This window comes from Bos taurus, chromosome 13 (genome assembly GCF_002263795.3).
Source record: "Bos taurus isolate L1 Dominette 01449 registration number 42190680 breed Hereford chromosome 13, ARS-UCD2.0, whole genome shotgun sequence".
Lineage (NCBI taxonomy): Eukaryota > Metazoa > Chordata > Mammalia > Artiodactyla > Bovidae > Bos > Bos taurus.
This window is the reverse complement of record NC_037340.1, coordinates 35,869,602-35,941,690: the sequence shown is the minus strand read 5'-3', so window position 1 is coordinate 35,941,690 and position 72,089 is coordinate 35,869,602. Positions and strand designations below refer to the sequence as shown.

Genomic DNA, 72,089 nt, shown 5'->3' with positions numbered 1-72,089 from the left:
ATCTTCCCAACCCAGGGATTGAACCCAAGGGGACTTGCTGTACAACAAGGGAAATACAGTAAGTATCTATGGTGTGTGGACAACATGTCAGGCCTGGGGCTGGGCTGCAAAGGCGGTAGCCACAGTCTACTGTCCAGGGGAGCTGGCCCTCAGAGATGCAGCTACACAGCGCTGGCAAGAGGTTGGATGAAGCAACCTGTTTCTAGAGAGTGTGTCCCTGAGCGAGTCAATGGCTGGCCTCAGAGGGCTTGCGGCCTGTGGGTGAAGCTTGACCGATGAGTTAGCATCTGATCATGGATGATCTTGTGCACATGCAGACTTTTTTATTCATCACCAGAGTTATAAGGGGTGACAAATCTTGAAAAGGGCCAGAGAGTAAGTATTTCAGGCTTGGCAGGCAACAGACATCTCTGTCACATGTTATTATTTTTTTCCTTTTACAGATCTTTAAACATGAAAGTTAGAAACCATTCATAACTTACAGGCCAGGTTGAGTCCACATAGTTTGCTGACCACGTAGACCACGGGAGTTATTGGAGACTCCGAAGCACGAAAGCTGGGAGTTCAGATGGGAGCCTTGGCAGGAGTGCCTGGTGGCACGCAGGGTGGCAGAGAGACTGCGAGTGGGAGGAGGGTTAAGTCGTGGTAGGGAGGATGTGTTGAAGAAGACCAACATCATCATGGTCCGGGGAGAAATGGTGAGGGCAGGACCAGGGTGGTGGCAGCCATGTAACTGTGTCTTGACAGCTGGGCTGGATGAAGGGCTGGTGCTCCCTTTCTGTCTTTTCCTCCCACCAGCCCCACAGGACATCATCTCATCCGCTTGGGGTGCGAGTTACCAGTGGGGAAAGGTGCCATTAGGTTTCAGTCCCCTGCATCTGGCCTGGGGACACTGCAAATCCCTTTCCTATGGGTGGGACAGGTTCTCCCTCCAGCTGGTGGGGGCCCCCAGGGGCAACTCCCACCCCTCCCACCCTGGCTTGGGCTTCACACTGGGATACGCTGGGATCAAAGAATCTCCTTTTCTTTTTAAAACAAACATTGACAAATATCATATGATATCATATCTTATATGTGGAATCTAAAAAAAAAAAAAATGATACAAATGAACTTATTTTACAAAATAGAAACAGACTCACAGACATAGAAAACAAATTTATGGTTACCAAAGGGGGAAGGTCGGGGGAGGGAGAAATTAGGAGTTTGGGATTAATATACACTCACTACATACTATACATAAAATAAATGACCAACAAGGACCCATTGTTTAGCGTAGGGAACTCTACTTAATATTCTATAATAACCTTTGTGGGAAAAGAATCTGAAAAAGAATGCATATAAAATCTACACATACATGTATTATATAACTTAATCACTGTGCTATACACCTGAAACTGACACAACATTGTAAGTCAATTATATTCTAATATAAAATAAAAATTAAATAAAAAACAAGCATTTCTCCCCCGATCATCTTACTGTGTCTGCCAGCTCCACTTTCTTCCAATTGCCCAGAGTGCCGGGCAGCTCAAGCATGACACTTTTCACCCCATTTCTGTTGTTTCCTACAGAACACGGCTCCCGTTTCAGGTTTAACAGAGGGCAGGAGCAGGGGGACCTGGGCAGCGCTGAATCATGTCTTATCCTACACTGCTGCCATGACAACGTCCCTTCTTGTGGGAACAGGCCTGCCTCCCGACAGACAACTGTGTCAGTGCTCTCACTAACTCCGATCCTTTCATCCCAGCCTCACCGCCACCCTTATCTGTGAGCTCTCCTTTCTCTGCAAGTGCCTCTTTCAAATTCAGGAGTAGTTTCTCCCCTCAGGACATGAATACGTTGTTTCAAGATTTCCTGGCTGTTCCCAGGGTAGAATTCCTGCCCTTTTTCTTTACTTCTTTCTCAAACACTCTCTGGCAGTTTCTTGAATTACCTCTTGAATAGTGAGTTACTCCTTGGGGTTAGGATGTGTTTTCTAATGCTTCAAATATCTGTGACAACAGACTAAATGTTCTACTTTTCCCTTTCTCCCCCTGTGATTTTACTTGATAAAAATTTGTTGTTGCCTCTGCCTGGAAAATCCTATGGACGGAGGAGCCTGGTAGGCTGCAGTCCATGGGGTCGCGAAGAGTCGGACATGACTGAGCGACTTCACTTTCGCTTTTCACTTTCATGCATTGGAGAAGGAAATGGCAACCCACTCCAGTGTTCTTGCCTGGAGAATCCCAGGGACGGCGGAGCCTGGTGGGCTGCCATCTGTGGGGTTGCACAGAGTCGGACACTGAAACGACTTAGCAGCAGCAGCAGCAGCTGGAGCTGTAAGTGGCTCCTGTTCAGCTGTACTTGGTGGGATTGCAGCCTCATTGGGTTGTATCTAGACCTGGTTTGTGTAACTGAGTTTTGAGCATGTGACTACCCTCCTTGATATATGTTTTCCCCAGGGGTAGTTTCCTCCTTAGGCCATGGCTGCTTTAGTACATGGCTCTATTTTAGGGGCTTCTCTTTATTTTTAAAAGAGTATTTATTTGATTTTTTCATTCCTTATTTGGCTGTGCTGGGTGCTAGTTGTGGCATGTGGGATCTAGCTCCCTATGCTATGCTATGCTATGCTATCTTAAGCCACTTCAGTCGTGTCCGACTCTGTGCGACCCCATAAACGGCAGCCCACCAGTCTCCCCCGTCCCTGGGATTCTCCAGGCAAGAACACTGGAGTGGGTTGCCATTTCCTTCTCCAACGCATGAAAGTGAAAGTGAAGTAGCTCAGTCATGTCCGACTCTTAGCGACCCCATGGACTGCAGCCTACCAGGCTCCTCCATCCATGGGATTTTCCAGGCAAAAGTACTGGAGTGGGGTGCCATCGCCTTCTCCGTCTAGCTCCCTAACCAGGGATCAAACCCAGGTCCCCTGCATTAGGAGCATGGAGTCTTACCACTGGACCACCGGGGAAATCCTCCCTTCCTTTATTGTTTTTTAAAGTTGTTTTTGTGTGTTCTTAGCACTTCTGTCATCTGTTGGTTGTTTCATGAATTAGGATATATAGGAGTCAGGTATTTAGAACTGGCCTTAAACTTTCCACCTGAGATGTATACGGGTGTGGTCACAGACCTCTTACCCAGCCAGGTAAGTTCCAAATCGGAATAGTTCCTCTGAGGCCTCCGATGGGTGGCAGTGGTGACAGCGGCTGTGGAGAAGCAGTGACAGTACTACGGCGGCCCTGACCGTCTCAGCTGACGTTTGTCCAGTGTTTACCGTGCAGAGGACACGTGAAGCTCCGCTTGTGTTACCTCATTTGGTCCCCACGGCAGTCTTCTGAGTTATAGACTTTTATCATGTCACTCTAATACTTTGGCCACCTGATGCAAAGAACTGACTCATTTGAAAAGACCCTGATGCTGGGAAAGATTGGAGGTGGGAGGAGAAGGGACGACAGAGGATGAGATGGTTGGATGGCATCACCAACTCAATGGACATGAGTTTGAGTAAACTCCAGGAGTTGGTGATGGACAGGGAGGCCTGGTGTGCTGCAGTCCATGGGGTCGCAAAGAGTCGGACACGACTGAGCAACTGAACTGAACTGACTGAACTGGGATGTCATTTGACAACTGAGGAACCAGAGAAAGAAAAGTGAAAGTCACTCAGTTGTGTCTGATTCTGAATTCTCTAGGTCAGAATACTGCAGTGGGTAGCCTTTCCCTTCTCCAGGGGATCTTCTCAACCCAGGGATCGAACCTGGGTCTCCTGCATTGCAGGCAGATTCTTTGCTGGCTAAACCACAAGGGAAGCCCAAGAATACTGGAGTGGGTAGCTTATCTCTTTTCCAGTGGATCTTCCTGACCTAGGAATCGAACCAGGGTCTCCTGCATTGCAGGTGGATTCTTTACCAACTGAGCTATCAAGAGAGATGAGTGAATTTTACCCAAGGCTGGATGACGGCACCAGAATTCAACAGAACTCATCAGGCCATTTGTCACCATTTGGGTCGTCACAGGTACAGAGGCATTTTCTTAAGGCATTGTCAAAGGACGTGTCAAGGGGTGTGAATATTATTAATAGTTACAGTGCTTGGGTTTGTTCTGTCTCCTTGCCACCCACCGCTCCCCAGGAGTATCCAGCCAGATCTTGGAGGTATTTCTGCTTTGGTTCCGGGTCAACAGAATAAAGTGGATACTACAATAAAGTGAGTCACTTGAATTTTTGGGTTTCCCAGTGTACATAAAAGTTAGGTTTGGACTATACTGTAGTCTGTTAAGTGTGTATTAGCAGTATGTCCAAAAAACTAATGGGTATGCCTTAATTACAAATATTTTATTGTTAAAAAATGTTGACCATCGCCTGAACCTTTAGGCAGTCATAATCTGTTTTGCAATAATAACATAAGATCACTGATCATAATCCCCATAACATATAACAATAATGAAAAAGTTTGAAATGTGGCAAGAATTATCAAAATGTGAGACAGAGACATGAGTGAGCAAATGCTGTTGGAAAAATGTTGCCAATTGACTTGTTTGAGGCAGAGTTGCCACCATCCTTCAATTTGTAGAAAATTCAGTATATTCTAGTACAATAAAGTGAAGTATAGTAAAACAAGGTCAGGATTTCCATTGTTTCTGTAATTAAGTTTCCCTTAAGGTAAGGAAAGACAATTCTAAAGAATGCTCAAACTACCACACAATTGCACTCATCTCACACGCTAGTAAAGTGATGCTCAAAATTCTCCAAGCCAGGCTTCAGCAGTATGTGAACCGTGAACTTCCAGATGTTCAGGCTGGTTTAAGAAAAGGCAGAGGAACCAGAGATCAACTTGCCAACATCTGCTGGATCATTGAAAAAGCAAAAGAGTTCCAGAAAAACATCTACTTCTGCTTTATTGACTATGCCAAAGCCTTTGACTATGTGGATCACAATAAACTGTGGAAAATTCTGAAAGAGATGCAAATACTAGACCACCTGACCTGCCTCTTGAGAAACCTGTATGCAAGTCAGGAAGCAACAGTTAGAACTGGACATGGACTAACAGACTGGTTCCAAATAGGAAAAGGAGTACGTCAAGGCTGTATATTGTCACTCTGCTTATTTAACTTCTATGCAGAGTACATCATGAGAAACGCTGGACTGGAAGAAGCACAAGCTGGAATCAAGATTGCCGGGAGAAATATCAATTATCTCAGACATGCAGATGACACCACCCTTATGGCAGAAAGTGAAGAAGAACTAAAGGGGCTCTTGATGAAAGTGAAAGAGGAGAGTGAAAAGTTGGCTTAAAGCTCAACATTCAGAAAACTCAGATCATGGCATCCGGTCCCATCAGTTCAGTTCAGTCACTCAGTCGTGTCCGACCTGGTCCCATCACTTCATGGCAAATAGATGGGAAACAGTAGAAACAGTGGCTGACTTTATTTTTCTGGGCTCCAAAATCACTGCAGATGGTGACTGCAGCCATGAAATTAAAAGACGCTTGCTCCCTGGAAGGGAAGTTATGACCAACCTAGACAGCATATTAAAAAGCAGAGACATTACTTTATCAACAAAGGTCCATCTAGTCAAGGCTGTGGTTTTTCCAGTGGTCATGTATGGATGTGAGAGTTGGACTATAAAGAAAGCTGAGCACCAAAGAATTGAAGCTTTTGAACTATGGTGTTGGAGAAGACTCTTGAGAGTCCCTTGGACTGCAAGGAGATCCAACCAGTCCATCCTAAAGGAGATCAGTCCTGGGTGTTCATTGGAAGGACTGATGCTGAAGCTGAAACTCCAATACTTTGGCCACCTGATGCGAAGACCTGACTCACTTGAAAAGACCTTGATGCTGGGAAAGATTGAGGGCAGGAGGAGAAGGGGATGACAGAGGATGAGGTTGTTGGATGGCCTCACTGATTCAATGGACATGGGTTTGGGTGGACTGCAGGAGTTGGTGATGGACAGGGAGGCCTGGCGTGCTGCAGTTCATGGGGTTGCAAAGAGTCGGACACGACTGAGCAACTGAACTGAACTGAACTGAAGGAAATGATGTAACCCCCTCCCCGTTGCAAATTGACCCCATGTTCAACCGGCCACCAAGGCCGACTTCTTCACTGGTGGGCAGAGTGCCCGAAGTCCACTGTACTTTTAGGGGCCTGTGACAATGTTTGCATTTCTTTTAAAGTCAGAAGGAAAACAAAAAGAACTTTTAGGCCAAAGAAAATGTTTTAGTATGTATATATAGTAATATATATATTGTATACATATATAACAAATACATAATAATACATTTGTCCTAGAATGAAGAATGTGCATGCTTAGTTGTGTCCAACTCTTTGTGACCCTGTGGACTGCCACCCACCAGGCTTTTCTGTTCGTGGAATTTTCAGGCAAGAAAACTGGAGTGGGTTACCATTTCCTACTCCAGGGGGTTTTCCCGACCCAAGGATCAAACTCACATCTCTTGGGTCTCCTGCATTGACAGGCGGATTCTTTACTACTGTGCCACCTCGATTTGTCCTTATGTCAATGCAGTTGTCAACTATTATCAGAGCTGCTTAAATTAAAATATGCTTTATTTTCAGATAACATTGAACTCATGGCCTTGACTGTCTACAAGTTTTCAGCTTTAGAGCTGTGTAGGGTAGGGGTTTAAGACTAAGTAAATGGGATTAGAGTCAAGTTGCCTGGGTTTGGATTTTGAGTCAATCATTTACCAGCTGTGGGACTTTGGGAGGTAGATGGAAGTCTCTGGGCTTCAACCGTCTCATCTGTGCAATGTGGATATTCACAGCAACTGCTCTTACAAGCTAAATGAATTGAAGGATTGAATGAACTAAAGCAAGGGGACCTTAGAATAGAGTCTAGCATGTGGCAAGAGCTCAGTAAATATTAGTTGTATTGTTGCTATTGTTACAGTTAACCGAGAAAAGAGCTGAGTTCTGAGGTTAGGCTCTCAGACCTTTCCCACTATTTATTTATGAATAGATTCTTTGCTTTCTACATCTGGTTGTTTATCCATCACATGAAGACGCCACTTTTTCTGGTAGTTTATTTTTCAGTGACTCCCTTTGGAGAGCTTGAGTCTAATGATGTAAGCCTTTTACCCAGCAGAATACCAATGAGATGCCCATGGGCACCCCCCTACCAGGCACCAAGCTTCAGCCACAGAGCAAGGTTCTAATTGACATAAGCCATAGGGGACTTCATGGAAGATGTGGTCGTGGAGGGTGGCAGAGTAGGAAACAGCAGGGAACAAAGATCACAGGGTCTATGAGAGCGATCCTTAGAAATGAACTCACAGATGCTTCAAAGACCCAAGAAGCAGGAAGGCATGTAAGTATTTTATGACCAGAACAGCCTGGTTGCCCCCGTGTCTTAGCTGTCCCTGGTGCAATGACTTGGCAGCATCCCTCGGCAGCCGCTTGCCCAGGGTTCTGGCTCAAGAGCAGGTTGGCTGGGCTTGGGTCATTGCCATTTTCTGCATCTACCAGATGTGGAAGGGAAAGTGAATATCTGTTCTCAGCAGCTTCTGACTCTGAAGTGTGAGACCCTATTCCTGGCTCACCTACCTGAAGTCTGCTGCCCTTGAGAAGGAGAATGGATGCTCAGGTCCCCAAAGATGCTGGGTCCCTCCTGTCTGTGGGAAGGACCTCACCTGACTGAGCTGAGATGCAGAAAAAGGTGTGGACTTTCTCCTCCTTTCTCTGTGGGGCTGGGCTGAGAATCTTCTAGCTGTTGGCTGCTGCCCCATTCATGGGCTGGGATTTGGTGATAAGGAGCTCTCAAATCCCTCCTGACACAGGCAGATCAACCCAAATCCACAAGACCTGCTGAGACTCACCCAATCCATGGTTCTGTAATGTCCATTCTTACAAAGCATAGCCATTTTATTGAACCCAAGTGTTTTCTGTTGAGGGCTTCCCAGGTGGCTCAGTGGTAAAGAATCCGCCTGCCAAGAAGGAGACTCAGGTTTGCTCCCAGGATTGGGAAGATCCTCTGGTGGAGAAGGAAACAGCAACCCACTCCAGTATTCTTGCCTGGGAAATGCCATGGACAGAGGAGCCTGGTGGGCTATGGTTCATGGGGTTGCAAAGAGTCAGACACGACTTAGCAACTGAGCATGGACGCACTTTCTGTTAGAGCTTAAGACATTGCCTTGCTCTGGATTTACAGAAGGTCACTGCCCTCACCCTGGTCTCTTGTCTGGAATCAATCTCTGTATCAACTACATTTTCTAGTTGCTTCTGAATGAGACTGGATTTAAGAGCTAGAGTCAGAGGAACTGTGGTTTGAGCAGGAGGAGAATCCTTCTCTTTCTCCATGATATGAAGCCAGACTGGGGAGCGGGGAGGCTGTGGGAGGCTGGCCTCTGTCCCTCATAGCCCCTAGAACAAGTGCTGGATGCCGGGGTGGGGGGGGGTTGGGGGCCACCGGAGTGCAGCTCAGGCTTCTCTGAACCTCCCTCACTGCTGTAAAAAGATTTGGTTTAGAGCCTACTGATTAGCGGCTGTTGTTTTGCTGGTGATTTTTCTTTTCCAGGAAAGATCTCCAAGCAAAGGAGAAAGCATGAATTCTCCTTTTGTTGGGAGATGGCAGTTTTCAGTGAGAGTTGCAGCATTTCATGTTAGTATTTGTGCCCTTGTTTCTTCAGCTCTAGAGCAGCCCCTGCCTCTAAGTTTCAGGCATTTTCCAGAACAGCCAAACACCTGGGCACTTTTCTAATCTAAGAAACAGCCTGTGGGCTTCAGGTTAGAAGGAAGGGAAAATGTATCCTTCGCAGTTCTTTGCGATGCTACAGGGGTTCCAGTGTAAAATCCAGTCTTTCATTTCAAGCAGAAGGGAGATTTTACAAATAATCAAATCTAATGCCTAATTGGACATAAAACCCAGAGGAATTAAATTACTTGTTCAAGGTCATATACAGGTCCCAGAGCAGGTCTTGAAACCTAGGACCCCTAACTCCCAACCCAGTGCTTTCCCTGTGGGACATTCATATAATGGCATTTCAATTGCTCCCTCTTATTTTTGTTCATTGGATAATTCATTTATCTCTAAATTTTTTTTTAAGGAATATTCCCTATGTGTCTATTGCTTTTCCAGACATCAGCTCTGAGATCTTTGAAACGTCACATGTTATTTTCTATATTTAGTGGTGTTTCTGGTTTTATAGGTAAGTTAAAGCACTGGAACTATAGTCTTCCCTGAATAGAACTTTTTACAATGAGGATATGTGATTTAAAAAAGAAACGTATATGTTTTTTTGTTCTATTAGAAACTGCCCAACTTATTTATTTATTGAAGTATAATTGATTTACAATGCTGTATTACTGCTGTACAGCAAAGTGATTCAGTTGTATATATATATTCATTCATTTTTAAAAAAAATTCTTTTCCATCATGGTTTATCATAGGATACTGAATATAGCTCCCTGTGCTATACACTAGGACCTTGTTGTTTATCCATCCAAGATACAATAGTTGGCATCTGCTAATCCCAGCTTCCCACTTCAACCTTCCCTCAATCCCCCTGGCAACCACCAGTCTGTTCACTACATCCATGATTCTGAGAAACTGCCCAATTTTAGACACATTTCAAGGGGAGTTTCTTTTCCTTGAAATGGAAAATGTGCTGGGTATACAATGGCCTTTGAGTTGTCAAGGTCTTTGCTGAATATCCTCTAAATAGCACACTGTTCTCTGTGCTGGAGGAGATGGTCAAGAGTAAGCTCTCACCAATGGGTGACCTGCTGGCCTAAGACTTCTCCCTCCCACCCGCCTACGTTCAAGGGCTGACCCAGATCACAGGAGTGAGTCGGCCATAACCTGGTCTAATTGGCATCTATTCTGGGTTTAGGAAAACAAATAGAAGGCAGAAGATGTAGGACGTGTGGACGAAGGCAACAGTTTGGGTGGTGTCATAGTTAGGGGACTGGGTTTATTGTGAGCTAAAAGGTGACATGCAGGGCTAGGTGATGACGGACCATCACACAGTCTAGGCCTAAAGGCCTTTTTCTTGCCGGGCTGCTGGATCTGAAGGCATTTGATTGTGGAGCATCTGGGGCTCGACTTGGCTGGGGTTGGCTCCCGGGATGTGGAGGTGTCTGAGAAACTGACTGAAAACCTAATGAATGGATTTCAGGAATTTCCAGGAATACATATTCAATATGCCACTTTTTGTTGAAAAATGAATAAATATAGCCTGTGGGAATGAATGTAGCACTTAGCGCAGCGATTCTCAATTGGCAAAGAGTTTGTAGTGTATGTGTGCTTGGAGCCTTTGGGAGATGAGGGGAACAAGGCAGGCTTTGTTGAGAGCTGAGAACACGCTGAGATGCTTTCTGTGTATCACACAAGCCTCCGCATCATCACTCTGAATTCAGCACATAGATTGTTTTATTTCCAGGTTGTTTTTAAACTTGACATCGTCCTTTGACTTGATATGAGACCTCAGTTTCACAGCCAAAGCATACATCCTGAAGGAATAGTCACCTTTTCTTTCCCTAAAACAAGGACAACAGCAGTGTACTGGCGGCATCTTGTATCTATAAAGCGACACTTCCACATCTGCCTTGTGAATTTCTCTCTTAGACAAGTGGTCGTAAAGAAGGGGAAGATAAAAACCAAAAGCAGCAGGAGTAATTTAAGTAAAGAATAACTTCCTTTTTATTAGGTTTAACTTGAAACCAGGTATCGTATTTACATAAATACTGTGGAAAATATTTAACCTATTCATAGAGGTTAAGTAACTAACTGATAAGCTTTGTAGGGAAGGTCTGTTTAAATGTTCCCGTTAAAATCAAACCATGCCAGGCAATTTTTAAATTTTTCAAATGTATAACCATTAAGAAACTGGGAAGAAGTCTGAGGGATATAAAGAATTTTGGTGAACACATACAGTTGCTCATTGTAGAAATTGTTGCTACTTTATGTATCAGAGGGTGCCAAGTGAGTCAAAAAGTCAAAATAACAGGATTTAGATGAAAGCCTTAATGATACAATTTAGTCTTTGGTAAAAGCTAAGATAAATTCCTTCAGCTGCTGGCTAGAGGAAATCAAAGGGCAGGATATGTTAGCTGGGTCTCTTTCTCTGTAAATAATATATGAAATGGTTGGAGTAGCAAGGTTGAGCGGTCTGGGGATGCAAACGGAGCTTTTGGGAGACTAGCAAAACTGTTTCTTAGGATAAAAATCAGGTGGTGATACAGTTGTAGATTTCTCTTTTGATTAGAATGATCATATAGTTTATCCTCCAACCCAGGAAACTTTAAGGTAGAAAGTGGACAGTTTCATAACTATGCCAGGACGGCAGGCATAACCCAGGACCAGCACATACAGTTACCCTTCCTTTGAACTTGTCTTCATGGCTGTTTGAATACAAACAATTACATAGGCCATTCTCTTTTGGTTTTGTTTGTTTGGGGAGGCTGGAGGTTCTTACCTACCTTTTAAAGGACTTGTGCTATTTCTGCCGCATTGAAGAAAAAATTTTCATAAAACGATCAGACAATAAAATGTATAACCAAAAAGTAAAAACCTTGTGTGTATTCCCCCCAAAGTGAAAATTCACATAAAACCTCATTGCCCACAGGCAACCATTTTTACCTTTTTAAATCTACCTAAATTATTAGATGATCTATCTAATTTTTAACATAAACAGCTTACAAGCTGTTTAGTAAGCTTAATTTTAGTCACATTAATTTTACTAATTTGTTAACATGATTAACAGTGTGAATATCTTTCCATTTAATAAATGTTATTTTTAGTAGCTGCATAGTTTTTCATTAGTTCAAAAAGTACTGGAATTTGTTTAACCAGTCCCCTGTCTATGGACATTTGTTTCCAGTGCACTATAAAGAGTACTATGTTAAAATTTGGTGCATGTGTACATTTTTTATACTCATTTGATTATTTCCTTAGAATTTATTCCTAGAAGTGAAATATGTATATTTTTTCAAGTGTCAGTCAATTTTCTGTTTAATAGGTTTAATAGATTTATGCAGTCACCCAAAGGAGTGTGAGAATTCCTGTTTCATCGTATCAGGGCTAACACGGGATATTAATGATTAAAATATTTTGCCAATCTGAAAGATTCAAAAGAGCATTTTGATTTACTATCCATTTCTGTGCTTATTGAACTTCCCTTGTGGCTCAGCTGGTAAAGAATCTGCCTGCAATGCGAGAGACCTGGGTTCGATCCCTGGGTTGGAAAGATTCCCCTGGAAGGGAAAGGCTACCCACTCCAGTATTCTGGCCTGGAGAATTACATGGACTGTATAGTCCATAGGGTCGCAAAGAGTCGGACACGACTGAGTGACTTTCGCTTTCTTTTCTGTGCTTATTAGTGAAGTTAAACATCTTTTAAAATGCTTATTGGACATAGGTATTTCTTATGTAAGTTGCTTTACCTGTCCTATAGGAATGTCTGATTTTCACAGCTCTCCGAAAGAGTGCGCGTCACAGCCTCTATCCAGTTCTCCTCATGTTCTGGTCGGCATCACCATCCACTCAGAACTGGCTTCCACTTCTGTCAACTTTTCCATCCACTCTGACACCCAGTCTGGTTTATTTCATTTCTGAAAATTTCTCTAATATGTTCCTCTTTTCCATTTCCTCAACCACAGATCCAGCTCAGACCTTGTCTTGTTTTACTTTAGTTGGCTCTTCACTGATAACAAATGGCCACAGATACCGCTGCTATGCGAGGCAGAGCCCTGAGGCTAAAGGTCGAATTTCCCCAAGTCTCGGAAAAGTCATTTTTATGAGACTAGCTGGACTATTACTTACTGATCTTTGTATCTCTGGTGTCTGACGTATGGTAGGTATGTGATAAACAAAGGAGGAGAAGGGGATGACAGAGGACAAGATGGTTGGATGGCATCACTACTCGATGGACATGAATTTGATCAAGCTCCAGGAGTTGGTGATGGACAGGGAAGCCTGGCATGTTGCAGTCCATGGGGAAGCAAAAAGTCAGACACGACTGAGCGACTGAACTGAACTGAACTGAAACAAAGGATGGAACTACTTTTCTTATCTCTGATGACTCTCCTAGGTTGTTACCAGAAATCTCTCTCTGAAACACAAATACGATCATGGTCCTCTCTTCTTAAGAAATTTTACTGATGCCCCATTGACATAGCTGGGTTTCTCCATCTCAGTCCCTTTGACCCAGATAATTCTTTATTGTAGGACACTGTCCTGTGCATTGTAGGATGTTGGTAGCATCCCTGGCCTCTACCTACATATGTCAGTGGCACCTCCTCCTTTGACTTTGGTGTAGCAACCAAAAGTGTCTCCAGACATTACTATATGTTCCCTGGGAGTCAGGGGTGGTGTGCAAAACTGCCCCTGGTGGAGAACCACCAGCCTGGGGGAAAAGTCAAACCTGAGTGCATGTGTGATCTGTGCTCTGCTTCCTCTCTTGCTGCACTTACTGCCTCGCCTGAGCATCCTTGGACATGCTGGCCCCTTAGCACCCGTGCCACTTCTCACTTGCTGCGTCTTAAGCATCTTAGCAGCAAGGAAGCCTGACTGCCACAACAGACAGACAGGGCACATCGACTCAGACATGAGAAACTTATTTCTGCTCATGTAACCCACTGTGGGGTTGACCACGCTGCTGAAGCAGCCTTCTACCTGTCAGTCCTTCAGATTCTAGACTAACTGTGGACTTGCTCATAATTTGAATTCACTCTGCCATCCTTGATAGACAACTTCCAAGATGCGCTGGGGATCATCTCCAATCTACCTGATGAAAGGTGGAAAAGAGCCTTGGGGAGGAAGTGAAGATGTTTATAAATAAGATTGAAAGTGACCCAGGTCCCTCCCACTCTCATCCTATTGGCCGGAACTCAGTTACATGGCCACACTTCATTTGCAAGGGAGACTGGGAAATGTAGTCCAGCTGTGTCTGAGGATGAAGCAGATGGTGGGTTTTCAGATCAGCCAGCATGCTGCCACGATCAGCTCTTCAATTCAGCAAAACACTGTGGTTATCCTTAAAGGTGTCCCTATAGTTCAGACGGTAAAGAATCTGCCTGCAATGCAGAAGATGCAGGTTCCATCCCTGGGTTGGGAAGATCCTCTGGAGGAGGGCATGGCAACCCACTCCAGTATTCTTGCCTGAAGAATCCCATGGACAGAGGAGCCGGGCGGGCTACAGTCCATGGGGGTCTCAAAGAGTTGGACATGATTGAGCGACTAACATTTTGAAGTCCTAGCTCAACCATCACTCCTAGAATTATGAATTCTGGTCTCCCCATTATGATCTCTTTTATACACGCTGTTTATACTAGTGTCTGAATAGTATGATTGGTATGGCATAAAAAATCATTTTTTTCTCATTAATACCTAGGATGGCTCCTCATACATGGTGGGCATGTATCTGTTGTAAACATGAATAGATACTATTTAATTACATATTATTTCATGGGAATGGCTCACTGACTCACTGAGGGTTTTTTGTCTCTTTTCTGATCTCTGTTCTAGGAATCTGGAATACTAGGACAATCGTATCACTAATACAAAGGTGAGACAAGGTTATTTACAATTTCTCAGCCTCACTTGAGGTCTCAGAAAGATGGAAGGAAGGTGTTCTCTTTCTTCTAGGGCCTCCTCTCCAGTCTGCCTCAGCTTCCCTGTGCTGTCCACAGATCACCTTTCCACTGGCTTTCCCCACCCCCCTACCTACCCCCCAATTCTTGGGGATCAGTGACAATCCTCCCACCAGAGATTGTTAATCGTGAGGAATCACTGACTGATCCGTTACTTGTATTGGGAAAGAGTTTGGGATCTCTGTTCTGAAAGGCCTACCATGTTGCTTTTTTCAATCCACATTTGCAATCTGACATTTTTCCAAGGACACAAAAGTAATAGTTAAAGGGAGAAAGGTGCCTACCATGTATAAATTCTAGACAGATTTTTTTTACCAATGGGAATTTTGTGTCTTAGAAATAAACAAGTCTTCCTTTGAACACTGGCTCTGTAGTTGCCAAGGTAAACAGGAGTCAAGGTCTAGGTGCCTTTGATGCCTGTGTTCTTATTAACTAAACGGGGTAAGAATGAAAGCATTGCTGCAATGAATTCAAGGGAATGAGCACCCATTTAAGGCTGTAACCAGGCCAGAATTTCCTTTCTAAGGCCAAGCAGAATCCAGTCCAAAAACATGAACACAACAGGAATGTTTCTGGTCATTTTTCTCAAATCCACCAGAGGGTTCCCACTGAGTTTTCGGACACACTTAGCCTATATACTTCAGGACAAGGGAGCATTTATGTAAAATGTCTACCCCCGCCCCCCCGCCCTCCCACCCCAGCACACACACAACTTACTCTGACAATTCCAAGCCTCACTTTCTCCTCTGCTCGGGTTGACATCTGAGAAGGGAGACCACAATTGCATACCATTTTATGGATCCGCCTGATTAAAACCAGTTCTCTCTATAGGTCACATCATGTATGAGACACACGGTTTTTGTCAAGAGACCAGCTACCAGCAGAAAGGGTTTTGATGCTATTGCTAGTAAGAAATTAGTAACTAGATCCTGGGTCTGTTTTAAGCCAACTTTATAATTACACTGTTTCAGTGGTAAACCAGACCTTTGAGCCAAGGGTAATTTAGACATTTGAGATCTGTATTCTTCCCTCTCTCTGTCTTTACTGTTCATCTTTGCTGTCTCTCCAGCTTCTGCCTTCAAACATATAATTTTCCTCCATTGCATCCTCAGCCCTGGCTCCTTGTTTCTGTGACCCTCTGTCACAAAAGGACAAAGGCTTCCTGTTCCCCCTTGTCCTTGGAGATCACGGGCAGCAGTCTCGGCTGTGTGAGCACACATCTCATTCTGGACCTGGATGCTGCTTGGTGAGTGTGTCACCAGCTCAGGCTCCCAGGTTTGCCCCTGGGATTGGAGGTGAACGTGGGGCCTTATCCTGTGTGTTCACTGGGTAACCTCTCTTGTCTAAGACTAGAACCACTCTGGAGATGACATTCTCCAACTCTTGAGCTCTGTTTCTGTAAATTTTTTGTACTCAGAGCTCTTTTTTCCTCTGTGTGTATGCTTTCATTTTTTAAAAAATTAAATTTAATTTAAAAAATTGAAGGATAGTTAATTGACAATGTTGTGTTAGTTTCAACTGTACAGCAAAGTGATTCAGTTATATACCCACATATATATCTTCTTTTTCAGGTTCTTTTCCATTGTAGATTATTCCAAGATCTTGAATATAGTTCCCTGTGCTATACAGGAGGTCCTTGTTGTTAACCTATTTTATGTATAGTAGTGTGTATATGTTAATCCCCAACTTCTAATTTATCAGAGCTTTTCTGATATAGAAAGATTTATCAAATATTAAAATTGAAACCCAGAGCTTTCCTGGGGAAAATTTTATAATCTCACTCAAGCTTACTGTCGTATTCTCTCTCCCCATCTCTCTCTTAACCTTCTTCTATTTTTTTTTCCCCCTCTGGTGCAATTGTTTTTCTACTGTTTAAGCTATATTTTGGGATGGTTAAAAAAATTCTCTTAAGTAGACCTTGAAAGCCTAAAATTTTCATTTCAGCTGAAAATCATCCAAACCATATGCCTTTCAGTTGAGCACGCCTCCAGCTGGCCTCACACTGCCAAAGACACCCCTGCCCCGCCGCCCCCACTTTATTTGTACCTGACCAAATTTCTTTAGAATCTGGCTGGAAATACACTGATCCAACCCAGAATCATTCAGGGATCACCACCACCAGGCTCCAGACCATTTTTTCAGAGAGCTGGAGAGGTTCCGTTGTAAGCAAATTTGAATGTTTCTTCTCCAGAATTGCTGTCTTCTTTCTTTGTTTCTTTTCTTTACTTTTTCTCAGTCCACCTTTCCCCTCCTCCCAGGGAGCCTGGTTAACCACCCTGTGTCTCCCTGTCTCCCCGTGGGTCTCTCTCTGTCTCTCTCCTGGCGCTAATACTTGGCTGCCCATGGCACCGAGGGGCAGCCGGAATTTCCTTCTAGAGACAGCTGGTTTCCATTTCAGGAGTCTCAACATTGTGGCTGTGATGTGATTGTCTTTTCACCTCTAGGTTTGGTCTGAGTCGCAGCTAAAACAAAGCCGTTTCCCTCGGCCTCCAGGGCTCCTGGCTGAGCTCCGCCGGCTGCGGGCCCTGCCCAGCACGCCCTGCCACTCAGATGTCACTGGTGTCCCTGTTGGCCACACACCCCCCACCCAGGGGAGAAATTAAGGCGATTTCACTGAGGCCCACTGGTGAGGAAAATTGGTTGATCGAGTTATGACTAAATGGCTTTTCAAATCTTCTCATTATTCTGGGGGCAGGGAGTTCAATTGGCAGGGCCCGAGTCCTCGAAGACAGATAAAGCCAGACAGGCCTCCTGTGAATGCAGAGGCTTGGAGGCTGTGCTGTGGACATGGGCCACCAGGCCTGACTCAGCAGGGCTGCCGAAGGCAACCAGTTCCTGCCTGTTTGAAGGGCAAACACTCCAGGATGCGAATGTGAATCCTGAGAGAGGATGTGGTGTAGAGAGTTGTGCTGGGGGTGGGGCGGGGGTGGGGGCAGCACAGAGTGTTAACGAATGAGGGGGCTGCTTCAAAGTGCCCCCCCCCCCACTTCTGCTCCCAGGCTGTCTCTCCTTGGGAAGCCCTGACATAAAATCATTCATATTTTTTCTGTAAATCACTGAATCAAAGGGAAGCTTCCTTATCTGTGTTGTCTGCATGCCTAATTAGGTTGCATTTAAATATATTTATGAACCCTGATCATCTCAGCTACCACAGAGTCTTTTGCCTATATACACATGTATATTATGTACACGGGCTTCCCAGCTGTCACTAGCAGTAAAGAACCCGCCTGCCAATGCAGGAGACGGAAGCAATGAGGGTTCAATCCCTGGGTTGGGAAGATCCCCTGGAGGAGGAAATGGCAACCCATTCCAGTATTCTTAGCTGGAGAATTCCATGGACAGAGGAGCCTGGTGGACTACAGTCCATGGGGTGGCAAAGAGCTGGACATGACTGAAGCAACTTAGCATTGATATACATGCACAGAACAAGTAGACAGGGAGATTATACATGTACAGCCTCTCCATTTTGTATATATAAAAATGAAATCTCCTTGCATATGTCATCTGCCAACATCTTAACCTGGCTCTGTAACATCTGTATGGTGGTGCACATGTCAGGTAATGTCTCTGCATCTAGTTTGTCCATCTGTAAAGAAAAAGAGTTGAACTAACTGGTATGTTTGGTGGGGAGATACTGATCTTGGGAGGTCTTAGCCTGCAGTGGCGTGAAGCAGGGTTTTGGTTTCTGGCCAGAGATTGAAGTGGGGTTGCAGCAGTGAGAGAGCTGAATCCTAGCCACTCAACTGGTGATGGGGCATCACCATCAGTGACAAGGCCCTGACCCATCAGCTTTGCAGAAAAGAATCCCCACAAAGATGGGAAGTAGTGGAACAAAGTGTTAGGAGGATAAAGCATTTGTGGCTAGATACACGGCTGGACTTACAGAGTCACGCTCTAGTGGTGGTTTAAATCACTTATAAGGGACATTTCTTCCTGGTTTCCTTCAGCCAATCATTTTGACCTGGCTGGTTCTGAGTCCGTGTTTGGTATATCTCAGGGTCCTTTCATGTGTACATGCATCTCTCAGCCAAGATGGTTCCCAGTGAAAAGGGCTATGGGTAGGATGACATCACTTACTTTGGGGTGGCGCCCCCTCCCTCTTTGACCTCCAAGGAGCTTTCTTGTTGGGAAGGTTTCCTTGACTTTGAGAATCAGAAGTATGTGGTCTCTGATCTCTTATCTGAGCAGGGCCCGGTCTCCTCTCTTGATTGTCCTGTTATTGATATTTTAGAGTTCAGTCTACAGGGAATGAACTCAAATTGCTTACCCCTGGAGGGTCCATCTACCTCCTCCTCAATGCTTCCCTTTGATTCATACAGATCCAGGGATGAAGCAACATGCTGGGATGTCACAGGAGCCACCCAGTTCCCGAGGTTGAGCTCTAACATTGCATGATTTTCATAGTTTTAGGTGGTTCTGTTGCGAGAAGAATCTGCATGCTTTCAGGTTCTGAGAGAGGAGATAGGACTTACCTGGCTGCATAACTTACCGGCCAAGTGAGCTGCCTGTCTTTCTGGAGACCTAGACTGGCTTGCTGGGTTCCAGGCCGTGAACAGACCTCATCCAACTTGGCTTTAACGAGACATTGGACTCTGTCTAGGGCAACATGCTTATCAATAAGCCTCAGTGGAGGGCCCTTTGTCTCACCCCCAGATCGCTGTGACACTCACCCTAGTTCACCATCAGCATCTTCAGGAACGTGGATGCCAGCTCAGATGTCTTCAATGTCACTCTCTTCTGTAAAATCCAAGAGCGGCCTCCCTGTTGCCATTCTGATGGTTTCGAAAGCCCTCAGCTTAGCATTCAGCTTCACTGGGTTTTCAGCCATCCTTTCTTTCCAGCTTTATCTCTAGGAGTCTCCTATAGATCCATCTTTCCAGTGAGAGAGTCTTCTAATTGTTCTGTTCCACGCTGTGACACCCCACCACCACACCACTGCACCACCCCACCACCCACCGCCATCCCACATTTGCTCTGTGTTAGGCTTTTGTGTGGCAAACCTGGAAGACTTCTTGTACAAAACTGATGTCTTCTCTTCCCCCATCCTAATCTGCCTTTTGAGCCCCAGATCAGGACCTGCCTCCCTCACTGAGGGCTCCCTGGTGGGTTTGTGGCGAGGGAATGTGCCTTCCTTTGACTTTTCAAGTCATCCTTAGTCTGCATGACACTGTCTGCCCTTGTTCCTTCTAGCCTGGGCAGTTCACAGCCCTCCTGGAGGAGCCAGATAGAACTTGGACAGAGTCAGAGGAGCCCAAGAGGGTGATGCGAAGCTGGAGACCCAGTTGAAGGATCTGGCTTAGAAGAGGCAGAGACGCTTCATTTAAAGGAGAAAAAGTAGAAGATAACTTCACAAGAATCTAAGTTTATGATGAAGTATCCATCTGCATGTCCATGGGTGAGGGTAGATAGACACGGTATGCCCATGGAGGAAATTTCCTCCATGGTGGGTGCCTTTCAGGCTGGTGAGAATGCTGCAGGCTGAGGCTGGACCAAAGACAGAAATCAGAAAACACGCCCCACTCTCATGGTTCATTCATTGTAGCCCAAAGACTTAAAGCTTTTAAAATGTCAGACAGATATTTGACTTGAGAGAGTGAAAATTTAAAAAGTAAATTAAAAACATACTTGTATTTAGAAATCAATTTTATAATCCCATGAAAACTTTCCTATGTTTCTCTTAATCAAGCCTGGAAATGAAAGTAATCTTAACATTTGCTTGCTTAACAGATCTGTGTGACTGTATAGCTATTTATGGAATTTGTTGTAAAAACAGAGAAGGAGAACTATCAATACTTGACAAAGTTAAGCAGTCTGGCCAAAAGAGAGATCCTTTTTATTATTGGAAATCACTTTTTTTTGACTTGCGTTTTTCTCTGGCTTAACTCCCAGGTACGTGACAGTCTTGTAATTGAAGGGTAAGCTGGGTTTCAAGTGTCATTTCACAGTGTCTCCCCCCACTTTTCCTCTACTTGTCCCCAGTCAAGACTCATTGACCTAAATTCTCCATCTCTGGCAGAGGTCCTTCTAACTCATCTTACTGAAGTTTTCTCCATCTCGATTACTGTGCCTTTTTTTTATAGGGAACTTTCCTTTGAGATCAAAGACAATGTATAGCAATTTATGGGAAATAAAGGAAGTAGGAGAGGATGCCAAGTCATTTTAAGGGAAGGAGGGTCTGAAGAGGTGAATATGTGGGAAGATCTGGTCTCTGCTGTAAGAACTGAGGCAGAACTCAGCTCCCAGGTGTGGAGGGGAGGGACATGAGACCTGCTCTGTGGTGTATGGTCTCTTCATCCAGTCTCATCAGCGGTGCTCAGAGCTGACTGTGTCTCTGAGTCACCCGGGCTCCTTTGGAAGGTTGCAGACACCTGGGCCCTTACTCAAGCAATTTAACAAGTCCCCAGTGAGCTCTATACATCTGTAGTTTAAAGCAGGTGTCTTGAGGCTTAGACAGCACTGATGACCATTGACCCAGGCCCAAGAATATTTATTACAAGTTCCTAATTCGTTCCTCTTTCCTTCAAATACATTTATAGCCACACCGCCCCCCCTCCACCCCCCCGCCCCCTCACCCACCAGGGCTCTAAGATAAGAATCTGGTTCAGACCAACTCTAGGGTATTCACTAGTGAAGAACAAAGGGAAAATTCACAAAAATGAGAAAGGTTCAGAAATAAGACTACATAAATTATTTTGGAGACAATTTTCCCTTCTCCTTAACAATTTTCAGAAGGATCTTGGGAGTAACACACACATACACACACAGTCAGGGAAGTGAGTAAACAGGAAAGAAAAGATTGACTTTTATTACTTGCTGGTTTAAACTTAAATTTGCTTTTCTTTATATGTTGACTCCCCCCTTTCTTTCTCCCTTAGAACTGTATCAAGCTATTTTCAGGAAGGAGAAGTGGTTGCTTTGGCAGGGGCTGGGGGGGATGAAAACCATGACATCACCATGCTATTTTGAAAGAGTGAGAGAAATAGGCCAGTTTTAGGTCAGCTTAGTTTGGTTCTGTGTGTGTAGGAGCTGAATTGTGTCTTTTACCAATTCGGCTTCCCTTGGGATTGCAGCTCTTCAGGGGAAAGATAATATTTATTTAGAGCTAATTTGTAAACTTCATTTTCAGTTTAAGGTCTGGAACCGAAACGGTTATTCTGTTCTTCCAGGCGGTAACACAGACTGTGAGCATTTCAAAGGGAGTTGGCTTTGCAGGCTTCTTCCCACGCGCCCCTGTCTCCCCCAGCCCCCAACTGTCTGCTCGATTTTAGGTCAATCCAGGGTCTATCAGTTTGGAAAGCAAATCCTTAACCTGGACTTTTTGCTGCTGATAAGGGCTGTGTGGATGGCAAAGAGGCAACTTACTCATTTCTTTAGAATTTGCAGTGGAATCTTTTCTTGCTTGGAGTTGTCAACAACTCCTATTTTCCCAGAGAGGTTTTGAAATGTTCCCTCTAATCGTTAATGTGTTTATAACATTTCTCAAATGGAACTCCACACTCCTAACAAACATTCAGCTTTTTGAAAGGGTTCACCGCACCTTTTCTACCCCTGGAGACAAAAGAACACGTCTGTGCGGAGCATGGAAAAGGCCGCCCGATGATGGCTGAAACTTGCTTTCTAAGCAAACTCAGATGTCATCATTTTCTTGTTAAGAGCAGCATTTTACCCCAAGGTTCCTAGCCTATTTCTGGGTCTGATAGATGGTTCCTTTTTGGCTGCCTGGAGATAAGCCCGGGTCAAGGAAACAGCTTGCACTTGTCTCTTCAAGTCTAGCTCGGCCTTGCCATATCGTTTCATGATTTCCTTTCTTGTTATCTTCAAACATTCCCTCAGAGCTGAGCTTGACAAGAACAGGAAGGTTGGCAAAGGTCTGGCAGGGAGGTTGTTTTTCTTCGTGGAGGAAAATGGACCCTTTCCTTTCTCCACCCCCATCCCATCCTCTCTTTTATGGCTGCCTCCTGGCCCTCTGCAAAGCTGATGGAAAAAAAGCTAAGAACGCCTCCTTCCCTCTTTACAGGAGGGTCTCTAAGAGGTTTCTAATCAGCTCACTGTCAGCCTGTTTCCTCTGATCAGCTTAAATAGGTCCACTTGAAGTTCACAACTGCTAAAGCGGGCGTTCAGATGGAAAGCAAGGGGCACTATAGGAGCAGTTAGGCACGTCCACCCGAGATTATCCAGGAGACTGTAATCCCAGGGAAAGTGCTGGGTCCTCAAACCCTTTCCTCTTGATTAAATAAGCATTTCCCCACTAAGGGGACAAGGCCTGCCAGTCCACAAGCTGATTCCTTTTCTCTTTCTACCTCCCCACTCCCCACACTAAAATGTAAACTTGATGCCTGTGTCCTTAGCAGGAGCCCGTCCTAACCATCTTGGTACGAGTGAACCTTTTAACCTCTCGTGGACAGCTTTCTGTCTAACTCTGTACAGGAACAAAAAGCCCAAACAAAAGCGGGACACGTTATCTCAGGCCGACGGGGATGTGGGGGCAGGAAGTCGGGGTTTCTGCCCTGTGGCCCCCAGGTCCTCTGCTGAGATTTTCCTGCTCTGTCTTCAGAAAAGAACAGCTTTGTTAACCATTAGCCACTGACAAGAGTGTGTCCATTTCAGCAAAATTAATAAGAGATAGCATTTTTCTTCCTTCTAAATGGCCCATGTCAGTAATTAACATCGCCTTTCATTACTCAACTTGAAAGCTGCCTTCCCCGGCCCCCCTGACCTCGCCCCGGCTTTGTTAAACTGTGGCCTCCAGCCTGTGAGAGACCTAAACGCAGAAAAAGCACATGGGGGGGCCCTCACCGAGGTGCCTTGAAAGAATCACTCCACAAATATTTATTGGGTGCCCACTGCGTGGAGCTACCAAACTGAATCAGACAGGGAGTCTTGTGGGAAGGAGACAGTGAGCAGGGATAAAGGGATGTTTAAAAATCACAGCAGATACTGAAATTGTCACAAACCAGAGCAGACCCAGTGAGGAGGGGGACCCTGGCTCAGACATGACCCAGGCGGGAGTGTTCTGGGGGAAGTGACATTGGAAGGGAACGTATTTAAAAAGGATGATCTTGCCTTGCACTTTTTTTTTTTAGAAAGAAGGGAAAAGAGCACTTTCGTAGTGAATATATTAGTTGAGGGCTCAGGAGAGAATTTTTCTCTCTTTAGGTGGATTGTTTCCCGGTCTTTGTAGCCAATCAGCTGTTGATATTTTAATAACGGCACCGCTCCTAATTTAGTCAACTCCCCGCAACGTGTGTTAAATATATTCCTGTCATTTTTCTCCATCAGATCTGTGCTCCAGGAGGATTCTTGGTCACAGAGCTGAATGTGTTAAGCTCGGAGATGAGTTAAAATATACTTTACATATGTTGTTCACATCTTTCACCACGCATTCCATGCTTAAAAGAGCCGCCAAGCAAAATTCAAATGCTCTGAAAGGGGGGATGGGCTGAAAAATTATGGGGCATCAAGGGATGGGATCTAATTGCAACTATGATGCAACTATGATCTAATTGCAACTATGATGGTGAAGGTTTTTAATGATTTATGGAGAAGTAGAAGTGGCATGCTCTCGTTGTTGTGAAGAACATGAATAAATATATATGTTGAGAAGTATGGGCTAGAAGACTCAACACTGAAATCTTACCAGTGGTTATTTTTTTTACTAGCATTTTATTTATTTATTTTAATTAATTAATGTATTTTTAGCTGTGCTGGGTCTTCATTGCTGCGTCGGCTTTTCTGTAGTTGTGGTGCGAGGGCTTCTCATTGTGGTGGCTCCTCTTGTTCTGGAGCACAGGCTCTAGGGCATGTGGGCTTCAGTAGCTGGAGCATGTGGGCTCTGGCATTGCAGCGTGCAGCCTCTATAGAGTGCAGGCTCAGTAGTTGTGGCACATGGGCTTAGTTGCTCTGCAGTGTGTGTGATTTTCCTGGACCAGGGATCAAACTCATATGCCCTGCACTGGCAGGCAGATTCTTTATCACTGAGCCACTAGAGAAGCCCAGTAGTGGTTACTGATGGCTGCTGAAAAATGATTTAAATTTCTCTTCCCTGTAATTTTCAGTGTTTTCCAAAATGGTGTATGTACATTACTTTTGTAGTCAAGTGAAATGCTTTTGAAGAATCAAGATGCTAAGGGGAAAAAGGACTTTATTAAGGTGAGAGGATGAACACAACTAGGAGGTCATTCTCCCTTCTTAAGCCACTTTGGTCGTGTAATCAGCTGCAAAAAAAAAAAAAAAAGGAAAAGCATACCCATGCAGCCATCAGAACCAAACATAGGAGGTTTTAAGTAACAATGCACAGCATTCAATAAACCCCATGGAAACATTCTCCTTTACCAGCTTGAGTTGAAAATTTGAGAGTTAATTCTTTTAGAAATTTTTGTAGTGAAAGAACCACTTCTGTCTCTTTTCTATGGAACTTAGATCTAGTAGACTCCAGGTTCTGAATTACTCAAGGGTCAGAAATATCTTGCAGAGGCTGGCCTGATCATTTTTTCTGGGAGGTGGGTAAATCCTATGTTATTGTTCTCTTGTTCAAGCCCAATTATATAAAAATCTAAAAACCAGTTATTCATCTAGCGACGCCCTTCACAAACGCACAACAATGAACCTCTTTATTTTTACCTATTATTTTGCAATTTTCTTTTACTCAAGTTACACACATCAGGTAAGCTTATTTTTTTCACCGTTGGTGGTAGTAAGTGTGCAGAGCGTCTCAAAGTAGGATGCTGCTGTCTGCAGGTCTGGGAGCAGAGCAAATAGCTGAGCTGCTTATTCAAATCCTGTGTTAGGTCATTTGCAATAGAAAAGCCTAGTTGGAGGGTATTGGGTGTGGATGGTGGTAGGGCTGGTGACTGGGTAGGGAAGGCAGAGAAATGGAAAAAATGCAAACCTGTAGTTTAAGTTCAAATGGGTTCCCAGCTGCTTTTGGCATTTTGTATCATTGGAGCCTCACAACTTCAAGAGCCCCTAAATTAGAGCAACAGCTCCGCCCCGGGGACCCTCCTCCACAACTGAGATGTCGATCGATGTCTGAGTCACTCAAAATTGTGGGGCCAAAACATATAAACAGAAGGAGAGAAGCCGTTTGCCCGGAGCACGCAACTTTAAAACTGTTTTGAGTCTTTGAGACAGGGTTCCTCCCTTCTTTTCTCCTTACAAACATTCAGAAAATTAAAAAAAGAAACTCCAGGAGATGCTGTCTTTGTGATGAAAGATTTCAGGACCCCGTCTGCCCTTTGTGGCTTGATAACAATCTAGCTGCTGGCAGAGAAGGGGACGAGGAACAACAACTCAGAACAGAGAGGCTGGTTGTCAGCACAGAGCCTGCTCCGTCTCCCTGAACCCCGGATGGGGGCGGGTGGAAGGGGCGGAACTGAGCTGAGTGACCTTGCCCTTGGGAATCTCAGGAGTTCAAGGGAAAAAGTCCTTTTCAAATCTGTTTTCCACCAGCTGGTGTCCTAGATGCTTTAGAAACACTTCCTCCTCTTCAATCTGTGCCTGGCTTCTCAGGAGATCAAGTCACTTAAAGCAAATACAAATTAGAAACATAAAGAGCAAACTCTGCCTCAGGTATGTGGGGAGAGAAGAATCAGAGTAAGGAAGTCGCTGTGGCTGACTGAGCAAATTAACTCTGAACTTTCTGGCAAGAAATGCAGAAAAAAGACCGGTGGGAGGAAGGCGCGAGGCATAATTCTGGTTCCTTATGAGGAAGAGACAGAGGCCCACAGGGCCAGCAGGGCCTTTCCTATCCCCAGGAATGAAGAAGCTTCTGTGTGACTTTGTATAGAATCCTCTAGAACTGTGGTTGAAAATGCTGTCAAGGAGGCTTTCTAACCATTTTGCTTTTCCTTTAAACTTTCTGGCTTATGTGTCCATTTGCTTTGGTTATTAAAATTTGTCCATTGATATTTCATTCTGGAGCTTTTCCTACAGAGGTGAACAATGCTGATAAATTAATTCAACAGGGAAGCCAGGAGACTCAGGTGGTAAACCGATGCCTTAAGCCAGGGATGCCTTGAGGCTGAGAAACTGTTGCCCAAGGACCACCAACGCCAGCAGCCAATAGGCTTTTCTGAATGAGGCAAGCGCACTGCTCTGGCCAATCACATACTCTTGTTCCCTTTGCCGCAGCATCTTTGCGTAAGTCTTCTGGCTCACGGTTGGTAGAGTGCTCCAAACCCCTGCTGGTTTGGCCACCCCATTGTAATTGATTTTTGCTTGAATAATCTCTAAAGAGTTTTGATATGCTCCAGTTTATTTATTTATTGTCTTTTCTAGTTTATTTCAAAGTTCAAAATTCACAGTGCTATGGCTTTCAAACATTTTACTGCAATTAACACACTTGCACACATATAGTAAACACACATGCACTGACATGGAGATACGCCTACTTATATTGCACGATATATAAATAAAAGGTCTTAGAAAACAGTGGAAATGGCAACCCACTCCAGTATTCTTGCTTGAAGAATCCCACGGATGGAGGAGCCTAGCGGGTTACAGTCCATGGGGTCACAAAGAGTCGGACATGACTTCACTTTCACATTCACCTTTCTATAGTAGGTGCAGTCTTGATATTTCCTATTCTACTATATCTCATTTAATTCTGTTTCATTTTTAAAAGCTGTATTTCACAACATTAGTTCGAAAACTGGTGTTTACCTATCCTGCTCAAACTCTTCCAGAAAATTGCAGAGGAAGGTAAACTTCCAAACTCATTCTATGAGGCCACCATCACCCTAATACCAAAACCTGACAAAGAGCCCACAAAAAAAGAAAACTACAGGCCAATATCACTGATGAACATAGATGCAAAAATCCTTAACAAAATTCTAGCAATCAGAATCCAACAACACATTAAAAAGATCATACACCATGATCAAGTGGGCTTTATCCCAGGGATGCAAGGATTCTTCAATATCCGCAAATCAATCAATGTAATACACCACATTAACAAATTGAAAAATAAAAACCATATGATTATCTCAATAGATGCAGAGAAAGCCTTTGACAAAATTCAACATCCATTTATGATAAAAACTCTCCAGAAAGCAGGAATAGAAGGAACATACCTCAACATAATAAAAGCTATATATGACAAACCCACAGCAAACATTATCCTCAATGGTGAAAAATTGAAAGCATTTCCTCTAAAGTCAGGAACAAGACAAGGGTGCCCACTTTCACCATTACTATTCAACATAGTTTTGGAAGTTTTGGCCACAGCAATCAGAGCAGAAAAAGAAATAAAAGGAATCCAAATTGGAAAAGAAGAAGTAAAACTCTCACTATTTGCAGATGACATGATCCTCTACATAGAAAACCCTAAAGAGTCCACCAGAAAATTACTAGAAATAATCAATGACTACAGTAAAGTTGCAGGATATAAAATCAACACACAGAAATCCCTTGCATTCCTATACACTAATAATGAGAAAACAGAAAGAGAAATTAAGGAAACAATTCCATTCACCATTGCAACGGAAAGAATAAAATACTTAGGAATATATCTACCTAAAGAAACTAAAGACCTGTATATAGAAAACTATAAAACACTGGTGAAAGAAATCAAAGAGGACACTAATAGATGGAGAAATATACCATGTTCATGGATTGGAAGAATCAATATAGTGAAAATGAGTATACTACCCAAAGCAATTTATAGATTCAACGCAATCCCTATCAAGCTACCAACAGTATTCTTCACAGAGCTAGAACAAATAATTTCACAATTTGTATGGAAATACAAAAAACCTCGAATAGCCAAAGCGATCTTGAGAAAGAAGAATGGAACTGGAGGAATCAACCTACCTGACTTCAGGCTCTACTACAAAGCCACAGTTATCAAGACAGTATGGTACTGGCACAAAGACAGAAATATTGATCAATGGAATAAAATAGAAAGCCAGGAGATAAATCCACGCACATATGGACACCTTATCTTCGACAAAGGAGGCAAGAATATACAATGGATTAAAGACAATCTCTTTAACAAGTGGTGCTGGGAAATCTGGTCAACCACTTGTAAAAGAATGAAACTGGACCACTTTCTAACACCATACACAAAAATAAACTCAAAATGGATTAAAGATCTAAACGTAAGACCAGAAACTATAAAACTCCTAGAGGAGAACATAGGCAAAACACTCTCCGACATACATCACAGCAGGATCTTCTATGACCCACCTCCCAGAATATTGGAAATAAAAGCAAAAATAAACAAATGGGACCTAATTAACCTTAAAAGCTTCTGCACATCAAAGGAAACTATTAGCAAGGTGAAAAGACAGCCTTCAGAATGGGAGAAAATAATAGCAAATGAAGCAACCGACAAACAACTAATCTCAAAAATATACAAGCAACTCCTACAGCTCAACTCCAGAAAAATAAACGACCCAATCAAAAAATGGGCCAAAGAACTAAATAGACATTTCTCCAAAAAAGACATACAGATGGCTAACAAACACATGAAAAGATGCTCAACATCACTCATTATCAGAGAAATGCAAATCAAAACCACTATGAGGTACCATTTCACACCAGTCAGAATGGCTGCGATCCAAAAGTCTACAAATAATAAATGCTGGAGAGGGTGTGGAGAAAAGGGAACCCTCTTACACTGTTGGTGGGAATGCAAACTAGTACAGCCACTATGGAGAACAGTGTGGAGATTCCTTAAAAAACTGGAAATAGAACTGCCTTATGATCCAGCAACCCCACTGCTGGGCATACACACTGAGAAAACCAGAAGGGAAAGAGACACGTGTACCCCAATGTTCATCGCAGCACTGTTTATAATAGCCAAGACATGGAAGCAACCTAGATGTCCATCAGCAGATGAATGGATAAGAAAGCCGTGGTACATATACACAATGGAGTATTACTCAGCCATTAAAAAGAATACATTTGAATCAGTTCTAATGAGGTGGATGAAACTGGAGCCTATTATACAGAGTGAAGTAAGCCAGAAGGAAAAACATAAATACAGTATACTAACGCATATATATGGAATTTAGAAAGATGGTAACAATAACCCGGTGTACGAGACAGCAAAAGAGACACTGATGTATAGAACAGTCTTATGGACTCTGTGGGAGAGGGAGAGGGTGGGAAGATTTGGGAGAATGGCAATGAAACATGTAAAATATCATGTAGGAAACGAGTTGCCAGTCCAGGTTCGATGCATGATGCTGGATGCTTGGGGCTGGTGCACTGGGACGGCCCAGAGGGATGGTATGGGGAGGGAGGAGGGAGGAGGATTCGGGATGGGGAACACATGTATACCTGTGGCGGATTCATTTTGATATTTGGCAAAACTAATACAATTATGTAAAGTTTAAAAATAAAATTAGAGAAAAAAAAAGAAAAAGAAAACTGGTGTTTAAATACATATTATATATCTCATGTGCTTTAGTCGCTCAATTGTGTCCGACTCTTTGTGACCCCATGGATTGTAGCTCTCCAGGCCCCTCTGCCCATGGGATTTCCCAGGCAAGAATACTGAAAAGGGTTGCCATTTTCTTCTCCAGGGCAGTTTATTTTTTAACAATATAAACATCAACAATTTGTATACTTAGAGTTAGGATTGAAAGATTGCAGGAATGCAGTTAGTGAGCATTTAACAAATACTTGCTGGATGAATGGATGAGAAATTAGTAATCCAATGTGGTGTAAATAAACAAACAGAGGATGCCATGAAAATATTTTAATTAAAATAGTAAAAAAAAAAAATTCTAGAAATAAACCTAATATGAAGAAAACTGTAACGTTTTATTGAAGGACCAAAGGAAACTTGAATAAGCCGACACATACTACATTGAATGGTAGATTCAGAATTATGAAGGTTCTTCCCCCAGATAACTAATTCAGTGTGATCCCAAGAAAAATTGCAAAGGGTTATTTTATGAAACTTGACAAGCTGATCTGCAACCTTATATAGATGAGAAAATGCACAGATTAATGAAAGGTTATTGAAAAAGGGTGAACACTGATAGGAGATTTATCCTACTTTATATCAAAACATACTTTAAAATGGTAGTAGTTAAAACAGTGTATTCTTAACATAAGAAAAAAGAAATAGATCAATGGAACAGAGTCTATAAATACCTCTATGTATGTTTGCATTGGAATTTAGTATTAAGACAAAAGTCTTAAGTCTTATAGACTTAAGACAAAAGTAACACTTTGAATTATGACTAAGCAAGAACCTATTCAAAAAACCTGTCAGGATAAGAAAAAAAGAGAATTTCAATCTCACCATAAATACAAAAACATAATTTGTATAAATTAAAGAGCTAAATCTAGATAAAAACTATAAAAGTACTAAAACTAAAATAGGAGAAATTTTGTAATTCTTAGATGAGTAATATCTTTTTTAAGCAAGATGTAAAACTCAGAAACCATATAGGATACAGTTTTTTTAAGGCTGCATTAAACATCTTAAAAAAATTCAGTCAGTCGTGTCCAACTCTTAGCGGCCCCATGGACTGCAGACCACCAGGCTCCCCCGTCCCTGGGATTCTCCAGGGAAGAACACTGGAGTGGGTTGCCATTTCCTTCTCCAATGCATGAAAGTGAAAAGTGAAAGTGAAGTTGCTCAGTCGTGTCCGACTTTGCGACCCCATGGACTGCAGCCTACCAGGCTCCTCCATCCATGGAATTTTCCAGGCAAGAGTACTGGAGTGGGTGCCATTGCCTTCTCTGAAGCTTTAATATAGTGAGGTATAAAAACATGAGCAAGAGTCTAGGGTAAAATATTTTCAAGCTACATAATAAAGATTAGAATTCATAATGTATAAAGAGTTCAAACAAATAAATAAGAAAAAAGTGGAAAGATAGGCAAAATTATAAACAGTCCAGTCATGGGTCTAAATAAAAATGACCAATTTACATATGGAAAGATGCTTAATAAGTAAATAATGAACAAAGATCAAAGTAATGATGGTAGATAATGCTTTATCCATGAGACTGAAATTTTTTAAAAACTCTATTGCTTTCAATGTTGAGAGAGCATAAAATGGTATAGTCTTTTGGAGGTCAATTTGAGAGTATATATCAAAAGTAAATTGTACATACTCTGAACTATCACTTCTATTTTCCTATTTCTGTCCAAGTGATTCTTTCTACATGTGTACAGAGAAGCATCGATTAGGATTTTCAGTGTAGCACTGCTTATAATGGCAAAAAATTAGAAACCATTTAAACATCCATAGTTAGGGAAATAAATTGTGATCCATCCAATATTACAGAATAAAATGATGAAGTAAAAGAGAATAGGGTAGACTTACAGTGCTCACGTGGGAAGAGTTATATGTCTATGTGAAAAAGTACGGATGGAACAATTCATACAGTTCACTCCTATGTTCAGATAGACCTTGGAGATACTGTGGATTCAGTTCCAATAGAACCAATATCACAATTAATGAGTCTCAAAACTTTTTGGTTTCCCACTGCATAGAAAATTTATGTTTAGACTATACTGTAGTTTGTTAAGTGTGTAATACATTATGTCTAAAAAAGCAAGGTATATATTTTAATTGTTGTTTAGTTGCTAGGTTGTGTCTGACTCTTTTGTGACCCCACGGACTGTAGCCTACCACAATCTTCTGTCCATGGGATTTTCCAGGCAAGAATACTGGAGTGGGTTGCCATTTTCTTCTCCAGGGGATCTTCCCGACCCAGGCAGACAGATTCTTCACCACTGAACCGCCAGGGAAGCCCTCATACCTTAATTAAAAATAATTTATTGCTGAAAAATGCTAGTTCAGTTCAGTTCAGTCACTCAGTCGTGTGTGACTCTTTGTGACCCCATGGACTGTAGCATGACAGGCTTCCCTGTACATCACCAACTCCTGGAGCTTGCTCAAACTCATGTCCATCGAGTCAGTGATGCCATCCAACCATCTCATCCTCTGTCATCCCCTTCTCTTCCTGCCTTCAACCTTTCCCAGCATCAGGGAATTTGGAAAACTCAGCAGTGGCCACAGGACTGGAAAAGGTCAGTTTATTCCAATCCCAAAGAAAGTCAATGCCAAAGAATGTTCCAACTACTGCACAATTGTACTCATCTCACATGCTAGGGAAGTAATGCTCAAAATTCTCCAAGCCAGGCTTCAACTGTATGTGAACCGTGAACTTCCAGATGTTCAAGCTGGATTTAGAAAAGGAAGAGGAACCAGAGATATAATTGCCAACATCTGTTGGATCATAGAAAAAGCAAGAGAGTGCCAGAAAAACATCTACTTCTGCTTTATTGACTATGCCAAAGCCTTTGACTAAGTGGATCATAACAAACCGTGGAAAATTCTTCAAGAGATGGGAATACCAGACCACCTGACCTGCCTCTTGAGAGACCTGTATGCAGGTCAGGAAGCAACAGTTGTAACTGGACATGGAATAATGGGCTGGTTCCAAATTGGGAAAGGAGTACATCAAGGCTATATATTGTCACCCTGCTTATTTAACTTATAAGAGTACATTTCACAGAGTATATCATATGAAATGCTGGACTGGATGAAGCACAAGCTGGAACCAAGATTGCTGGGAGAAATATCAATAACCTCAGATATGCAGATGATACCACCCTTATGGCAGAAAGCAAAGAGGAACTAAAGACCCTCGTGATGAAAGTGAAAGAGGAAAGTGAAAAAGTCGGCTTAAAGCTCAACATTCAGAAAACTAAGATCATGGCATCTGGTCCCATCACTTCATGGCGAATAGATGGGAAACAATGGAAACAGTGTCAGACTTTATTTTCTTGGCCTCCAAAAGCACTGCAGATGGTGACTGCAGCCATGAAATTAAAAGATGCTTGGAAGAAAAGCTATGACCTTGGAAGGAAAAAGCTATGACCTTGGAAGGAAAAAGCTATGAAAGAAAAGCTAAGACCAACCTAGACAGCATATTAAAAAGGAGAAACATTACTTTGCCAACAAAGGTCCATTTAGTCAAAGCTATGATTTTTCCAGTAGTCATGTGTGGTTATGAGAGTTGGACTATAAAGAAAGCTGAACACCAAATAATTGATGCTTTTGAGCTGTGGTGTTGGAGAAGACTCTTGAGAGTCCCTTGGACAGCAAGGAGATCAAACCAGTCCATCCTAAAGGAAATCAATCCTGAATATTCATTGAAAGGACTGAGTTGAAGCTAAAGCTCCAATATTTTGTCTACCTGATGAGAAGAACTGACTCATTAGAAAAGACCCTGGTGCTGGGAAAAGTGCTAACCATCACCTGAACGTCAGTGAGTCAGTCACCATACCAAGTGTAATAATGATGAAAAAGTTCAAACGATTGCAAGAATTACAAATATGTGACACAGAGTCATGAACTGAGCAAAGTCTGCTGGAAAAATGGCATCTTTAGACTCGCTTGACGCAGGGTTGCCATCAACATTCAGTTAGTAAAAACATAACATTTGCAAAATGCTGCCAAAGTGCAATAAAGGGAGGTATGCCTGAAATTCTGTACTGTATGAACATTTAAAGGAATATATTCATTCTTAGTTATTCAACATTGTTTTAAAAATTTTAAATATTTTTATTTGGTGTGCTTTTCAGAAAGGAGACATTTAATCCAAACTTACTTAAGCAACAGAAAGGGCCTCAGGACTTCTTAGTTATCAGGGTAAATGGAGTCATTTTTATGCTCTTTTCTGGAAGAATTTATTTCCTTTCAATGTAACAACCTCTGGTCCGCCTCCCTCACCACCCCAGGGCCATTCTCCTTTCTAAGCAGGGAGGCTCTTCCCAGGAGATGCTATGCACAGTCTCTGAAGTAATGGAAGATCAAGGGCTTAAGCACAGTTTCAAACCCTCTGCCCATAACTCCACTTAGCTGGTGGAGTTACTTCCTCACTATCCAAGCTGTTATTTTAAAGTCGCACATTCTTTCCTCTACTGTGCTCTTTTCAGGTTGATGTCATTGTACAAAGTGGTCAATGGGGAGAAGAGTTTGGGCAGCTCACACCAGGACAGTTAGTTCTTGCGTGATTGAAAGCTGGCTAGTTGGATTTAATTCTCCTTAAAAAAAAAAAAGTCACAAAAAGTTACACTCGGTGGTCTGGTGCATAAATCAATATCTGACAAAGCTCCCCCTCCTTACAATGTGTAATGCTCAAAAAACGAGACACATTTGTAGGCCTCTTGGGTATCTCTGTTTGAATGACCCTCTTTTTTTTCCCCTCCTGACCTGTACTCTCCACACTGTATATCAAAATCCAGAGGCTCTTTTATTCCCCCCCCCTCTTTGGGAAAATCATTTGGGTTTCATTCATGCCATGCAAACCTTACTTTTCTGTTCTAAGCAGTAAAAGAATATAGTGTCTAGAAAATAGCCCTTGGGCAGGACAGCACGGAAACCAATGCCCATCCCTTCTGCCAGCCTGAGGAGTGTTTCTCTTACAATTTATATGCAGTCGTTAAAAATCAGAATGATCTGCTCTGAGATCCAATAAAGTCACACTAGATTTACATCCCTGGGAAAATGTTTTTCCAACATCCCTTCAAATAAAATTTTAAGTTAACACTTTTTCTGGAGTCTCTCTCTCTCTGTGTAATGGGAAACTTTCTTTAAACGCGCTGAAATAGCTCTTGTAGTTTGAGGCCATTTGTGTACAGATACATTATGATGCCAATTGCATATCACAGAGAAAACCATTTTTATGATATTAGGGTGAAGATCTGTCAGCGGATTACCTCTTGCTCTTTTGTCTGATTGTCCCTCCCTTTTCAGACTTACTCTTGCACTCAAACATTTTGGTGCATGTGTGCTTGTGTGCTCAATTGTGTTTGACTCTGCAACCCCATGGACGTAGCCACCAGGCTCCTCTGTCCATGGAGTTTTCCAGGCAAGAATACCGGAGTGGGCTGCCATTTCCTACTCCAGAGGATCTTCCCCACCAGGGATCGAACCCGCCTCCCCTGAGTCTCCTGCATTGGCAGGCAGATTCTTTACCACAGCGATACCTGGGAAGCCCCGTTTTGGTGGTTCAGTCAATTTAGTGCTTGCAACACCACTCCCACCACAGGGTGACATGTGACCAGTCAGGCCAGACAGTAGTCTTTTTCAGAGACTCATGTGGATGCTGAGAGTGAATGGTCTCTGCAGGGGAGAAAATTTTCAGAGCTGTTTGGGGCCAGTTTTCTGGCCATGTGGGTAGAATCTGCCTGAGAATGACATCACTACAGAAGAAAGCAGAGGCAGGAAATGCATAGGTGGCTGGAGGGAAGGAAGGAAGGATGGATAGATGGATGATGAATGGATGGGGAGCTGGATAAATGGAAGGATAAATGATGGATGGGTGAGTGGGTGGATGAAGGGAAGGAAAGATGGATGGATGGATAGATGATGGATGGGCAGGTGGGGGGATGCAAGGAAGGAAGGACAGATGAATGAATAAGATGGATGGATATGGATGCTTGAGTGAATGGACGAGTGGGTAGATGAATGGATGGAGGGATGGATGAATAGAAAGATAAATACAATGTCACACCTGCTTTCCAGGTACCAAGTGATTGTCCAGGATTCAGGGACTGAACCAAAGAATCGAAATGAGGGAGACCTGTCCTGTAAGGAATTCTGCCCAACAAGATGGCTCCTTACTGGATGGAGACAAACTGGCCTCAACGGACTTCTCTTGGGTGGGGAAAATCAGTGATGTAAGTCCAGAGCTCAGGGTGTTCTGAGCAGCACTGAGTAAGCCTTGCCTCAGCACTGAGTGTGTCTGCCTCTCAGACTTGGAGCACTGTAATTCCCACGCTTCTCTAGCTGCTGAGACTGCTTACAAGTTGGCTGAGTTCCCAGTGCATCCATTCTTAAACTCAAGTCCTATCACTAAAGACAATCCATGTGTCTTACTATTGCAACATCAAAGAGTCTAATTCAGGAGGTGACTTTTTAAAATGTTTTATAAGCTTACTGATAGTTTGGAGACACTGCAAATTATGGATTTGGGAGAGAGAGATCGGAGAGGAATAGCTGGGCACATTGCAAAATAGGGAGTCATTTGAATGTGAAGAAACACTAGTGAACACTCTGCCACCTGGGCGAAGGCAAGTCAGCTAGATTTTGAGTGGGGGCTGGGGGCAGATGGAGCGAGCACCAGTTTTCCTCGTCATGAGCTGTGAGACCTGCTTGGCACCAGCTTCATTTCCAGTCTTGGTTTATGGAGTCCTTTTATGGACAGGACCCTGTTTCATCAGGCTCTGGAGGAGTCAGGCATGGCTCTTCTCTCCTGAGCCTGGTGGGGTGGAGAGGCTGGGCCTTCAGAGATAAGCCTGAGAGAAGTCTGCCTTGGGGAGAGTGGCCTGAGATGCATGCATGTTTAGGGTAAATTAAGTGCTGCCAGATGCCTATGATGACTGGTGGGTCTGGAAGTGTGTCTCCAGCTCCCCGTGATTTGGCAGCTTTTGCTTTTCTCTGCTTGAAGCAAGGGTTATTTCCATCTGCTTCCTGATACTGTAGAGGTAGAAGGCCCGCCAGACAGAGGTCCCAGGGCTGGAGTCTGTGAGCACCAGTGAGTGCCTGTCTGCATTCGGGTTCACAGAGCCTGTGAATGATGTGAGAGTTGTCGCAGGGAGAGGAGGGGACGTGGGCGGCGCTGTGCCCCTTTGAGAGGGAGCTGGTCTCAATCAAGGGAAAAACTCTCAGCAGAGAACTGGATCCTCCCTCCACTCAATGTATTTAAAGTGTGGTACGACTTTCCTCATTTTAAATACATTTTAAATACATGTGGTACGACTTTCCTCATTTTAAATACATTGAGTGGAGGGAGGATCCAGTTCTCTGCTGAGAGTTTTTCCCTTGATTGAGACCAGCTCCCTCTCAAAGGGGCACAGCGCCACCCATGTCCTCTCCTCTCCCTCCACTCAATGTATTTAAAATGTGGTACGACTTTCCTCTGGAGAAGGAAATGGCACCCCACTCCAGTACTCTTGCCTGGAAAATCCCATGGACAGAGGAGCCTGGTAGGCTACAGCCCACGGGGTCGCTAAGAGTCAGACACGACTGAGCGACTTCACTTTCACCTTTCACTTTTCACTTTCATGCATTGGAGAAGGAAATGGCAACCCACTCCAGTGTTCTTGCCTGGAGAATCCCAGGGACGGGGGAGCCTGGTGGGCTGCCGTCTCTGGGGTCGCACAGAGTCGGACACGACTGAAGCGACTTAGCGGCAGCAGCAGCAGCATGACTTTCCTCTGCTCTCTCCTCTTCCGGTTCCCCTCTTACCTCCTTATCTATTCTTCCCAGGACTTTAAAAGAGACAAACAGACCTTGAAGTTATGGGGTTTCCTCCCCTTTCCTCCTCATGCTGGCCAGAAGCACATTTCTTAATAATCTCTCCATCCCAGTCTGTCGGTATTTCCTAACCTCTTCTCTCTCTCTCCTTCTTTCCCTCTCTGTCTCTAGTTCCTTCTATTTTTTTCTTTCCTCATTTAGTCTTCAATTCTCCTTCTATCCCTCTTCCCTATAAATCACAAAATCTGAACACCCAGATTATTTTGTCTCTGAAATTTAGAGACAGCAAACTAATCTGATGAAAGAGAAATGAAAAATTTTCATGTCATTTCAATTTCTATCTTCTGCCATATCTTCTCAAACATGTATTGTAAGTAATAAAACATTTGATTCTGTTTGTTTTGATTTTCAACCACAGGCAACATATATAACTTTTTTCTTCCCTGATGAGTCCCTGACGGCTTCATCCAAATATCATCTCATCCAAATGCTTTCCTTAAGCAAGAGTGCTAATGTGTCTCCTTAAAATCACCATTTTTTCAAAGGTGGGACAAGATGCTTCTTCGTTGGAATAGAGGAACAGGATACAATCTCTTGGTTCTGCTTTTCTAGGTTATAACTTCATGGTTTTGTTCCAGGAAAATATATTGTCTTCAGAAAAATGTAAAGCCACAGTAGGACTATACAGTTTTCTTTCCTCACTAAAAGCTATTATGACTGGGTGTCTGTCCATTCAGGCAGTCAGCTTGGCTGGCTGGCTGGATTCTTCCACCCATCCACATGCTGTTTAATAATAATTTATTTAGCTACTATGAAAGGTAAGCTCTGTGATAAAGAGAGGTCCCCAATCACATGGAGTATCTCCTTATCAGTGAGACAAATAAAAGAATCACAAAATGAATGAACAGGATGGTTTTAGATGTGCGATGAAGGCAATAAAAGAAGTTGATGTGACCCTGAGTGGGGAGTGGGATGTTAATTTAGAGGGAGGGGCAGGAGGTCTCTTGGCAGAAGAAAAAGCACATTCTAAAAGCTTCAGGTGAGAAGGAGCTAACATACATCTATGTGGGTGAGAGATGCACCGTGGAGAAAATTAGGTATCCTTAAATAAAAGTTTTAAAAGGAGTTTAAATGAATTTGACTTAAATTTCTTTTCTTTAGCAAATATCCTCCTTCTTATATTCCTCTTCTCCCTCTGATGAGGGGCTGACACAAGCTAATGGTCATCCTCAACCCCGACCGCAAAAGGCCAGTTTCTCTTTTACCGCCTGTGGCCAGAAAGTCAGTTTCTGCACAGAGATCAGTTATCTTTCTGTCTTTTGGTTTCTTCCCAGAGGCCCAACAGCATCACAATTCATACCTTGAGGAAGAGACTGCAGTGGGCTCATTTGTCCCCTGGGATAAGTTTTCCCCCAACAGCAGGGGGATGTGATTTTCAAGATTACAGAATGGAAAGAACCCCACATCAGCTGTCCTGTTGACATCGTGGAGAATTTTTTTACATTTCTGTGTCTTTGATTAGCCTGAAAATATGTTGAGTGAAGAAGCCCTTTCAATAGTGTTTTAACCACGATCAGAGAACTACATGTGGCTCCAAGAAGTTTATTTTGGGTCTCAAGCTGGCCAATGATTGGCCTGTGCCCAACAACTTAACCTAAGAGGCACTTAAGTAATGGAGAGCGAATAAAAAATAAAAGCAAATTACAGAGCATGGAGATAAGGGGAAAGCTGAAAAAAAAAAGAAGTGGCATTTCACCCTTCAAAGTTGGTGGAGATTGTGATCAAGCTTTAGATGCTGTCTGCCTGATAGGTGGCTTTGAGTTAATTTTATCACTTAACTTGGTCAATATGTTAGAATCCTTAGTGATCATGTGGATGGGGCCAGATCAGGACAAACTATCTTTAAGTGCAAAAATAATGTATAAGTGTTTCAGTGTATTGGTAGAAGTTTCAATTAAACAGGAAGTTCTGATTTTAAATTTGTAGGAACCTCAGCAGCAGCAGCAAGGCTCCACTGGAGAAGAGAGTGGCAAACCACTTCAGTATTCTTGCCTTGAGAACCCCATGAACAGTATGAAAAGGCAAAATGATAGGATACTGAAAGAGAAACTCCCCAGGTCAGTAGGTGCCCAATATGCTACTGGAGATCAGTGGAGAAATAACTCCAGAAAGAGTGAAGGGATGGAGCCAAAGCAAAAACAATACCCAGTTGTGGATGCGACTGGTGATAGAAGCAAGGTCCGATGCTGTAAAGAGCAATATTGCATAGGAACCTGGAATGTTAGGTCCATGAATAAAGGCAAATTGGAAGTGGTCAAACAGGAGATGGCAAGAGTGAACATCGACATTCTAGGAATCAGCGAACTCAAATGGACTGGAATGGGTGAATTTAACTCAGATGACCATTATATCTACTACTGTGGGCAGGAATCCCTTAGAAGAAATGGAGTAGCCATCATGGTCAACAAAAAAGAGTCTGAAATGCAGTGCTTGGATGCAATCTCAAAAACAATAGAATGATCTCTGTTTGTTTCCAAGGCAAACCATTCAATATCACGGTAATCCAAGCCTATGCCCCAACCAGTAATGCTGAAGAAGCTGAAGTTGAACGGTTCTATGAAGATCTACAAGATCTTTTAGAACTAACACCCAAAAAAGATGTCCTTTTCATTATAGGGGACTGGAATGCAAAAGTAGGAAGTCAAGAAACACCTGGAGTAACGGGCAAATTTGGCCTTGGAATACGGAATGAAGCAGGGCAAAGGCTAATAGAGTTTTGCCAAGAGAACGCACTGGTCATAGCAAACACCCTCTTCCAACAACACAAAAGAAGACTCTACACTTGGACATCACCAGATGGTCAACACCGAAATCAGATTGATTATATTCTTTGCAGCCAAAGATGGAGAAGCTCTATACAGTCAGCAAAAACAAGACTGGGAGCTGACTGTGGCTCAGATCATGAACTCCTTATTACCAAGTTCAGACTTAAATTGAAGAAAGTAGGGAAAACTACTAGACCATTCAGGTATGACCTAAATCAAATCCCTTATGATCATACAGTGGAAGTGAGAAATAGATTTAAGGGACTAGATCTGATAGAGTGCCTGATGAACTATGGATGGAGGTTCGTGACATTGTACAGGAGACAGGGATCAAGACCATCCCCATGGAAAAGAAATGCAAAAAAGCAAAATGGCTGTCTGGGGAGGCCTTACAAATAGCTGGGAAAAGAAGAGAAGCGAAAAGCTAAGGAGAAAAGGAAAGATATAAGCACCTGAATGCAGAGTTCCAAAGAAGAGCAAGGAGAGATAAGAAGCCTTCTTCAGTGATCAATGCAAAGAAATAGAGGAAAATAACAGAATAGGAAAGACTAGAGATCTCTTCAAGAAAATTAGAGATACCAAGGGAACATTTCATGCAAAGACGGGCTCGATAAAGGACAGAAATGGTATGGACCAAACAGAAGCAGAAGATATTAAGAAGAGGTGGCAAGAATACACAGAAGTGAAGTGAAGTTGCTCAGTCGTGTCCGACTCCTTGCGACCCCATGTACTGTAACCTACCAGGATCCTCCGTCCATGGGATTTTCCAGGCAAGAGTACTGGAGTGGGTTGCCATTAGAAGAACTGTACAAAAAAGATCTTCACGACCCAGATGATCACGATGGTGTGATCACTCACCTAGAGCCAGATATCCTGGAATGTGAAGTCAAGTGGGCCTTAGAAAGCATCACTACGAACAAAGCTAGTGGAGGTGATGGAATTCCAGTGGAGCTATTCCAAATCCTGAAAGATGATGCTGTGAAAGTGCTGCACTCAATATGCCAGCAAATTTGGAAAACTCAGCAGTGGCCACAGGACTGGAAAAGGTCAGTTTTCATTCCAATCCTAAAGAAAGGCAATGCCAAAGAATGCTCAAAGTACCGCACAATTGCACTCATCTCACACGCTAATAAAGTAATGCTCAAAATTCTCGAAGCCAGGCTTCAGCAATACGTGAACCGTGAACATCCAGATGTTCAAGCTGGTTTTAGAAAAGGCAGAGGAACCAGAGATCAAATTGCCAACATCTGCATCATGGAAAAAGCAAGAGAGTTCCAGAAAAATATCTATTTCTGCTTTATTGACTATGCCAAAGCCTTTGACTGTGTGGATCACAATAAACTGGAAAATTCTGAAAGAGATGGGAATACCAGACCACCTGACCTGCCTCTTGAGAAACCTATATGCAGGTCAGGAAGCAACAGTTAGAACTGGACATGGAACAACAGACTGGTTCCAAATAGGAAAAGGAGTACATCAAGGCTGTATATTGTCACCCTGCTTATTTAACCTCTGTGCAGAGTATATCATGAGAAATGCTGGGCTGGAAGAAGCACAAGCTGGAATCAAGATTGCCGGGAGAAATATTAATAACCTCAAATATGCAGATGACACCACCCTTATGGCAGAAAGTGAAGAGGAACTAAAAAGCCTCTTGATGAAATTGAAAGAGGAGAGTGAAAAAGTTGCCTTAAAGCTCAACATTCAGAAAACGAAGATCATGGCATCTGGTCCCATCACTTCATGGGAAATAGATGGGGAAACAGTGTCAGGCTTTATTTTTTTGGGGTGCCAAAATCTCTGCAGATGGTGATTGTAGCCATGAAATTCAAAGACGCTTACCCCTTGGAAGGAAAGTTATGACCAACCTATATAGCATATTAAAAAGCAGAGACATTACTTTGCCAGCAAAGGTCCGTCTAGTCAAAGCTATGGTTTTTCCAGTGGTCATGTATGGATGTGAGAGTTGGACTGTGAAGAAAGCTGAGCGCTGAAGAATTGATGCTTTTGAACTGTGGTGTTGGAGAAGACTCTTGAGAGTCCCTTGGACTGCAAGGAGATCCAACCAGTCCATTCTAAAGATCATTCCTGGGTGTTCATTGGAAGGACTGATGCTAAAGCTGAAACTCCAATCCTTTGGCCATCTCATGCGAAGAGTTGACTCATTAGAAAAGACTCATGCTGGGAGGGATTGGGGGCAGGAGGAGAAGGGGATGACAGAGGATGAGATGGCTGGATGGCATCACTGACTCGATGGACATGAGTTTTAGTGAACTCCAGGAGTTGGTGATGGACAGGGAGGCCTGGCGTGCTGCGATTCATGGGGTCCAAAGAATCAGACATGACTGAGCGACTGCACTGAACTGAACTGAAGGCTTCCCTGGTGTCTCAGTGGTAAAGAATCCACTTGCCAATGCAGGAGATGTGGGTTCGAGCCCTTGGGTTGGGAAGATTCCCTGGAGAAGGAAATGGCAACCCACTCTAGTACTCATGCCTGGGAAATCCCATGGATAGAAGAGTCTGGTGGGCTAGTCCATGGGGGTCACAAAAGAGTGGGACACGACTGAGCCACTAAACAACAACACAATCATACATAAAGCAAAAATTGCCTTCAGGAGATGTTTGATAATGGTTTAAAATATGCCTCTCAATTTGCTGAATTGATAGATTCAGTAAAATCATCATCAAGAATGTAGATTTGGACAGCACAATGATGTTTACTTACTGAGACATGAACAAACACTCATATGTGTGTATATACGAATGTGTTCTGTGTGTATGTGTCCTCTGTACCTGGCTAGTGGAAACTACACAATCTTTTTAAGCACATATGGACTAATTAAAAAATTTATTACTTCATAGTCATAAACCAAGCTTACAAATTTCAAGAGTCCCTAACAACAATACAAAAAAAAAAAAGACAAAACAAAACTAGAAATTAACAACCAAAAGATAAACTTAAAAAAAAATCTCATATTCTTGGAAATTAACAACAAAAAAGGGCCTATGACTCAAAGAATTCATTATGGAAATTGAAAGTAGTTTAAGTTAAATGATAATGGATCAGGAGTACTAGCTATAGAAACTTAGCAAGCTTGGCTAAAGCATAGCTGAGTGCCATTTGTGGCTTTAATTGCTTGTTAGAAAAGAAGAAAGGCTGACAAGAAATTAGCTATGTGTCCATCTTTAGAAGATAGAAAAAGAGAAAAGTAATTGAATAGGTCCAAAAAATAGTAAAAAACATAAATAAATAAAAAAGAAGAAGAAGAGAAATAAATGAAATGAGAAATAAAACCACAAAATTATCAAGGCCAAATTTGCTTAGAAGGACAAACTTCTGACAGAGCAAGAAAAAAGAGAAGTCCCAGTTTCAGGATGAATAAAGCTCATAAGTACTGAAGTATCAGAGATTAGATTTTAAAGGAATATTATGACCAAGCTGATGTCAAATACTTATAAACGCCTATGGAGCTGAAAAGTTCTTAGAAAAGTACAAATTATTAAAGTTGACTTAAGAAGTAATAAATACCTGGAGTCTCCTGTCATTTTGAAAGAATTCGAGTCAGTAGTTAAAAATCCTTCCACAAAATAAACACCAGTTCCAGATGTTTTTATGGGTTGTTTCTACCATATATTCAAGGAACAGATAGTTTCAGGCTGAGACAAACTCTTTGCAAAGAATAGAAAAAGAGAAAACACTTCTCACCCATAAGACTAATATAACCTTGATTCCAAAAGTTGACAAGGATATTTAGTGGGAAGGGAAATCACAGACCAATCTGGCTGTGAACCTAGATGCAAGAATCCTAAATAAACTATTCACAGACTATGCTATGCTAAGTCACTTCAGTCATGTCCAACTCTGTGCGACCCCATAGACGGCAGCCCACCAGGCTCCCTCGTCCCTGGGATTCTCCAGGCAAGAACACTGGAGTGGGTTGCCATTTCCTTCTCCAATGCATGAAGTAAAAAGTGAAAGTGAAGTCTCTCAGTCGTGTCTGACTCTTAGCGACCCCATGGACTGTAGCCTACCAGGCTCCTCCGTCCATGGGATTTTCCAGGCAAGAGTACTGGAGTGGGGTGCCATATAGCTAGCAATAATCAAGTAGCATTTATTTCTGGAATGACTGATTTAATATAAAACGTGTCATGTAAATCATCATATTTATAGTTTAAAGGAGGAAACTTGTGATCATAATAGATTCACATAAACATTTGATGAAATTCATCAAACATTCATAATAAAACCTTAGCAAGCTAACTTTAGAATGGTGTGGTGGTGGTGGTTTAGTTGCTAAGTTGTTTCTGACTCTGTGACCCCATGGACTATTGACTGCCAGGTTCCTCTGTCCATGGGATTCGCCAGGCATGAATACTGGAGTGGGTTGCCATTTCCTTCTTCAGGGGATATTCCTGACCCAGGGATTGAACCTGGGTCTCCTACCTTGCAGGCAGGAGATCTTTACCAACTGATCCACCAGGACATGGAACTTCCTTTATTTACACTAAATATCTTTTTACTGGAAAATCATGGAAAGTCATGCCTTTAACATCAAGAATGAAACAAGGACTGTGACTGCTCTTACCTCTGCTAATCAACGTTGCTCTGGAGTGCAAGCCAGCACACTCAAACCAGCAGTCAAAGTACAAGGGTCAGAAAGAAAAAAACAAACTATCACTGTTTGTAGATGATATAAGTTTCCATATACATCAGCTTCCCTGGTGGCTCAGACGATAATCTGCTTGCAATGCAGGAGACTCGGGTTCGATCCATGGGTCAGGAAGATTCCCTAGAGAAGGGAACGGCAACCCACTCCAATATTCTTGCCTGGATAATCCCATAGACAGAGGGGTCTGGTGGGCTATGATTTTCCATATAGGAAAAGCAAATCTACAAATTATGGGAAATATCACCCATAGAGCTGTATCCAGCTGGGGTCTCTACAGGAATCAGGTAGGATCCTTGATGTAGCTAGCCTTCAATGACTAGACAGATGTAGGAAGGGTGAAGGGGAGCCAGTAAAGGTGGTCAGCCCCTGTGGTAAGTAACACTGAGGACCCTCAGGTTTGTGCAATCAGAGGGGAGGAGTGAGAGGAGGGCGTGGTTAGCTGAACCTGGAGAGGGAGGGGACAGCTGTAGGCAACTTCTGAAAGTGGGAGGTGAGTGTTTGTTTCAGGAGAAGAGCACAGCCCTGATGATTGGCTGCGTGAAAGACAGGGAGTGGGGTACAACACCCCATTTTACTTTCTTCCTGTCCTCTGCTCTTCTCACCGTAGCTTCCTATTTCTGACTTTCCTGGAAGCCAGGACACAGGGAGTCCCTGATGTAGAGTCTACAGAGTTTGTCTCCTGGGCACAGGGCGTGGTGGGAACAGTGGAGGGCACACTTGAGAGCAAAGAGAGGATGCCTAGCAAACATCTAACAGGGGCTGTGAGGTTCCTTTATGTAGACACATATGACTGTATTCAACTGTAATAAGGGAAGCTAAAATAGAGAAAGAACCATATTCATGACAGAAAGACATAAAAATGTCAGTTCTTTCTCACATGATGAGAGATTGAAAACAATTTTAATAAAAATTCCAACAGGATATTTTTGCAGGACTTGATTCACAGATTCTAAATTTCAGTGGAAGAGTAATTGATAAGAATAAGCAAGACAGTCTTAAGAGGAACCAGGATATGTAACTCTATAACATATCAAGTCTTCTTATAAGGTTTTAGCAATCAAGACACTATTAGCACAGTGAGATCAAAGGAATAAAATAGCCCAGAAAGAGGCAAATCAAGCAGAAATGTCATATACGTCTAAGCTCACAATTGCAGGTCAGTGTGGAGATGATTCAACAAGTGTGCCGGGCTTGGTTATGCATGGGGGAAAACCATAAAAACTGTCTTATAGTCTACATTCAAATGGCAATTCTGAAGTTAGAGGGCAAAGTGGATTAAAATCTAAAATGTAAAAGGTAAAATTTTAACAGACTTAGAAGAGAATATCGAAGAATATCTTTACAACTCTGGGACTAGAGCAAGATTCCTGAACAAGTACAAAGGGCATAAACCGTAAAAGAAAACTGGATAAATTCAACCACAATAAAATGAAGATCCTCTGTCCTTCAGAAGACATCAACGAGAGAGTGAGAGAGCAAGTCATAATCTGGGATATTTCAACACATAGCTGACAAGGATTAGTATTCTGAAGGTATGCACAATTGTTTACAAATTAATAAGGATATGATAAACCAATGATAAAAGAGGCAGAAAATATGAATGGGTGAGACACAGAAGAGGTCTGAGTAACTCATGAACATATGGAAAGTGCTCAGCCTCATTAGTTACTGGGAGAGTTGGTGATGAGATGTTACCACACATCCTCCAAAATGGTCCAAATTAAAATGTCTCAGGACAGCAAAGGGCTTCCCTGGTGGCTCAGATGGTAAAGAATCTGCCTGCAGTGCAGGAGACCTGGGTTCAGTCCCTGGGTTGGGAAGATCCCCTGGAGGAGGAAATGGCAACCTACTCCAGTATTATTACCTGGAGAATCCCACAGACAGAAGAGCCTAGCAGGCTACAGTCCATCCGGTCAGACACGAGTGAGCAACTGATATAGACAGGGAGTGTGGATCCAAAGGAACTTTCAAACACTGCTGCGCCTGTGCAAGCCAGTGAAACTATTTTAGAAAACAACTTATTGGGAATTAGGTCAAACACATGAATATCCTGCAAGCCAATCACTTGCCCAGTTTGATTTTCAAAAGTGACCATTTCATGTGGTGAGATCTAAGTCATCTCCTCAAGGAACACTTGCACTTTCTGAATGGGAGACACGTATAGGATGATTCATAGCAAGACAGCTCTGAAATAAAATGCCCTAGGATATCCTCCACGTCTAAGGATAGCATGCGGGATGAGCATACGGGGTATGTTGAGTAATGGAAGACTTTAGATATGTGGAAACGATGGATACTAAACACAGATCAGGTTGGACATACAGTGTTGCAAAAGCCAAAATAGGACAAAACAAACAAAATAGTAAAGTGTGGAAGAACTTATACACAAATCAAAACCAGGCAAAACTCAGTAGTGTTCTGTTTAAGGATGCCCTCACATCTGGAAAATCTAGAAGGAAAATCAAGGAGTGATTTATACAAAACTCAGAAGGGGAAGGTGGAGGGATTCCCAGGGCCTCTGGGTAATCAGGCATATTTGTTTCTTAAGCTGGGTAATGGGTACATGGGCATTTGATTCATTCATTTACTTTAATTTAAAAATTTACTTATTTATGGTTGCACTCTATTTGCAGTGAGCAGGGGCTGCTCTCTGGTTCCGGTGCACAGGCTTCTCTTTGTGATGGCTTCTCGTGTTGCAGAGCATGTGTTGTAGGGCGTGTGGGCTCAGTAGTTGTGGCAGGTGGGCTTAGTTGTCCATGGCATGTGGCATCTTCCTGGACCAGGGATCGGACCCATGTCTCCTGTATTGGCAGGCGGATTCTTAACCACTGAACCACAGCAAAGTCCCTGATTCATTAGTTTTAAAAGTATAGTTCTTTAACATGTACATAGAGTAAATCCCCTATATTAGAACCTCCAAGTTAGAAACTCTCAAAGATGCAAAAGCGCATTCCATCAATATCAGGTGTGAGTGAAATGGCATCTTGCCCTCCATCTCCTGTTGCTGACGATGCTTCAGCTCTACCATCTCCCTCCTCCAGTCAGTAACTCTTCTTGCCTGTTCACTCGATGCCAGCCCTGGATGCCAGCTGTTGTACTGTACTACTGTACTTTTCAAGGTACTGTACTGGCAGATTGAAAATATTTTCTTTATTGTTTGTGTTTGTTTCTATGTATTATTTGCATGAAAAGTATTATAAACCTATTACATTTTTTCTTGCTTTTTACCAAGCAAATTGACAACATTTGAAAAAGGATCATTGAAAGAATATGAGGAATCACATATTGGTGGGAATGCAAAGTGTAAGTGGTGGCTAGTTCTATCCTAAGTTTGAAAAGTCCTGAAAAGGGGGGTTCTTTGATGTAGTAGGTGTACCTACGAGAACTTATGATCATAAAACCATCATAGATGTGTGTACAAATTTCCATTTAGTGCAGTACTTTGTATAATTACGTAAAAGGCACATGCTTGACAATCATGGTTAGTTTAAATAAGCTATGGCCCAGCTAGACATTTAGTGGAAAAGCACATCACTATTAATATTATGTAAAATAGAAGATGAAGTAAAACGTTCTTGATATATTATTTAATACAAATAAGGTTAAAGTCCTATGTGGAATATAATTTCATGTTTTAAAGATATGCATATTTATAAAGAATAGAAAGGATATAGATAGTGCTAAATAAATAAATGAGTAATAAAGAAATAAAGAAATGAGTGACCTGAACCAGGATCCTAATACTGGTTACTTCTCTGATTACCCTAACCCTCTAAGGTTAGGGGTGACAGTGGTGTTTTCCTTTTTACATACAGGTATTTCCTAAAATTTTATATCATGTTCATGCTTTCTTGTTGCAATAAGAAAATTTACAAATAATTAGAATTAAAATGAAAGACTACTCCCATGTAGTAGTAGTCCAGCACTGGTATTTTTATCTCCTAATAACAGTTTATACATATACAGTGTTCAATAAGCCTGTAATAAAAGATCAGTACATGGAAAAAAAAATGAAAGACTAATATATCTACATAACCATCTTGTTTTGTATCATAACCAGCACAACATGATCACAAATGGGGTTACTGAATGTTTTTGAAATTGAGTTTCATATTCAGATCTTCTTTTTAAAAATATTAAATACCTTTTTATCAATACCCTACAGGTTAGAAAACTTGAAATGATTATGTGTTCAGACCCAGCTTCCAAAAGCACCCACTTTAAGGTTACTATTTGGCCAAAATTTAACTAGCTGACCCCACATATGCTTGCTCTTGTGGGACTGCCAAGCTATGTCAGCAGAGAGAGGATTGGGAGCCAGTTACAAACCCAAAGATCCAGCTCTGGATTTCTACCCAGTGGGTGAAAATGGCCCGTAGGACTGAAAATTTCAACCAGAACTGACTCCCCGCAGTGCTACTGGTCTCAATACCCACGTCCCCCTCTGTGAATTGGAAGTGCAGAGTCTTAACCGGCAGGCAAGTCCCTCAATTAGCAATTGGGTGCTGTCAAACATTGCTTAGAAGGCTCTATTTAAAGGTTTACTGCTGCTGCTAAGTCGCTTCAGTTGTGTCCGACTCTGTGCGACCCCATAGATGGCAGCCCACCAGGCTCCCCCACTCTCTTAAACTCCCTAACCTGGATACTCTTACAACATCCTGGGTAGGTCTTTCCAGATCTGATTTCTACGAATGTGGCTATTGTTTTCAAAAACATTCATGGCAAGACTTGTGAAATGTTTGATTCTTACTGAGAATGTGTTATTAGAAACTTTTCTGGGCTGTTGGACACATAGAGTCAGGAAATTTAGCAAATCATTGTGAATCTCAAGATCTGTCCTTTTTGATGTCCTGTGCACACCCTTGGGTGCTGCCTTCTTCCTGGAATTTTTGTGGGTTTGAGGCAGGACCAAATGTTTCCACACCACCCACAGGTTTCATGCTCATTAGTCCCATTAATTGAAGTCTTCCAGCAATTTACTTGGGAAGAGAAGAGGAAAAGACAGGGAGTCTGCAATATTCAAGATTATGGGCTGTCTTGAGCAGTAGGAATTCCCAAACTGGAAAGGGTGTTCTTGTTGGGTGGTTGTGAACTTATGCTCAATGTTGGAATATTATCTAAAACTTCCATCTTGAAAGGGTTGCACTTGTACTATAATATCTCAGAAAATTTGACTTTTTGGATGCTTTTAGTATATCCTTTCTGGGTCTTAGAATGAATCCCTAACCTAAAAGCCAAACTCAAGCAATGCTTGTAGTCAATGATAAATCTAATTGGTGCCTCCCAAACACCTTTTGAAAGATCTATGAATTTTCAGTTATTTTCAGAAGCATGGAATTATTTTGGACATTAAGGAAAAAGCAGCACCATAGACATCCTGGGTGAAACACTAGCTGAAAAACACATTTGTCTTATAGGAAATACAAAAAATATTAGCCCCCAAATGGAACCCACATCAGGGACTGCGTCCACTGTGATAACTTGCTTTGGTGAGCATGGGAAGACACACTTGGAGTCTCCCAGGATCCTGATGATCCATGATAATAATTTCCAGGATGAAAACTGCAGGGATGTGGAGAGAGGAGAATTTTCCAGTGGGTTTTATTTAAATAAGCTAACATTTAACAGATTATCTGAGCCTAGTAAAACATGTTGAAATACAGTTCCTACGGCATGGTCTCAGATCTTTGCAACTCTTTGGGGAATATAATTAAAGCCAGTTCATGAGACTACTGGGTGGGGCCGGTGGAGGATGCTGGATGAGGGGCTCTGGCAAGATGGAACTCCACAGGCAATTAACATTATACTCCAAAGGAAGCGGTGCTGAGGAATTAACAAATGCATCTGTCTACTCACAGGAGTCCTGCACAGTGAGCGGTGACGCACTGAATGGTCCATTTTTCTTTTCTAAATCCAGGGCTGTGTTTTGCTTCTCATGGCGCTGATGGCATATCTGAAAGGTAGGAGTCTGGGTTTTGCCTGTGGGTGGATATTTGCAGTCACATCTGGCTTTGCTTTGCCGTATTGTTAACCCCCCTTTTCCCTGCTACAGTTGTTTTCTTTTTATTAAATTTCCCGTCTGGATCCCTGCGTCTGCATTTCTAATGTCAACAACTGCTTTTATCACAGATAATAACTTCCTTTTACAAAAAAAAGGCTGTATCATCCTACATGCATTTCAAATTACGTTTTATGAACAAACACTGAAATATAGTATTTGGCAGTATGCGTAATTGAGTATATTTATAGTCATCTAAATTTCAGTTTTGCCAGAGCCAAGAACCAAGTTGGTTGCAGTTTTCTTAATAATCTATTTCTTGAGAGTGTTGTTGCTTCTCACCAGAACTTAATTAAGTTCACATTGGGATGTTTATGAAGGAAATTATGCGGTATGCCCAAACATGCCGTACAAACAATTATCAAAAACCAGCAACTCCTTAACACTCCAGAGTTTTCACAACCACAAGCGTGAAACTCTCCCAAATCGATTGTTTGCTAATAGATGGGCTAGGATCAAATTAAAAAATGGATGATGAATGAGAAGGAAAGCTGGACTTCTGCAGTCATCAAGCACAGGACCAAGCTAGTGCCAAGGTCTTTTTGCCTGATTTAATGTCCTTGTGTGGTGTAGATGCCCACTGGGAAGGGGGCCAAACTCAGGTTCTGGGCTCCACTGCTGACCTGCTGTAAGTTATGCAAGTCTGCCTGGTCCTTGTACACCTCTTGAAGATAAATAAAGGACATTTAGGAAGCTATTGGCCAATATGAGGTTAAAATGAATTTCTTGTTCCTACTGCTAAAGGTGTTGAGTGTTTATTTACCATATAGTATATGTAATCTAGTGAATAATTCTGCAAAGCCATGTGCTGCTGCCTGTAGCCCACACAGCAAACTGAGTGAATGATAGAAAATTAGATTGAAAATTTTGATGATAAGTTTCTGATATTTCCAGTTTTGAGATGTGGCATGACAGGATAATGGTGATCACACAGGGAAAAAACTACACAAGCCATTTCAGTATGGAAACAGAGTTGGCAAAACAGATGACATATTTTTAATCTCAGACATATAATAATGTTTCAAGTGCAGACTTCTGGTTTCATTGCTTTCTGGATGGCGGGCACTTCTGGGACGGAATGTTTGACACGTGACACTGGACAGATGCAGGCTCCGGTGTCAGTTTTATTAAAGAGGACATGTACCTGGAAAGGACTGCACTGTGCAGACAAGAACTTAAGTTTCAGTGGCCATCAGGTTAGTTCTCAAACACATTTGAGTGTGATTTGTCTTTAATTATAAAGTCCAGTGACGTATTTTTACCTGCCCATCTTAAATCCTGGGCTTCCCCAGGGAAGTAAAGAATCTGCCCACAATGCAGGAGACCTGGGCTCGATCTCTTGGTAGGGAAGGTGCCCTGGAGAAGGGAGTGGCTACCCACTCCAGTACTCTTGCCTGGAGAATCCCGTGGACAGAGAAGCCTGGTGGGCTACTATCCACAGGGTTGCAAAGAGTTAGACAAGACTGAAGTGACTTAGCATGCCTAAATCCTGGTGTAATTTAGAATGTAATGGCTGGTGTCTTGATTTCTTTTGTTGACTGTTCTGGGTACATTTTAAGGGTCCAGTCTGGTGGCTATTGACAAGAGAGCTGTTCTGTGTATACTTTATCTCTACACTTTTAAAGAAATGAAGACTTAGAAGAGTGAAGGAATTTGTCCGGAAGACCCCCTGGAGAAAGGCATGGCAACCCACTCCAGTATTCTCAGCTGGAGAATCCCGTGAACAGAGGAGCCTGGTGAGCCACAAGTCCGTAGTGTCACAAAGAGTTGGACATGGCTGAAGTGACTTAGCACTTACTCATCCAGACCTCAGTGTTTCAAGAGGGAATATCTCTCTTCCATTCTATGGAACATGTAAGGCACTTTTTAAAAATCTCTGTTTAAGTTCTGCCATATTCTAGAAAATAATCTAGTTAAGCAGCCTTTGTTGAACACCCATTTGACACAAAATTCCAAGTTGGATGTTGTAAAGGAGATACAAGAAAAGGGTGCTGACCCCTCGCCTTCAAGTTATTTACCACTTAGAGGGGAAAGACAGAAGGGGCCTATGGGAAAGACATAAGAAACTCTTGCTACCGGCTAAACCATGTAAGTGAAGGATAATCTGTCAATCAAGTGGACTATGATAGGAATTTGATAGAAGCAAAACACATAGCTGGTGAATCAAAATAAAAACACTACAAGGATAATACTGAATGATGCCTAGAAGTTCAGCTATTGACCTTGGAAGACATCAATCACAGAAGTAAAGTTTCATTCTGACAATTGGAATTACGGATTGAATTTTACATAATCTCCCCTTAGAAGTTCTAGTTCAGTAGTGAAAGTAACAGATGCCTGGTTGCCATGGTGACATGAATCTCATGCTGGGGTGGATCCATCTCAGCTTGGAACTTCTTCTCCTAGGACTGGGAATCATGGGGAGATTGAGTCTGGTCTTGGGTTTTAGGATGAAATTGATCCCTGGGTCAGAAAGATCCCCTGAGGAAGGAAATGGCAACCCACTCTAGTATTCTTGCCTGGAAAATCTCATGAACAGAGGAGCCTGGCGGGCTATAGTGTATGGGGTTGCAAGAGTCAGACACAACTTAGCAACTAAACCACCACCACCGAGGATTTCCAGAGAGGAAATTGGAATATTGAACTACCAGCCTGATTTAGGCTTGTGTTGGTCTCAAGCTTGGAAGCCAGTAATCTTAGAAAGACAGAATGAAGGAGAAAAGCCAGGGAGTTGGTGGCCGGAAGGAATGCAAGGTTCAGGCTTCACTCCCTGTGGATCCCAATGGTCATTTCTCTTAGTGGTCCTGGACAATTTCCATAAATTACAAATTATAGTTTATGTTAATGTTATTAAGTATGATTTTTCATACTCCTTGTAATGAGTAAGGAATCCAAACTGTGTCAAGATCAACTCAAGTGGACAATGTGTGCTATTAATGTAACTTCTGCTCTCAGTGAAATGAAAACATACTTGGAGACATGAAACGTATCAGGGTGTGAAGATTCTTCTTTTTAGGGGTGAAGAAAAATTCTCCTGTTTTTGAGCCATCCTTTTATATCAGTTCTACAAAACTGGATGTAACTTTATATTTTTAAAAGATATAGTTTTGTAAATATTTAATATTCTGCTAGTTTGATTTTGAATTGTGCATGTCAAGTACTCTATTTGGGGAGGTTTTATGTTTTATTACACTTAGTTAAAAAGGAAAAAAGTGTACATTTTTAGAATTTTTATGAGTAAATTAATGTACTAAATATAAATATTTAAAAAATATCAGGGTACAAATTAATCTTGAGGTATCAGAACCACTGACTAGTGAAGTACTGAGTAAATCAGGTGCATGGGTGCTGGCCTCTGTCCTCTGTCACTTACCTTGCGTCCCAGTCTTAGCAGTTACAACTCCTCCCAGCTCCAGCCTCCTCCTCTGCCCACCAGCCAGGGCTGTTGCAAGGATCAAAGGAGAAGATTTATTCCATTTTGATAAAGAGTTTTGTTGAAACTCAGGTGCGCTGTAGGAGTGAAGCACCCTTGAGTCTAAGTTTCTCTGAAGAGGCAGACACTTGAAAGAAAGGATTTAAGCCCCAGGTGAAGAGCATAAGTAGGAAATGATGGATTCTATCTGAGGGAAACCATGTGCTTGAATACGCTTTACAGAACCAGATAGGAAATACTATGAATGTGGGCAGCTGCCAGTGCATGTTGGTTTCATCAGATTATTTTACAGTAATAGAAATGATTCTCATCGTCAGGAAGAAGCTGGGAAATTCCCAGCTGGTATGATGCTTGTTTTCTGATAGGTATTTATGAGGAATCTATGGAAACATGTCATGGGTAACCCCACTCTCTGGTTATTTTTGATCAGAAGCTGACCCTAGCTGTTTTTAATCTATGAACTAGTCTTAAGGAAGTTTTGGGAAAATCTAACCTTTTAAATGAAATGTGGTACAGCATTTGAGTTTCTGGCAATGTGCCCATTAGTTGAGCCTAGTGCTAAAGTGAAAAAATTAATTATATGAAGGTTTTGTTTTGAATTAGAAGACCTGAAGCAAGACCTGGTTGGTAGATACACACACACAATAAAAAAAAAAAAAAATCAGGGTGAAAAGTAATTTTGAGGTACCAGAATAACTGACTACCTAAGTACTAAGTGAATCACGTGCGTGGGTGGTGGCCTCTGTCCTCTGCCAATTACCTCATGTTAATGTAGAAGATAGGTGATCAGTTGTGGGCTTGCTGATTGCCTTTTCTCTGACAGTGGTACCAGGGACTCACTGAGACCATTTCCTCTGATGGAGTTGAGGTAGATTATTATGGAGGGCTTCCCCCATGGCTCAGCAGAATCCACCTGCAATGCAGGAGACACAGAAAATTTGGGTTCTATCCCTGGGTTGGGAAGATCCCCTGGAGAAGGGAATGGCAACCCATGCTAGTATTTTGACTGGTAAGTCTCATGGACAGAGAAGCCTGGTGGGCTACAGTCCATGGTGTCACAAAGAGTCAGACATGATTAAGTGATGGTGCACACACACATGCATTATGGAGTGTTTAGCCGTATGTTCTGGAGGCCAGGTTAGCATATGGGGTGGAGGCTTTTCTAGAGGTAGCAGGAGAGCTGGGACAAGGGTCTCTCATCCATGTGGAGGCCATGGGGAAACCATTGCTCATGTCTGATGAGATGTAAAGATACTTTTGCTGACAGAGGGGCTCTGAGAGTAAAACACTGATTTGGAATTTGATGCTAGGCCAGGATGTGGGTGAAATTTGCTCTCCACGTTAATGAAAAAAATGCCAAGGGAGGCCAAGCCGGGGGAGCAGAGGAGGGAAAGGGCCTGAGATCACGCAGTCTCCTCTGATCTCCGGGCTGCTGAGGACTCATCAGCCTCAGTTAATTAGAGAGGACAAAGGGAGCTGCTGCCAAAGTAAACAGCACTGGGCACACTCGCGCTTCCTGATAAGAGCCGCCCTTATCTGAGAGCAGAGCTTCTTGGGGAAATGTGGAGTCCCTGACGGCTCAGTGCTGGCACCTGGGGCCTTGGGAGCCACGTGCACTCAATCTGGGGCTGCTCCGGTGCAGTCTGCTGGGCTACGGCCCCGTGAGCCTCCTTCTTGGTGCAAGTTCTTCTCTGTTTCTCTTCCCGAGTGAAGAGATGGGGAACTGTTCTCTTTCATCCTAGAATCAAAAGTTCTCAAATAATTCTGGGCTTAGATGGATTTGTACCACCCTTGGTGTCTGTGGGATGCTGTAACCACGGCCCTGCTGTGTAAAATGACTTTCCCGGTCCTCTGATGGGGGAGTGATGGGGGAGTTTTGACTTGAAAGGTTTGACAGAAAACAGCAAAATTCTATAAAGCAATTATCCTTCAATAAAAAATAAATTTGGTAAAAAAAAAAGAAAAGAAAAGCCTAGAGAAGGCACTCCCAATTATCGTTGGTAAGAGTTGAAGTTTCGACCTTTACTTGCTTGTTTAATTCAGAGTCCATGCAAGACTCTCCGAGCCCTTTCTATGAGCTGTCCACCCTGTCGCATGCTGTGGGCTCCAGGGAGGGCACCTGGCCTCCCAGGGAGCCCCACCTTGAGATGGGAGAGGGAGGACAGACTGTAGGTCCTGACCAATATTCCCTCCTCTCAAATATCAGTATTAAAAAAAAATTCTGCCATAACATGGATGATGAATTCATGTGAGATTTATTCTGAAAGGTGAATGGATTTGAGAGCTACCATCTTCTGATGGATTTTTTTTTTCTTTTAAATGTATTTATTAGCTAAAAACTTTTTTATCTGCGCTGAGTCTTTGTTGCTGTGTGCGGGCTCTCTCTAGTTGTGGGGCACAGGCTTCTCACTGTGTTGGCTTCTCGTGTTGTGGGGCATGGGCTCTAGGCACTCAGGGCTTCAGCAGTTGCAATGCGCGGGCTCAGTAGCTGTGACACACAGGCCTAGTTGCCCTGCGGGATGTCGGATCCTCCTGGACCACAGATTGAACCTGTGTCATCGCATTGCAAGGTAAATTCTTAACCACTGGACCACCAGGGAAGCCCTGACAGATTCTTAATACATTAGAAAAAAGATTTTAATACGGGTCTGTTAAGAGATGATTTTTGTTCTATAAAACAAGTTTTAAAGTGATACTTGAACTCTTTCATTCAAAAATTGGATTCAATGTCTCTGGCACCCTACACTGGGCCTTGGATAGTTCACTGGGTTAAAATCGAGATCATTTACTGGCTTTACTTTGAATTTTTTGCTTTAATATTAAATATTTTTCATCTCTTGGAAGCTCCACATCTGTTGTGGATAGGTAGGTAGGTGTTTATCTTTTGTTGTTTCTGGGTGGTACCTTCTGCCGCCTTTGCACGCTGTGACTTTTTTTTTCTGGGCTCCAAAATCACTGCAGGTGGTGATTGCAGCCATGAAATGAAAAGACACTTGCTCCTTGGAAGGAAAGTTATGACCAACCTAGACAGCATATTAAAAAGCAGAGACATTACTTTGCCAACAAAGGTCCGTCTAGTCAAGGCTATGATTTTTCCAGTGGTCATGTATGGATGTGAGAGTTGGACTATAAAGAAGGCTGAACACAGAAGAATTGATGCTTTTGAACTGTGGTGTTGGAGAAGACTCTTGCGAGTCCCTTGGACTGCAAGGAGATCCAACCAGTCCATCCTAAAGGAGATCAGTCCTGAGTGTTCATTGGAAGGACTGACGTTGAAGCTGAAGCTCCAATACTTTGGCCACCTGATGCGAAGAGCTGACTCATTTGAAAAGACCCTCGTGCTGGGAAAGATTGAGGGCAGGAGGAGAAGGGGACAACAGAGGATGAGATGGTTGGATGGCATTACAGACTCAATGGACATGGGTTTGGGTGGACTCTGGGAGTTGGTGATGGATAGGGAGGCCTGGCGTGCTGCGGTTCATGGGGTCGCAAAGAGTCAGACACAACTGAGTGACTGAACTGAACTGAACTGAACTGAGCAGTTAAAATAAGATGTCAGTGTTAGAATCAGACATTAACCCCGTGACCTGCCTGTTATATACTGATCATAACTTTGTTTTGCTTGAATTTCTGAGGTGAGTCAAAGCAGATATATGTACAGTCTGGAGATGGCTGTGTATAAACTGAAACATTTTTGCTCACAATTGCTGATAATACATTCCTTCAGATGAAAGCCTCAAAGAAAACTAGACACTGATATTAATGGAGGGGATTTCTGAAAAGCTTAAGGGGAATTATTAAACTTTTGTACTACTTCCATCTACCTCTTATTCTGTAACCTGTTGCGGGAGGGGTCCTTCCCAGCTTAAGTGCATGATGGTGTCATTTGCTGTGAAGAGGCACCAGTGGATGAAAAATGACCGTGCTTTGTGTTTGTTAACACTGAAATATTCTAAAATAAGCACTTGCTTCATTAGCCCATTAGATATTATGTCTGGCATCAGGAAGTAGAAATATTTGATTTAAAATGAATTGTATGTGCAAAATTTTCTATATGCATATGAATCAAATTATTAGGCCAAGTTACAGAGTGTTTATCATTATTGGGAAAATATTAGACAAAACTTAAAAAATCACACTGGTATTGTTTTCCTAAGTAAAACAAACAAACAAAAAAACACTTAAGGCTTGTAAATGTATTTCCAGAATGGATGTCTCCTATATTTCAAGAATAGGTTGTTCATATTTTAGGGAGAGATTTTTTTCTTTTCTTTTTAAAATTTTATGAAGTATATCAGTAAAATGTTGTATTAATTTCTGCTATACAGCAAAGTAACTCAGTTATACATATATATTCTTTTTCATATTCTGTATAGTTCCTCTGCTACACAGTAGGACCTTGCTGTTTATCCATCCCATGTATAATAGTCAGCAGCTGCTAACCTCAACCTCCCAATTTAGGGGAAAATTTGATCCACGTTAAAAGACAGGCCAACTACCAACTCATCTAGAAATCATAAAAACTGATTGTTGTTAATGTTGGCTTCAGTTTTTATATTTTATTTAAATTTTTTAAATTGAAGTAGAGTTGTGCAATATAGTGATTCACAATTTTCAAAGGTGATACTCCATTTTTAATTATTATAAACTCCTTGCCACATTCTTTGTATAGTACAATATATCCTCATAGTTTATTTAATACATAATAGTTTGTGCCTCTTAATCCCCTACCCCCATATTGCCACTTTGTAACCACTAGTTTGTTCTCTGTATCTGTGAATCTGCTTCTTTTTTGTTGTATTCATTAGTCTGTTGTACTTTTTAGGTTCCACAGATAACTGATATTCAGCTTCCTGGGTAGCTTAAATGATGAAGAATCTGCCTGCAATGTGAGAGACCTGGGTTCGATCCCTGGGTCGAGAAGATCCTCTGGAGAAGGGCATAGCAACCCATTCCAGTATTCTTGCCTGGAGAATCCCATGGACAGAGGAGCCTGGTGGATTATAGTCTATGGACTCACAAAGAGTTGAATATGACTGAACAACTAACACACACACACACATAAGTGAAATCATATAGTGTTTGTCTCGTCTGACTTATTTCACTTAGCATAATGCCTTCTAAGTCTATCCACATTGCTGCAAATAGCAAAATTTTGCTCTTTTCTAAGGCTAAGTAATAGTCCATTGTATATATAAGCCACATCTTCTTTATCCATTTATGGATGGACATTTAGGTTGCTTCCATGTCTTGGCTATTGTAAATAGTGCTGCTATGAACTATTTGGGGGGCATGTATCTTTTCGAATTAATATTTTTATTTTTATTTTTTCAGATCTATTCCCAGCAGTGGGAATCTCTTTTTACCAAGGAATTGAGTGGCTCTTCACGTGAGGACTTACTTGGTGGCTCAGAGGTTAAAGTGTCTGCCTGCAATGCAGGAGACTCGGGTTCAGTCCCTGAGTTGGGAAGATCCCCTTGAGAAGGAAATGGCAACCCACTCCAGTATTTTTGCCTGGAGAATCCCATGGAGAGAGGAGCCTGGTAGGCTATAGTCCACGGGGTCGCAAAGAGTTGGACACGACTGAGCAACTTCAGTTTCTTTCTTTCACATGAGGAAAGAAGTTGAAGTAACTGAGTGAGCATGACTGAATGGGGTAGGAAGGTGGGGCCTTGGAGAGATTATTACCCTTGTATGAAAATGCTGGGGAGAGACAGGAGATGTGTTAGAGAGGGTGCTAAAGAGCCAGGGGTTGCTGTTGCTGAGAAAGGTGGGGAACCATGAGCAGCAGGGGTGATGTATGATGACATGATTTAGGGCAGAAGGGAAGGAGAAGGATCTGGAAGGGGGAGGAGGAGGGTGTCTCCAACTACCTCCCAGTCTAGTGTGTGATGACTTTGAATGACAAACGGCCATTATGTGAAGGGGGAGATGGCGCAGCATTCTCAGGGAAGCACCAGTTTTTGTCAGAACAAAAAGGAGCAAGGAGTATCTGGGGATTTGATTGGGGATATAGGGACTTTTGCTGTGAATGGTCCACGGATTCCAGGGGATGCAGTGGAAGGGTTTCAGGAGTTGGGACTAGATGGGAAAGTCTTGTGGTCACTGGACTGTGGGGAGGAAGGTATCCTGGAAGACAGAAAGAAAGGTCAGTATGCAAAGCACTTAGCCTGGTGTCTGCAATGTCGTGAGGTCTCAATAAATGTTGGCTTTTAATCATTTTGTCAGGGATCGATGAATTATTGAGGAAAATGTTGTTATCGGATAAGGATCAATAGCAATGCTTTTGCAATCCAGACTTTCAATCAATGTTATAAAAATCTGTGTTAGTTCAAAGGATTAGATAAAACTGTCCTCTGATCTAAATGGAGAGAGCTCCTGAAAGAGCCAGGAGCTATAAAACTCAGGCAATACGGGACTTTCCAATAATGCTTATATACTGACTTGCAAAGTCAGTATTAGAACATTTAAAATACTCACATTTCCCATGAGGGTAAAGAAAAATGGTTTTATTTTTGCATTTCCCCTTGAGTGAATGTGATTTATTTATTTTTTTAATAAACTTGCAACTTTACAAGCTTTTTGAGGAATACCAAGGGGACATGACACAGTTATAATTCGTGGCTTCTTACAGCATCTTCCTTTTGTACAGCGAGCTATGTCTTACTGTAGTTAATGTTATGAGGAGTAGAATATCTCTCCAGAAATCTTTTCAGATCCAAGACTCAGCGCTCCTGGGCTGGGAATCTGATCTGGTGTATTTTACTACTTGAGTAAACCTGTAACCTCAGAATGATTGAGTGAAATTTGTTAGATTCAAAAAATAGATTGAAAGATATTCTGGAAGGGATTTAGCCTGTCTCTAGGACAATTTCTGACATTTTCAAACCTCTCTGATACTGAAGTATTCTCTTTCCCAAGTTATGATTTCAGATTGCCCAAAAAGATCCTGGCTAGTACTTCACAGGAAAGGATATTTCTTCTCAGTTATACAGTTCAGGGATACGAAGGGTACTGACCTTATTACAGGAGTAGCATCTTCACCTGGAGAAGCATCTGACACTTCTTTTCGCCTGAATTCTCTGCAGCACTGGCCACGGGGTACTACTTCTTCCTTCTTGGCTTTTGTGACATTGATCTCTCGATTCTACTCTTATTTCTTAATTTTCCATCTTAGTTTCCTTCACTGGGCTTCTTCTTTGTGTCTCTGAAATTTCTTAATTAACCCATTTAGTTGTGACTATGGGCTGATTTTTTTCCCCCATCAATTTCATACTTGGATAAGTCCTAACCCCCAGTGACCTCAAATGTGACTGGATTTGGAGATGGGTCTTTAAGGAGGGCAGTCAAGTTGAAATATAGTCATTAGGGTGGGCTTCATCCAATAGGACTGGTGTCCTTACAGGAAAAGGAGGTGAGGATGCAGATACAGGCAGAGGGAAGGCTGTGTGAGGACACAGGGAAGATGGTGTCTACCAGCCAAGAAGAGAGGCCTTGGAAGAAATCAAGCCCACCAACACCTCGATCACAGACTTTCAGCCAGCACATCTGTGCAAAAATAAATCCCTGTGTCTAAGCCCTTTGTCTGCGATACTTCATGAGGGCGGCTCTACCAAATGAAAATAGTCGTTCATTTGATATATATTTTTAAAGCCCTGATGAAAAGATACACAAGACATGTCTCATTGATGAAATAAAGGTGTCATCTCCTGGGGGGTCACAGATGTGTGAGGAGAGGGGTGCTTAGTTGAGAGTTCTGTGGCTGGAGGTCCACCCTTCCACAGCTTAACAAGCTCTGGAGGCACCCTATTTCTCCACTCCTAGTCCATCTTGATCAGGCAGTCAGGAAATCAGCTTGGCTCACATGGTTGAAAACTACACCCGATCATGACCACTTCTCCCCTCTCCCAGTTGTCACCCTGCCAGGAGCACCAGTGCCTCCTGCCTGGACCAGTGCAGCCTTCTCACTGGTCACCATCCTTAGCATCCTCACTGTCCTCTGCATGGCCACCTGGGGACTTGAAAGTTCAAGTACAGTCAGGTTGCCCCTTTATTGACAGCCCCATAATGGTTTCTTTTGCTGATACTGGAAGCTGTGATTCCCCTCCTCTGCCAACCCCTCCTGGAGCCCTCCGACCGCAAACTCTGTGCTGACTCTAATATACCAGGCCCACTCCTGCCTGTGGGTCTTTCAGCTGCTTCTTCTGCCTGGCGTTCTCTCACCTTCCTCCAGTATGTATTTGACGTACTCCCTCAATTCTTGAAGTCTTTGCTCACATGTCACCTTCTTGATGAGGTCCATCCTGACCGCCCACTTTCATTTGATGATCTGATCTCTGCCCACTGGCCCTGCTCCCCCTCCTGACCTCTTTTTCCAGTGATTTTCTTTTCTTCCTCCCGGGGGCTCTTACAGTCTAAGTGCTTTGTATTTTATGGGTTTATTTTGAATCCTTCCCCACCACTGTCTGAGAATAGACTCCGCAAGGCGCCACTGCCGGGACCATGGCCTGTTTTGTTCAGTGGAGGTACTGCAAACACCCAGGGCATGACTGGTATGTGCAAGGGGCTGGATGCAGGTCTGTGGACTTGGTGACTAGATGACCCGGATCCTATCTCTGGAGGGGGAAACGTGCCGAGGGAGCTCTACCTGCAAAGATCTGAGAGTCTTGTGGACATAAATTGAAAAGAGCTGTTAGAGCCTTCAGCATCTTCAGCTTTCCAGTTGTGGCCATGCATTTCCTGGGCAGCAGGCAGGTGATGGCTGAGCTTATGGGAATTCTAGGGACCATATTTGACTAAGACTTTATCAGCTCTGCATTGTGGGCTGGGTGCCTCCTGCCCCATCCTGGTCCCCTCTGCTCTCACAGACATCAGGTCTGCGTCATGATCTGAAGGTTTTTGCTGCCCATATCTGTTCAAACCCTTTATCTTTCACAAAATCACTATAGATGGTGACTGCAACCACAAAATTAAAAGACACTTGCTCCTTAGAAGAAAAGCTATGACAAACCTAGACAGTGTATTAAAAGGCAGACATCATTTTGCTAACAAAGGTCAATATATCAAATCTCCATATAGTCAAAGCTATAGCTTTTCCAGTAGTCATGTATGGATGTGAGACTTGGACCAGAAAGAAGGCTTGAGTGCCGAAGAATTGGTGTTTTCGAGTTGTGGTGCTGGAGAAGACTCTTCAGAGTCCCCTGGAAGCAAGGAGATAAAACCAATCAAACCTAAAGGAAATCAACCCTGAATATTCATTGGAAGGACTGACACTGTAGCTCCATTAATTTGGCCACCTGATGTGAAGAGCCAGCTCATTGGAAAAGACCCTGACGCTGGGAAAGATTGAGGGCGGGAAGAGAAGGAGGTGACAGAGGATGAGATGGCTGGATGGCATCACTGACTCAATGGACATGAGTTTGAGCAAACTCTGGGAGATAGTGAAGGACAGGGAAGCCTGGCATGCTGCAGTCCATGGGGTTGCAAAGAGTCGAACATGACTTATTGACTGAACAACAATAGCAATCTTTCACAAGTGTTCCTCTGCCTCACGCTTCCCTCCCCCCGACGACCCCAATAAACTTCCTGCACTCTAACCTTCATGGTGTCTGCTTCCTGAAGGATCCAGGTGGTACTCAGTGAGGTCCAGGGAGGAGGTAGTAACATGGTCTTTGGAAGTGGATCCCCATCCCGGTTTTACTCAGGGCATGGATGATATCTGGCACAAGATGGTAACCCAACTCCTAGAACTCTCACTGATGGTAAGTTGGGAGAAGGTTCCAGCAGAGGAAGTATCCCTGTCTGGAGAGAGGATTCAGGTATTTGGGAAGGTGAGGAGATGCAGAGCACACAAGGACCATGGAGTTGGCTGGTTGTTACTGAGTGGCATTGATGCCCAATGGTGGGCTGAGGGGAAGCTGTGGGCAATTAGGGGAACAATTGGAAACTAGATATGAAGGCCAGAGGGCCTCTTGTAGAGGCCTGTTACTGCAGTCAGGGTAGAAAAAGTAGAAGACCAAATTCAGTATTAAAGTACTTGCCCAGCTTCAAAGATAATTGAACAGTTCTGCCAAGGTCAGGGCCCTGGTTGGGAAAATATGGGATACTTGGGTAGGTACCTCCAAATATTGTGGCTCCCCAGGGACCTCTGAACTCTTGAGGCTTATGGAGGTAGCTCACCTTTGCTTATTATGGTCTAGACTTGTGTCCTCACAAGGTAAGAAAGCCTCTGTAGAACCTCCACATCCTTTTCTGGTTGCCAGGAGCTAAGTCACACTGTAACCAAGCCAGGAACGGTCTGGTGAGCCCAATAAGTTAGAAGGAGATGATACCACTGCCCCTTTGAACAGCAAAAATTAGCCAGCATACACTGGCAGGGACTGGGACTGGATTTTGAGTATGTTGATTAAGGGGACTGGAACACTAGATTGAGTAAAGGAAAATTTATGGGTTTGGGAGCACTTTCTCAGGATGTTGGCAAAGACCTCAGACAATGGTGGAAACTTGCTGTTGGCTGGTTCTTAAAAGACCGGAGAGAGGCCCATGCTGAGCAGAATTGAAAAGTCTAAAATGTCGTGGCAGAGAGTGTAGGGAGGGGTGGAAAGGCTCAGGAGAGTAGATATTCTGGAGGGGATACACCTGAGTGGAAGACCCACCCAAGGTTACATTGTGGGGCAGACCAGGCATCGGGAAATTCAACAGTGGCTCCCCTCTGCTGACCATGAGGGATGGGAAGGGCAGTCACTGAACTGAATCTGTGGGCAGCAGTGATGATGGGAATCTGGTGAGAACACTTCTTAATGTGTCTAATCAAAAGAAAGCAAAAATGGACGCCCAGGGTGGTGACCCTGTCACACATTTGCAATCCCTTGTCTAATTTTGGAACTCCAGGCAGTTTAAATGTGGGACCCATTGATCAGAAAGGAGGCCAGGTTCCCAGGAGAAAGGACTCAGCAACCACAGCAGATCTGCAGTGGAGTAACCCCTTAGCCCTTCTCCAAAGACTGTTTATTCAAATGACTCTACTCTGGGGAGGAAACCCTCAAACATCTGGATGATTATTGGATACAGATTCTGAACAGGCGTTGGCATGTTGGAGGCTTGAAGCTTTATTATGACGCCACAGTTAGAAGGATGGCATAGGGGACTCAGGTAATAAATGGAGTTCTGGTCAAAGTCCAGCTTATAGTTGTTCATGCCCCTCCTGCCCCTGGTGATCATTTCTCCAGGTTCTGAATGTACAGTTAGTCTTGACACACTTGGTCACTGGAAAAACCCAGCCATTGGGTTAATCTTTAGTTACAGTAGGGAAGGCCAAGTGGAAGTTGCCAAGATTACTCTTTGGGGCCAAAATAGTCAAAAGAAAACAATATTGTGTCCTAGGATTATATTGAGGGCTTCCCAGGGGGCGCTAGTGGTAGAGAACCTGCCTGCCAATGCAGGAGACAGGAGATGAGGGTTTGATCCCTAGGTCAGAAAAATCCCCTGGAGAAGAAAATGGTGATCCACTACAGTATTCTTGCCTGGAGAATCCCATGGACAGAGGAGTCTGGTGAGCTACAGTCCATAGAGTCACACAGAGTCCGACATGGTTGAAGTGACTTAGCACACACACACAGGATTATATTAATCATGGATTTTGTTTTCTGTATTCTGATGGTTTGACATCTTGGAGCCTGGAGGGATAGTCCTTCCCAAGGGTTTGCCCATTCCTAAGACAATAAACAACGTGTTTGTGGGAACCATTCTCAAATACAAACCAACCAATCCAGAGCCCAACCATCTCCTTTCAGGTGCTTACATTCCAGGCCAGTATCCACCTACTGAGATCTCTCCAGAGTGGGTACCACACAGCCAGGCATGGCCTCCATATGGCAGAGCTGCTGGAACTATCTCTTAGCCTCTGGAGCACAGCCATAAATAAATAAATAAATAAAACTGTATATATATATATACACATCAAGCTGACTGGCAGGAGAACAAAAGGGGACTAGAATGCCAGGATTGGTGAGAAACATGTGCTCCAGAGGCTAAGAGACAAACTCTTCAAGATTTAGAGACCTGCAACTGCAGCAGTGCTTTTAACCTTCCAGTGGTCAGACTCATGCTCTTTCTCTCTGTATGTGTCTGTCTGTTTATCTGTCTCTGTCTATCTATCTTTATCTATGTATCTATCCATCCATCCATCCACTCATCCATCTATCATCTCTCAACCATCAGAATCCTAGTAGTTCTGTGTCTTTGGAGAACCCTGATGAATACACGGCCTGTATGACCAGCTGAAGGAAGAAGTGCAAGCTTGGTTTCTGGATGGGTTGGCTCGGCAGTTGGGTTCAAGCTGAAAACGGACAGTGGCAAGAGACAATCTTTACTCTGCTCATGGGCAGAGCTTTGAACACTATATTTATTTATCCACTTTGTGTGGAAGGAGAAGTGTTCTAAGGTGAGACTATATGCAGTTTCATGAGTAAAGGACTAGAAAGACAAAGACTGGAAAGTCAGACAAGGAAGCACTGGGGATAGAGCAGGTAGATGGACATTGGAGAAGGGCATAAAGTCTGAAGAGCTGTGTACTACATATTAATGGCCACCAGAAAGCACTCACCCTGGAAGGGACATGGAACAACTAAGCCAACAAAATGATATCACCAGTTGACATTAGCCTGTCTTTGTAACCAGCCAGCCTAGAATGGCACAATTGGCACATGGATGGGGTGGGTATGGTGACCGAGACAGATGTACATAGGCCTACCTCCATGGCCTTCCACTCACTGCAGAGACTGGTAGCAGCAGACACCATTGCTGAGCCCGCAGTATGGCACAATTCCTGGAGAAGACCTGCCAACCACTTGGTGACAAGTTGACTATCTTAACTTCCTTCTTTCTTAGAAGAGCCAATAATTTACTATTACAAAAACAGTCACGTATTCACGTGTGAGTTTGCTTTTCCTGTTCATAAAAGTTCAGGCAGCACTGTTATGAGATGGCTGACCTACAGGCATGGGATCCCACACACACAACTCAACATCCATCAGGGAAAATCTTCATGGCAAAGGAGGTCAGGAGTGGCCCGTGACACACCATTCACTGGTCTCAGTACACATCACTCTGTCCAGAGCTGCTGCCTGGAGTTCAAGCCTGGAGATCATGCTCTGGGAAGAGGGTTGCCTCACTCGCTGAGAATACCAAGATTGTGTCTTGGGGGCATTGTGTCCCCAGCAGGAAGGATGTGTGGGATCTGGAACTGAGGGATGGGTAGATGGAGTGGCCCCTTGTCGTCTTTCACAGTGACCCACTGGGCTCCTTTGTACTTTTTATCCCCAGAAATCTGGGCCTTTCAGAGGTAGAGGTCTTGTACTAGGAACACGATAGTGTTCTCACAAACTGTGAGCTCCAGTTGCTCCCTGGATGATAAAAGGAGTCTCCATGTTGGCAGAGATAACTGAGTCTGATCAAAAGGCAGATCCCCACTGGTGGTAGAGAGGTGTGGAACTCAGAATGACTTGGGTGCCTCTTGGGGCTTCTTAGACCACTCATGACCATGAATGGACAAGAGCAGTGATGCCAGCCTCAGAGACCTGGCTTCACCAAAGATCCCTCAGGAAATGAGAGTGTGCCTGAGGAAAGCCCCCAGGATCAGCGGCGGTAAGAGCTGAGAGTGAAGGGATTCAGGGTGGATGCTGAAAGGCAGGGAAGAATAGCAGTGACCATCCTGAAGCCAACAGCAGTGACTGGGGCTGCAGTTGGACCCACAGGCTCCCACTTCTACGTTTCTGCTCACAGAGAGCCCCACTGGACTTGTGGAGGAGACACTCCTAACAGATGTTTGGAAAAGCAAATCCATGCAATGCAGAGATGCACTTTGGCAGTCATTGGGGTGTGCTACTCAGACACCCATTCAAGAAAGAACACACTGCAGGGATGAAGTCAGCTGACAGCCTCCAGCACAGGGTCTTTAGTATCTGCCTCAGCTTTTGAGCCAAGACCACACTTCCTGGGCAGCATCCAGCCAATGATGGAGCATCTTCCGTCCAGTAGGTCATTGCTCCAGGGTGTTCCAGCTGGTTGGCCAAAATTTATCAGCCACCCCCCACCCTCCCTGCTGAGATCTGAGTCCATCCTCTCTCCATCTTCTTGCTCTCTCACCTTTTACAGGTGCCACATATGAACCATGGTCTGAACCACGGATCGTCTTCATTACTCCTTGGATGTTCTTCACAAACATCACCCCCCGCGTCCAATCTCTTGCGCTTCTCACTCAGCCTCACTCACTGTCTGCTTTCCTGGGGACCCATCAATACAAAGCTCTACTCAGCCAGTTGTAGTCTGTTTAGCCACAGATAAAGGCAGTGTGATGCAGTCAGTGGTGAGAGAAGCATGCGTACACATGGAAATATTTATGCCCATTAAAAACGCTGATTCACAAAGTAGTACCAGATTTTCTTATTACCAAGTTTGTTTTTTTTTTTTAATTCAGGGGCTTTTACAGTTAAAATATTCTGGAAGTTGAACAGGAAAACTAAATTGAAGATAAATTTAAGTTAATTACAGATGTAAAATTTTTGTTTGAAATGTAAGCACTGCCCCACTTCCTTTACCCAGAGTTAGATCAGTGTTCCGTACACTGCATATACACTTTCCCTGTTTGTTATGGAATTTGCTTTATATATTTTTGAAGTAGCTAAATTTAGAGGCAACAAAACTAAAGTGGTCTCACCTTGGCTGAGTTACTTCCTCTTGGAGGACTGATCATCACCCAAAATTAAATATGGTAGTGGATAAACTCTTTGCTTTCCATTTCAACCCTCTCTTGCTTTCCTGACTGCCTAGTACTATTTGTGACACTGTGGTCTGAAACATTCAGTGGGTTCAGACAATGGCATTGAAAATGGCTGCCACTCTTTTCTGTATGCAAGGTCGGTCCTTGACAATAGCTCCCAGAAGACGTCACGTGACTCCTCACAATGCTCCAGACAGTGGTGGGAGAGGGCAGGCCTTCCTTCTCTTTCTTCACTCAGACACTTCATGACTAGATGAAATCGTTTTCCCAAGCTACTTTTACACAAAGAACATAATATTTTATCTCAGATCCTTTTGTTGACTTCTTGTTACCCATTTTCTTTTTCTTTAGTCTTTAAGCTATGGTGTCTTAATGTATTCAGGCACAAAATGCCACAGACGGAGTGCCTCATAAATAATAGACATTTATTTCTCATAGTGTGGTGACTGGAGGTCTGAGCTTAGGGTGCCAGCGGGGTGGAGTGACACCTCTTCAGGGTGTCAGACTCCTGGTTGTGTCCTCAGATGGTGGAAGGGGCGAAGGAACTCTCTGGGGCCTCTTCAATTGGGACACTAATCCCATTTATGAGGCTCCACCCTCACGACCCAGTCATCTCCCTAAGGCTTCATCTTTGAAAGCCATCACACTGGGCACTAGGATTTCAACATGTGAATTTTTTTGGGGGGGACACAGACATTCAGACCACAGTGCATGGACTTTGAAATTTATTGTATCTTTGTCTGTCACTTTTCTCCTTTTTTCTTTCTTTTTTTGTTGTGGACTATTTTAAAAGTCTTTATTGAATTTGTTACAATATTCTTTCTGTTTCAGGTTTTGGTTTTTTGGCCATGAGGCATGTGGGATTTTAGCTCGCTGACTAGGGATTGAACCCGCAACCCCTGCACTGAAAGGAGAAGTCTTAACCACTGGACTGTCAGGGAAGTCCCCCTCCTTTTTCCTTTATTAACATGTTTCCTCAGGCCTGACATTCCAGCCAAGCCAACAACTTCAACATCCTTGCCTTGTCTTCTCTAACGCTAAGGGTGACCAGCCTGCTTGCCAGCCCTCCTTAATTTACCAACTTGTTTTTCAATCTTCAGATTCCTTCTTAAGACTCATTCCCTCCTGAAAGTCTATTCTAACTGTCTCCAAATGATTTCTCCTTCTTTGGTCATTACTAGAATGCTTCCTTATCCTGAGCTTGTTTGTACAGGTGTCATGAGACCTGTACTTGGTAGGAGCATAATGTTTGTACTTGACAGAAGCAACTGGCAAGTTGGTCAGTTTCTACTATTTCACATAAATACAGTCAAACCACTCCATCTCCCTCACCTTCCCACCTGTGTGAGTGAGTGATGAAGATATGCTTGAAAATCACCACCTTTCCTTTGTAGATTGAGGGAAATAATTTGGCTTCTTTGTGAGCTGTAGACGTTTGTGTGCTGTCAGAAGTAAGGGATTTATTTAAGTTAACAAGTAATTACACTGTAAGTAGTCAGGGTGCTGAGTCAAAGTCTAACTAATACTTCTCCTGTGCTGAAGTGTTAGCTGCTGTTCATCCCGTAGTTAGAACCCAACTATGAGAATTTATATAAGGAAACATTATCTATACCAAGTTTTGTATGTGCCCGCTTACTTATTTTCCCACTAACCCACACTTCTAGCATCCTTTTCTGCCTTTTTGTTCCTAGTTCCTGGTATTGTCTGCCATGGACTGAATATTTGCACCCCCACAAAAAAAAAAAAAAAAAAATTAGTGTTAAACTCTAATCCCCAAAGTGATGGTATGTGGAGGTGGGACCTCAGGGAGGTAATTAGATCATGAGGGCAAGCCTTCAGGAATGGGATTAGTGTCCTCATGAAAGAGGCCCCAGAAAGCTCCCTCCCCATTTGCACCACGTGACAATACAGCAAGAAGATCCATCATCTGTGAACCAGGAAGATGGTTCTCACTAGACTCTGAATCTGCCGGCACCTTGATCTTGGACTTCCCAGACTTCAGAACTGTGAAAAATACATTTATGTTGTTTACAAGCCCCTCAGTTTATGATATTTTTGTTATGGCAGCCCAAAGACATTGTCAAAGTTCAATAAATATTTCTAAGTTATTTGGCTTTCATTCTTTGTGACCTTCTCTCATCCTTCATGCCAGAATTGTCTGAAAAGTCAGCTTTAAGTTTCACAGTAACGTACTCAGAATTTTTGCTTATAGTCATAAAATCTGCATCTCAGGAAGAGAAGGCAAATGTTTTCAATGTTCTATGAACTGCAACTGGATGAATGGATCAGTCATTCATAAGGTGGCTCAGTGATACTCTTTCTAAGGCAGTTTCTGGATGACTACAATGCACACTGTTTGCTTTCTGGGTTTGTTCTTCTTTCTATAAAGAGGTCACTGTCAGAGAGCTTTTAGCTCTGGGCTAAACTGTTCACTTTGCCTTTCAGCTATTATTATGATCATTGCATTGGGTGAGGATTAAATTGGATTTGTATGTTGTGACCTATTTCAGAGTAAG

At 42.9% G+C, this 72,089-nt stretch overlaps 1 long non-coding RNA gene and 1 pseudogene across 1 annotated transcript; both read left to right on the top strand.

Moving 5' to 3' along the window:
- The first annotated feature begins 36,121 nt into the window (after positions 1-36,121).
- Positions 36,122-41,313, top strand: LOC132346867 (craniofacial development protein 2-like; annotated as a pseudogene).
- Positions 41,314-50,876: 9,563 nt separating this feature from the next.
- Positions 50,877-64,396, top strand: LOC132346896 (uncharacterized). The gene is made up of 2 exons (XR_009496875.1): positions 50,877-51,263; positions 59,620-64,396. It is a non-coding gene; the product is annotated as an uncharacterized lncRNA (long non-coding RNA).
- Positions 64,397-72,089: the final 7,693 nt, after the last annotated feature.